Source organism: Rhinatrema bivittatum, chromosome 4 (assembly GCF_901001135.1).
Source record: "Rhinatrema bivittatum chromosome 4, aRhiBiv1.1, whole genome shotgun sequence".
Classification (NCBI taxonomy): domain Eukaryota; kingdom Metazoa; phylum Chordata; class Amphibia; order Gymnophiona; family Rhinatrematidae; genus Rhinatrema; species Rhinatrema bivittatum.
This window is the reverse complement of record NC_042618.1, coordinates 83,242,657-83,303,604: the sequence shown is the minus strand read 5'-3', so window position 1 is coordinate 83,303,604 and position 60,948 is coordinate 83,242,657. Positions and strand designations below refer to the sequence as shown.

The window sequence follows — 60,948 nt, the reverse complement described above, 5'->3', positions numbered from 1 at the left end:
TTGGTAGCCCTTCTCTGTACCTTCTCTGTATCTGACTCAGAATTTGTTTAATTGAAGTATGTACTATATCAAAGAAAAAACTTTATGAAAAATTCCCATAGAATCCCAATTGGATATATCCTACCTGTAGTCTTTTTTTCTGTCTCTCTTGTTAGCAAATTCGAAGATGATTTTATACATCCATCCTCCTGGTCAGCATTCATTTTTTCCTGGCATCGGTACATTGATGACATCTTTCTAGTATGGACAGGGACTGACATCCAATTCTTTGTATTCTTTGATTGGTTAAATAGCTGTAATGAACACCTTCAATTAAATATTCTCTATTGATCCAAATGTAATACCTTTCTTGGATGTTTCAGTCTCTATCGAAAATAACAGTTTTCACACCACAACATTTCGAAAAAAGACTGACCGGAACACTTTAAGGTATGGCAGTCATCATCCTACTGCTTTAAGGACTAATCTTCCAGCCAGCCAACTACCTAGACTCAGACGTCTCTGCTCTTCACGAGCAGACTTCATTAACCAAGCTAAGCTGATGGTGCTTAGGTTTAAGGAAAGGGGGGACCCTCACCGGGTACTCAGCAGAGCTTTCAAACAAGCCCTCTATGCAAATCGTGAATATCTGTTTCTCCCTCAAGCTAGATCATCTGATAATTGCATATTATCTGCATATTATCAGATGATCTAGCTTGAGGGGAAACAGATATTCACGTTTCCTCCTCTCCGCCGTCGACCGCAAGGGAAGGCCTGCGCAGTCGGCGCCCAGACCCGCCGGGGTAAGGCTCTCGAATTCTCCCTTGCCCCCGATGGATCCGGCCACCGACTACAAGGCCCTCGTACCTGAGACGTCCATCGGCCCTCTGAGCGCCCTCACGCCTCCGAAACGCCGCCTACCAGCGCAATCACCGGCCCGGCCAATCACAAGCGGCTCCAGGGGGTTTAAATCCCCGATCCGCGCCGAAGGAGCGCGACAAAGGGGCAGGCCCCTTTGTGCGCCCCTTCGTGCAGCCCCGAGAGAAGCCCTGAGAAAAACCTCTTCCTACACATCCTGTTCTACAATTCTGCCACCTTTATCGCCTAACATCCCATCTTAGTGGCTCCAGAATCACGCTCCGGTATCCCCACGCAAGCCAACAATCAAGCAAGCAACAGCGCCCAGCCATTCATCACAGCCACAGGCACCTCTCTAACCAGCCCTACTCCACCGGCCCGCCTCTCGTCGCCCACTTTCTAACCACCATGCGATCCTTCACCATTCCCATAATCTACAACCACTTGACGAGACTCCCTAAGCCCTACATTCACTCACTCAATCGCCAACAGAGACTCATTCCCATCATGATATCCCCAGTCACTCAAATTCTCGGCCTGGCATTATTCTCACTGACTTTATTCAATGCGCAATCCATCACTAGGAAAATGCACATACTCAACGACTTCCTCTCCGAAACGAAACCAGACATCTGTGCCATCACAGAAACCTGGTTAAAAACCACAGACACTGTACTAATAAATCAGCTCCCCTCCCAGGCCTACGACCTCCTCTCTATTCCCAGGCTCAAAAAAAGAGGAGGGCTGCTCCTGGCAGCCAAAAAAGGGCTAGGCCTGACCCTACAGCTCACAAATGCCTCAGCCAACCTGGAATTTGCCCTCTTTAAATCAAAATACCTAATAATCGGACTAATCTACGCCCCTCCAGGAATACTCGAGGCAGACCCCTCTCCCATCATCGAACTCGCCGCAAAACACCTTAATGCCGGAAAACCAGCCATCCTGATGGGAGACTTCAACCTTCACGTGGACGCTCAACCACGCTCCACAAACTGCGAAACCCTACTCACCACACTCAGCCACATGGGATTCAGACAAATCGTCAACAATCCTACTCACAAAGCAGGTCACTCGTTAGACCTTATTTTCATAAACATAAGAACATAAGAACATAAGAAAATGCCATACTGGGTCAGACCAAGGGTCCATCAAGCCCAGCATCCTGTTTCCAACAGTGGCCAATCCAGGCCATAAGAACCTGGCAAGTACCCAAAAACTAAGTCTATTCCATGTAACCATTGCTAATGGCAGTGGCTATTCTCTAAGTGAACCTAATAGCAGGTAATGGACTTCTCCTCCGAGAACTTATCCAATCCTTTTTTAAACACAGCTATACTACCTGCACGAACCACATTCTCTGGCAACAAATTCCAGAGTTTAATTGTGCGTTGAGTAAAAAAGAACTTTCTCCGATTAGTTTTAAATGTGCCCCATGCTAACTTCATGGAGTGTCCCCTAGTCCTTCTACTATCTGAAAGAGTAAATAACCGATTCACATCTACCCGTTCTAGACCTCTCATGATTTTAAACACCTCTATCATATCCCCCCTCAGTCGTCTCTTCTCCAAGCTGAAAAGTCCTAATCTCTTTAGTCTTTCCTCATAGGGGAGTTGTTCCATTCCCCTTATCATTTTGGTAGCCCTTCTCTGTACCTTCTCCATCGCAATTATATCTTTTTTGAGATGCGGCGACCAGAATTGTACACAGTATTCAAGGTGCGGTCTCACCATGGAGCGATACAGAGGCATTATGACATTTTCCGTTTTATTCATCATTCCTTTTCTAATAATTCCCAACATTCTGTTTGCTTTTTTGACTGCCGCAGCACACTGAACCGACGATTTCAATGTGTTATCCACTATGACACCTAGATCTCTTTCTTGGGTTGTAGCACCTAATATGGAACCCAACATCGTGTAATTATAGCATGGGTTATTTTTCCCTATATGCATCACCTTGCAAACGAAGGAATATCGCCCCACACCAACCCAACATGCTTACCAGTCCCATGGACGGACCACCAAATCATCTCCACGGTTCTAGAGATCAAGGAGCACACTCCCCAAGCAACCCATTTAACCTCAGTATCCGTCAGGAAACCCTGCACCGGTGAACGCCTCAGCTTGCATCTTTCCAAGGAACTACTTCACCTAGACCTCTCTGACGTCAACACTGCCACTACATCTTTGATTAACATCACCAACAATGTTGCAGATCAAGTGTGCCCCATGACCACGAAAACACTCCATCCGGATAAGGACAACAGGAAACCCTGGTTCACCCCTGAGCTGAAGTTGCTCAAACAGGAGCTCAGATGTAAAAAACACAGGTGGCGTAAAAACCCTTCCACAACAACCCTCTCCGGCCTACAAATCCTGCCTAAACTCCTACAGAAATGTCATCAACAGAACCAAGAAAGAATTCTTCTCCAAAAAGATCCACCACTTTATCTTTGATGCGAGTATTGTTTTCTTACGTATCAGCCCTCACAAAACCAACTACGCCCCTCATCCCAGACGACCAAGCTATCAACAAGGCCAATGAACTGGCGGACTACTTCAAGAAAAAAATCGCCACCCTCGTGGCACCCCTCAAAGGGCCCGCTCCTCATCCTATTTACTCATCCACCACCAGTTCCCAACTCTCGCACTTAACCCTCCAGCAACAAAATTCAACCCCAGCTTCTCTTGCCACCTTCGAACTGACATCCGCATTAGAAATAGAAAACATCCTTAAGAAGATGAAGCCTTCGTCTCATCCTTTAGATCACATACCATCCAACCTGCTGTTCTCCATTCCAAACATCATCGCCAAACCAGTAGCAGACATCATAAACTGCTCACTGTCCCAAGGACAAGTCCCAGACCAACTCAAGCTTGCAATGCTTAAGCCTCTCCTCAAAAAACCCAACCTGCCACCCTCAGATCCAGGCAACTTCCGCCCCATAGCTAACCTTCCAATGATCGCCAAACTTATGGAGAAGATTGTGAACAGACAACTATCCGAATTCTTAGAAGAAAATGACATCCTCACCCCAAATCAATTGAGATTCCGAAAGTCCCTGAACACCGAATCATTATTAGCCTCGCTCTCGGACAACATCCTCCTTAAACTGGAAAAAGGTCAACCTTTCCTCAGCATTCGTCTGGCAGACATCAGCATCACAGGTTCGGCGTTCAACTGGTTCAAATCATTCCTTGAAAACAGGTCCTACAAAGTCAGGATCAACAACAAAGAGTCACACCCAATCAGATCAAATCTGGGGGTACCCCAAGGATCATCCCTATCACCCACACTATTCAATATTTACCTCCTCCCACTCTGCCATCTACTGTCCAACCTCAAGCTAACGCACTTCCTATAGCGGATGACATACAGATCCTCATCCCTATAGCGGAATCACTCCACAAAACATGGTCTTACTGGAATAGCTGCCTTACAGCAATCAACAACCTATTCACCAGCCTCAACCTCATACTAAACACTAACAAAACCGAAATCCTCCTAATAGCCCCAGACAACTACATTCCGCTCAACCCTCCAATCTCCTCCCAACTCCCCATCACATCTATCGACCACATAACGCATGTAAGAGACCTTGGTGTACTACTAGACAACCAACTCAACCTAAGCAAATTCGTAAACAATACCACCAAGGAATGCTTCTTTAAATTGCAAGTATTAAAAAAATTAAAACCACTTCTGCACTTCCGAGATTTCCGCCTGGTACTACAATCTATCATCCTCCCGAAACTGGATTACAGCAACTCACTCCTTCTGGGCCTCCCCGCCAGCACTATCAAACCACTTCAGTTGGTCCAGAATGCAACGGCCAGAATCCTCACAAACACCAACAAAAGGGAACACATCACCCCTATCCTCCAGAACCTTCACTGGCTGCCTATTAAATTCAGGATACTCTTTAAAGCCCTCATGATGATACACAAGGCCTTACACAACATCTCCCCCCTCAACCTCACTTTCCAACTTCAGCAGCACATTTCCAAGAGACCCACCAGAAGTGCGTACAAGGATATGCTACACACCCAGCCGGCAAAAACCTCACTGAGGAAACGCACCCTCTCGGGGTCACCCACTTTGGAATTCGCTCCCTCCGGACCTCCGCCAAGAACCCTGCCTTCTGGTATTCAAAAAGAAGCTAAAGACTTGGCTACTCAGCCAAGCGTTCCTTGAGAGCTAAGATCTGATGAATCGAGCTTTAGACGCTGGTCCACCTACCCCACTGTATATATGTTTTGAATTGTACTTTGTTTTAGCTAATCGTGTTTGGAATTGTAGTCCACCTGTTTCACTGTAAGTTCATTTTCAACCTGTTCCAATGTATCCGCCCCAGAGGCGACAGTTCAGTTCTCTGTAAACCGGTGCGATATGTATGCTATACAGGAACATCGGCATATAAAAATTAAAAATAAATATTACCTTTTCTACCCATGTACATAATATCACCTCTATTATTAAACGTCACTGGCCCATACTGCCTCTATATAAAACTTTTGATTACCCTCTTCGTTTCTCATTTTGTCGAGGCAGGAACCTTAGAGACATTCTTGTTCACTCCCATTTGAATGACTTAACTCTATCTGACTCTGCAAAGTTTTTAGGTCACCAGCCCTGTGGACATTGCTCGGTCTGTCCCCATACTTCACCTTTAACAACATTTGAACATCCCATCTCTCATACGAAATTTCAACTTAGATTTTCTGCCACATGTCAGACTAAAGGAGTGATTCACGTGATTGTTTGTCCTTGCCTCAGGATGTATGTAGGCAAAACCTCTCGCCCGATCCACACTCGGGTCGTTGAACATCAGTCTAACATTAAAAACGGACGAGAGACAGCTCCCTTAGTATCTCACTGGACCTCGTTCGGTCATTCTGAACTCGATCTGAAATTTTATGTGACTGATGTGGTATCTCTGCCACCCCGTGGCGGTAATTTTTCAGAAATTCTGATCCGCAGGGAACAGAAATGGATCTTTAAATTGTATCATCTATCACCCCATGGTTTAAACAATGAGACTGAGTGGCAATTTTTTCTTTGAATTTCCATCTCTGTGCAGTTTTCACTGTATAACTCCCTTTGTATTCTGATTGGCCATAATTTTGGCGCCTAAACGTCAGTCTCTTTAAACGCTGGGGTTTGCTTTTACTGCCTGCTCTCCTTGCGATTTGACTGTGTAAATGAACAGCGTTTTCAAGGTATGTTTCATATATCTAAATTATGTTTCATGGTATGCCATCTATATTTATTCAGTCTCCTAATGTATTTCTGTTAAAATTTCTTTTGTTTTTTAGTTTAAGAATTCCACATTTAAATTTACCGTCTAGAAACTTTTGTCAAATTTTTCCGTGCTGGGCTCCATCCGATGTCATCACCCATCTGTGAGGACTACCATCCTGCTTGTCCTAGGAGAATGATGGTTGGGGGTGGAGTTGGAGGCAATTTGCATGGCTTCCCAACCAAAAAGGAGTTCCATTGCCCCTCTACCAATGAATATTTGATGACTAACCGTATCAAATGTGGCTGATGTACCCAAAAGAATTGCCAATACTGACCCCTCCACTGTCCAATTTCATAAGTAAATAATTTGTTGCAGATAACAGAATTGGACCAAAAATCACGTTGAGTAGAATGTTATATTATTATATTGGAATGTATATTATTTGCAAAGTTGCCTTTTCATAGGTAGAGTTGTTACTGTTTGTGCATTGGCAGTCAGTGCTGTTTTAGTACTGCAGGTTTGCTATATAAATTCAGAGTGACTCTTTGCAGGATTTCATTACACTTTACAAAGTGCCTGAGAATGGAGGGACTTTATTCTTACTGGTGCCAGCTTAATTTTATTTTTTTTCCCAATGTGAAGATTACCTTCAATTAATGTAGTATGAATTTCTTTTAATTAATACATTTTTTAATCTCCAAATTTAACAGATCACACAATTATTAGACAGACAATTTCTAAAAATGTTTATTATGTATATATATACACACACACAAAGTTTAAATATTTAAAGTGTGATGTTTGGGAAAGGCTGTGGTGGGGACATGATTGTTGAGTTTAATTATCCAAATCTCAGGGGAGGGCTCATGGGCCTTAAAATTAATTGGGGAGGAGGTGCATGCACAAAGCTGAAAAAAAAAAAAGGAAAATTGGTTCTTACCTGCTAATTTTCATTCCTGGAATACCACAGATCAGTCCAGACGAGTGGGTTTCTGGATCCCTGCCAGCAGATGGAAGCAGAGAACAAAACCTTTTCAGATACAACAAAGGTGGCACCTGCAGTCTCTCAGTACTGAGCTGCATCCAAGCCACGAGGAATGTCATACAAAACTAACCCAACATCCTGTCTAGGACGAGGAGGGAAAAGGAAATTGGAAAGCTTCAATAAGAGCAAGCTCTACACGCTATACAAAGAGAAGAGAGACTGGTCTTTCCACAGAAAAAGGGCAGAGCCAATTCCAGGAACGAAACCTAGCAGGTAAGGACCAATATTTTCTTCCCATTCATATCCACGAACAGTCCAGACGAGTGGGATGAACCCAAGCGGGAATCCGAAAGGCCAACTCGCAACATACTCTCCCCAAACCGCACCTCCTCCGGTGGTAATGTCTGGTAAAAGTGGGCCGCGTTGTGGAGAAACCAGCAGATACTCCACCCAGGAAGCTCTCCCCCAAACCGCACCTCCTCCGGTGGTAATGTCTGGTAAAAGTGGGCCGCGTTGTGGAGAAACCAGCAGATACTCCACCCAGGAAGCTCTCCCCCAAACCGCACCTCCTCCGGTGGTAATGTCTGGTAAAAGTGGGCCGCGTTGTGGAGAAACCAGCAGATATTCCACCCAGGAAGCTCTCCCCCAAACCGCACCTCCTCCGGTGGTAATGTCTGGTAAAAGTGGGCCGCGTTGTGGAGAAACCAGCAGATACTCCACCCAGGAAGCTCTCCCCTAAACCGCACCTCCTCCGGTGGTAATGTCTGGTAAAAGTGGGCCGCGTTGTGGAGAAACCAGCAGATATTCCACCCAGGAAGCTCTCCCCCAAACCGCACCTCCGGTGGTAATGTCTGGTAAAAGTGGGCCGCGTTGTGGAGAAACCAGCAGATACTCCACCCAGGAAGCTCTCCCCCAAACCGCACCTCCGGTGGTAATGTCTGGTAAAAGTGGGCCGCGTTGTGGAGAAACCAGCAGATACTCCACCCAGGAAGCTCTCCCCCAAACCGCACCTCCTCCGGTGGTAATGTCTGGTAAAAGTGGGCCGTGTTGTGGAGAAACCAGCAGATATTCCACCCAGGAAGCTCTCCCCCAAACCGCACCTCCTCCGGTGGTAATGTCTGGTAAAAGTGGGCCGTGTTGTGGAGAAACCAGCAGATATTCCACCCAGGAAGCTCTCCCCCAAACCGCACCTCCTCCGGTGGTAATGTCTGGTAAAAGTGGGCCGCGTTGTGGAGAAACCAGCAGATACTCCACCCAGGAAGCTCTGGAACTGGTCGTCCTTTACAGACAGACGTCGATACTACTGCCACTTTTAGCCACCACGCAATTGTGGCCTTAGAGGCCTTACCTTCTTTCTTTGCAACACAAAGAGATGATCCGATCTCCTAAAACTCTTAGTGACTTTAAGGTACCACAGCAAAGACATCCAATAAAGGACGCTCTCAGGGAACAATTCTTCCTTATTCTAAACACCACGTGCAGATTTTACACCTCTCCCGTCTGCTGGAGGCAGAGGAATACGGAGGGCCTGCAGGTGGCGCGCTCTGGTGTGTACAAAGGTTTTATTCTCTGCCTCCGTCTGCTGTGGACAGGAACGAGGGGTTCCCAAACCTGTCTGCCGGAGAGGTTTTCAGGATATCCACAATAAGCTTGTGTGGGAGACGAATCGGGGCGGCCTTGGGCCCTGTGGATGCACGAGAGCTTACAGGGCCCACGCGGATTTTATTTCAGATTTCTGCAGCAATTGCCCCTGCACAAAGATCTCCAGGAGGGAGGATAAAAACCAGGGAAGAGAAGAGGCAGCTGTGGAGCAGGGAGGTGGGAGAAAGAAGGATAAACTGCAAGGAATGGGAGGGGGAGACACAGATGCAAAGCCTGAGTGGAGGGAAGAGAAGGAGGTGGGCGCAGGTGGCAGCAGTTTGTTGGCACCGCTGCGTTTTTACCTCCAGAGGAGAGAGTGCTGTGCAGGAACAGACACTGGGAAGTGAAAGGGGGAGGGCAGGAGGAAGGTGGAGTATCTGCACCGGCAGGAGGGGAGGGGGAGGGGGGGCAGGCAGAAGGTGGAGTATCTGCACCGGCAGGAGGGGAGGGGAGGGGGGGGCAGGCAGAAGGTGGAGAATCTGCACCGGCAGGAGGGGAGGGGGAGGGGGGGGGGCAGGCAGAAGGTGGAGTATCTGCACCGGCAGGAGGGGAGGGGGAGGGGGGGGCAGGCAGAAGGTGGAGTATCTGCACCGGCGGGAGGGGGAGGGGGGGGGCAGGCAGAAGGTGGAGTATCTGCACCGGCAGGAGGGGAGGGGGGGGGGGGGGGCAGGCAGAAGGTGGAGTATCTGCACCGGCAGGGAGGGGGAGGGGGGGGCAGGCAGAAGGTGGAGTATCTGCACCGGCGGGAGGGGGAGGGGGGGCAGGCAGAAGGTGGAGTATCTGCACCGGCGGGAGGGGGGGCAGGCAGAAGGTGGAGTATCTGCACCGGCGGGAGGGGGGGGGGGGGGGCAGGCAGAAGGTGGAGTATCTGCACAGGAAGGAGGGGAGGGGGAGGGGGGGGCAGGCAGAAGGTGGAGTATCTGCACCGGCAGGAGGGGAGGGGGAGGGGGGGCAGGCAGAAGGTGGAGTATCTGCACCGGCGGGAGGGGGAGGGGGGGGGCAGGCAGAAGGTGGAGTATCTGCACAGGAAGGAGGGGAGGGGGAGGGGGGGCAGGCAGAAGGCGGAGTATCTGCACCGGCGGGAGGGGAGGGGGGGGGGCAGGCAGAAGGCGGAGTATCTGCACCGGCAGGAGGGGAGGGAGAGGGGGGGGCAGGCAGAAGGCGGAGTATCTGCACCGGCAGGAGGGGAGGGGGGGCAGGCAGAAGGCGGAGTATCTGCACCGGCAGGAGGGGAGGGAGAGGGGGGGGCAGGCAGAAGGCGGAGTATCTGCCACCGGCAGGAGGGGAGGGGGGGGGGCAGGCAGAAGGCGGAGTATCTGCACCGGCAGGAGGGGAGGGAGGGGGGGGGGGCAGGCAGAAGGCGGAGTATCTGCACCGGCAGGAGGGGAGGGGGAGGGGAAGGGGAGGGCAGGCAGAAGTTGGAGAATCTGCACCGGCGGGAGGGGAGGGCCAGCTGGGGGCTCAAATGGAATAAATGACATCACATTATCCTCCCTTCGGCCCCTACAATATGGAGATTGCCCCTTTCCACAGCATGCTTTAGCTTTCCTCCTCTAACAGCGCTCCCTGATTACGTTTTGGTGGCCGTCCTGAGTGATTTCACCTCAATTTATTTTGCAGATAGCCCAGGCTGTTTGCCCCGCTAGTCCTAAAAATCAGAATGAGAGCCAAAAGCAGTCTGGAGGGGGGCGGGGGACAGGACCCTGTGGAGAACGACACTGGTTTGTCGTCCCTATGAAGGCAGAGGCTGCCAGTGCAGAGAGATCCCGCTCGCCCCTTCTCCAGCCTGAAGCCAGGCTTCACTAGTCCCGCGTCCTGGGTAAACTCATTGTGCCTCCTTGTTAAGGCTAAGTCCAAGGGAGAAGACCCTTTCTCTTTAATCCAGTCCTTGCAGTGCTCCATGTGCGATCTCGAGCATCAGCGGAGGGTCACTAGTGCATGGGGGACATCTCTTACTCTCCTACAGCACTGACGAGCCCACCCTGCATCTACCTTGCTGTTTCACAAAGGGGCATTCATTCATCTTCCGCCTGAGCACCAGAATAGGAGAAGGGGTCCGCCGAGCTTGCCTTACTGCTTTCTAAAGTAGGGAAAAGCACATGGTCAGCGCAGGCCTGAGCTGCCCAAACTCTGACATGAACCGGCAGGGGATGTGCACGTAGGAGGCTGAAAGAACAATTGGAAAGCAGACCAGGGAGGGAACAATTATTATTGTGCAAACATCTCCAGATAACAAAGAACTCTGCACTGAACTTTTACCAAGGTAAATCAACATCCCTCCCCCCCGCCAAGGTGCAGGCGCAGGGAGCCTGGGTGTGAGAAGGGCAGGCACAAGCCCTGGCTGCTCACTCGATGAGTTTCTTTGCCTTGAAGAAGCGACGGAGGTAAAAGACCTGCCAGGTAGCCAGGCCGATCAAGCAGCACATGGAGAAGATACTGAAGTAGAGCACTCGCACGTTCGTCGACTCTGAAACAAAAAAGCATTGATAAGAGACAGAGGGTCAAACAAGGAACCTGGATCCCCAGAAGGAAAAGAGCGCACTGGGGCCCTTCCCAGACACAGAACGGCCGTCCCCATGCACTGCTGCTGCCCGTGCTGTGCTGAAGCAGGTGGGAGGGCCGCACACACTGCTGGCACCACAGAAACTGGATTTCTACTGCTGGCACCACAGAAACTAAAACAAGAGAAGCTCCTTCCAGCTACACAAACTAGCGAGGGCCACGTTTCCGGCCAGCCCCAGCTCAGCAATCACCATTAGTGTCGCGCATTTCCTCCTCTCTCTTCTTCATATAAGCAAAGTCATTCACGATGGACTCCGAAAGATCTTCCAGACGCCTTAGCTCCACCTCCAGGGGTTTCAGCTTCTCCACCTTTGCAAGCTGTGCAGAAGAGAAGAGCCGCAGCTTTACAACAAGCAGACAAGAAGACGACACGCGGCCTCCCCCTCACAGCCCCGCTTCCACTGTACATCGCCTCCCCCCCCCGGCCCAAGCTATCAAGATCTCAGCAAGCAGCAGGCCAAGAGACAGGCAACGCCGCTCCTGGAGGCCACAAACAGCTCTGAACTTCAGGATATTCACAATGAATGTGCTCTGCGCTTCCACTGTACAAAAACAGATCTCAGCACTGTGGATATCCAGAAAACCAGGCCTGAGTTACCTTCCCTCCTAACCCAGCAAGCATGCGGCTTTATTTTATTTAAATGTTTTATATCCCGTCGTCATTCCATGTGAGAATCACGAGCTCAGAATGGTTTACAGTTAAAACATTCAAAATGTAATGTGAGCTACGAGTTCAATAAGCATGAAAATGGTTAGAATACAGGGGTTTGAGAGGGGCTACTGGACCAGAATTATTGAGGTTATCTGAGACCTGGGGAATTGGGAGTTTCTGTTAAGTGGAAGGCATTTTTGAACAGCCAAGTTTTTAGTCGCTTCTGCATTTCTTTTTGTCTGTTAGTGTTCAGGCCTGCAATAGAAGTCTCTCTCTCTCTCTCTTTCTCTTACGTTCGGGATTTCCAGGCCTTTATTCTGTGATCTGAGGGCTCGCGGGGGGCTCCTAAGTACATTGGTGGTGTTCGGGTTAATGTTATTGAATATTATTGCTAGGACTTTATAATGAATTCCTGACTGTACAGGAAGCCAATGCAGAGCCAGCAGTGTTGGGGTGATGTGGTCACACTTCCTTGCTCCAGACAATTGTCTCTAGCTGCAGAGGTTGTAAGTGACTAGTCGGAAGACCTAGACGTAGTGAGTTACAGTAATCCAGGTTAGAGAAAATGAGAGATTGTAAAACGGTGCTGAAATCTATAGTGTTTAGTAGCCTCTCCTCCTGCAGTGATTCTGGGACTAGCAGGCACTCACGTCACTGTGTCTGCTAATACTGCATAGTAACAGGAACATTTGTTCTTACCTGATAATCTCCTGTCCTTGAGTCCAGCCAGATCAGTCCAGACGCATGGGGTATGCCACCCAACCAGCAGATGGAGACAGAGACTAACAGGTTCGCTGACCTCATCTGCCACTAGTACCTGTAACAAGCTAACTACAATACATTTAATAACTTTCCCTCTATCATTTATTTAATTTGTCTTTTTTTAATCAGGGGGGCTTCCAAAGTGATAATTTTCGTTCCTGTAGTACCACGGATCAGTCCAGATGCCTGGGTTTTGCCTCCCCTCCAGCAGATGGAGACAGAGAAGTTTTGACAGACTCTGTCCCATATCCTGAGGTGCCACCTACAGTCCGTCAGTATTACTCAGTATCAAAGCAGAATGGCTCCAAACCAAATTAACTATATACAAATAACAGCTGTTGTGAACTGACTCACTAATCCCAAATGGGAACAGAACCCGTTGAACACTGTGAACAAAATTGATCTGCAGATCCAAAATAAACAAATGCTGAAGAAGCGGACTTAAACTAAATGCAATAAGCAGGCTTAAACTAAAAGCAAAAAAACCTGAAATAGTGTTCTTAAGCGCTATCGATAATCCAACTAACAGCCTACCTTCATTCACTAATATAGGAAGCAAGAAGATTCCTATAAAAAAAGTGGCTTGAAACCTAGGACTCATGATAGATACAAATCTATCATTAAATCATCATATTTCCAATCTTGTTAAAAATTCATTTTTTAAACTTCATACGCTGAAACGATTAAAACCATTACTATTCTCATCTGATTTTCTCCAGATGGTCTCTATCTTGGCCTCCCAGACTCCACTGTTAAACCCTTGCAGCTGGGTACTCACAGGTTCACCTATGAAGCAACATATCACGCCCATTTTATGTACTTTACATTGACTGCCCATAAAGTACAGAGTCAAATATAAAATATTAACATTCATTCATGCACTTAGAAACAATCAGGATACGATTTAGCTATGCACCTCCTTGAGGCTTTACAAACCTGCAAGAAACCTTAGGTCTATTAGCAAGAATCTCCTTGAAATCCCTACAGTACGAGTCGCCAGATTAAACGTTCTCCATAGCAGGGCCCATATTATGCAGTTCCCTCCCAAACGTCCTAAGGCAAATCTTGGACGTAAAAGATTTTTTAAAATCTTTAAAAACTTATCTATTCAAAGAAGCATTCCCTGTACGTACCAGGATCAGTCCAGGACACCTGGGTTGTGACCCCGCACCAGTAGATGGAGACAGAGCAAAACTTGTGGGCGGAGCCATATATAAGCCCCTGTGCCAGTCACAGCCCCTCAGTCTTACTCTGTCTCCAGTAGGTGGTGCAGGTGTAGTCACAGCCTCTGGGTGCCCTGAGGACTGATACTTAGTTTTAGTCAGGGTTATTTTGCTTATTTTGGTTATTTTAAACTCAGTTTGTATTTTTGATTCTACTTCTGGTTAGAGTAGTGTAAAGAAGCTGTCCGTCCTGCCTCCCAGGGGGGTGGGAAAGTTCTGAGAGGACCATCCCCCCCTGGTTGAGGCCGCTGCTGAGGGTCGAGGACCCGAACTACTAAAGCAGCAGCGTCGGGGGTGACACCGGGGAGCCCGGTTCACTCACCCCCAACAGGAGCAGGAACCCCAGGACCCTGGACAGCGGCAGGTTTGATTTAAAAAAAAAAAAAAAAAAGTGTTTTTAATTTCTTTTGTTTGTGCCGGCTCTCCGTTTCTTCTTCACTGGGGGGGGGGAGAAAAGGTCCTCGGTTCGGCAAGGGGAGGGGAGTTTTTCGGCATTCAAATCTTTATTTTTATTTTTCAATTTTCTTCACATTTTCCCGCCACGGCCGCGAGAATGCCTAGGGGCACAACTTGCCGCGCTTGCGGCTCTGCGCGCGCGCGGCTCTCTCGTGAGGGAATTTGTTCTGCATGCGTCCCGGGCGGGGAGGGACCGTCTATGTCTGGTAAGGGGCTCCGTTCCCGCTCGGTACGGTCGCCATCGTGCACTCCCGCCGCTTCTATCGCGCCAGCTGACTCCTTCCCGCTTAGTGCAGGAGCGGCGGCCATCTTGGCATCAGTTCACGAAGTTGTGCAGGAACCTGCAGGGGTTTCTGCCGCGCCTCCCGAGTTATCTCCTCAACAACGGCCTTCGGGGGGGGCTTCCGCTGGGGGGCTGAGTCCCCGGATGAGGCTGGCGAGGAGGAACGGACTCCTCAGATTCGGGGGTCTTCTTTTTCGGCGGATTTTGCCCTCCTGCTGCGCAAAGTTTTAAAATATAAGGGCCGCAGGCGCAAGGAACTTCATGGACACTCTAAAAAGGATACTCCAAGGAAGAAAAAATCTCGGGATGACCCTGCGACAGGAACTCGGACACCAAGAGGTATCCCGCAGGATACAGAATCAGAGTCCACCTCACAAGATGAGGTAGATCCGCCCGACGAGCGCCTGATGGGGGCCGATGGCGCGTCAGGGGACAGTTCTGCCCAAACAGGGCTGAGCAAACCTTCGCAAGCCGGTGATGGGGATGACCCAAAGGTGGTACGCCTTTTCCGAAGGGACGAGCTGTCCCCGCTTATCCCGGCAGTCCTCAGCGAGTTAGGGGTTGAAGCTCCACCGACAGTCTCGCGCCCCGGAGCTACTATGGACCCGGTCCTGCTAGGACTCACTGGTCCAGCGGTAGCCTTCCCATTCCATTTCTCGGCGTCTGACATTTTGTTTCGGGAGTGGGATACTCCTCAACTAGGTCTGAAGGTATCTAAGGCAATGGATAAGCTCTACCCTTTGCCAGAAGACGCACTGGAACTTCTTCGGCTTCCAAAGGTGGATTCAGCGGTGTCGGCGGTAACTAAACGTTCCACGATTCCGGTCACTGGGGCCACAGCCCTTAGAGACATACAGGACAGGAAGCTTGAGGTGCAGCTCAAAAAGATCTTCGAGGTCTCAGCGTTGGGGGTCCGGGCTGCCATTTGTAGCAACTATGCCATGCGGGCTAGTTTGCGCTGGACCCAAGTTCTACAGGCGAATGCACGTCTTTCTCCTGAAGAGGCCACGCAGGCGGATCGCCTAGAGGCTGCCATTGCTTATAGTGCGGATGCTCTCTATGACCTACTACGTACTTCAGCAAGATCCATGGTCTCTGCAGTCTCGGCGCGTCGCTTGCTTTGGCTTCGCAATTGGTCGGCGGATGGATCCTCCAAGGCTCACCTTGGAGCCCTGCCCTTCAAGGGGAAGTTGTTATTCGGCAAAGAGTTGGATGATCTCATGCTTTCTCTTGGAGAGAACAGAGCTTTTTAAACTCCCAGAAGATAGGTCCAGAGCCCGATCCTCCTATCCGTCCAGGTCCCGGTTTCGATGGGTAACAAGAGATCTCGTCCACAGAGGTCCTCGGCTCCTTCTTATCGCTCAACTTCTTCCCGGGCCTCTTCGTGGCCACAGTCCTTTCGTGGGAAACGTTACGGCAGACAGGGAGGCACCCCGTCCGGCACGGGTCCCAAAGCCTCTCAATGAGATACGGCGGGTCCATTCCTTACGGCAACCAAGGACCTCCGTTCCAAACGTAGGGGCGAGGTTGACTTTATTTTTCGAGGAATGGACCAAAATAACATCCGATCAGTGGGTCCTCAATGTAATAAGGCACGGTTACGCGTTAGATTTTGTACGGACTCAAACGGACAAGTTCTTGATGTCGCCCTGCAAGTGCCCAAAAAAGACCATGGCAGTGCTAAGCACTCTCAGGCGTCTGGAGGACTTAGGAGCAATCGTCCCCGTACCTCCCGATCAGCAAGGCGCAGGTCGTTATTCCATCTACTTCATCGTGCCAAAGAAGGACGGCACGTTCCGGCCAATTTTGGATCTCAAAGGGGTAAACAAATGTCTGCGCATTCCACACTTCAAGATGGAAACAATTCGGTCAGTGATTGCCTCAGTTCGTCCAGGCGAATTCATGGCCTCTTTAGATCTCACGGAGGCGTACCTCCACGTCGGAATTCAGCCGTCTTTCCAGAGATTCCTCAGATTTTGCATCTTGGGCAGACACTACCAATTTCGGGCTCTTCCCTTCGGCCTCGCCACAGCTCCGCGAACATTTACAAAGGTAATGGTAGTAGTGGCGGCTCATCTTCGACGAGAGGGGTTCCTGGTACACCCCTACTTGGACGATTGGCTGATTCGGGCCAAGTCCGAGACCCATTGCCGTCAGGCGGTGGCCAGAGTCCTTCAGTTGTTGCAGACCTTAGGTTGGGTTGTCAATCTCAACAAGAGTCAGCTTGTTCCTACCCAGTCCTTGAAATACCTGGGAGCTCTTTTCGACACGAAGCAGGGCAAGGTTTTTCTGTCCGCGGATCGTGCACGCAAGCTTCAGTGTCAAGTGCGTCGATTATTAAGTCTTCAGCTGCCGCTGGTTCGCGATTATCTGACGGTTCTGGGATCTATGGCGTCCACACTGGCGTTGGTTCCTTGGGCTTTTGCTCATCTGCGACCATTACAATTTGCGTTGCTCCCCCGATGGAAGCCGGTATCAGAAGAGTTCCACCTACCACTTCCACTCACGACTCAGGCGCGGGAGAGTCTTCACTGGTGGCTCGATCCGGGCCATCTCTCTTGCGGAGTGTCTCTGTTGGTCCCCGACTGGACAGTGGTGACGACGGATGCCAGTCTCTCCGGTTGGGGAGCGGTCTGCCTAGACAAGTCGGTACAGGGCCGATGGTTCTCCGTCCAGTCGCAGTGGTCCATCAACCGTCTGGAAACCAGAGCGGTGCGCCTGGCTCTGCAAGCCTTCCTCCCTTTGGTCCAAGGGAAGGCGGTCCGTGTGTTTTCGGACAATGCAACAACAGTATCATACATCAATCGCCAAGGAGGGACAAGAAGTCCACTTGTGGCGGAAGAGGCAAAGCTTCTGATGAGTTGGGCAGAGCGCCATCTCAACTCCATAGCAGCATCTCACATAGCCGGGGTCGACAATGTTCAGGCGGACTTCCTCAGTCGACACCACCTCGACCCCGGAGAATGGGAGCTGACGGAAGATGCCTTTCATCTCATTTGCGATCGGTGGGGGCTGCCCCACATGGACCTGATGGCCACGTGGCACAACGCGAAGGCTCCTCGGTTTTACAGTCGACGTCGGGAGCGAGGAGCCGAGGGCGTCGATGCGCTGGTTCTTCCTTGGCCAACCAACATGTTGTTGTACATATTCCCTCCGTGGCCAATGATAGGCAAGATCTTAAGGCGCATAGAGTTGCACCCGTCCAACGTGATCATGGTAGCGCCGGAGTGGCCACGGCGCCCTTGGTTTGCGGATCTCGTTCAGCTGTCGGTGGATGTTCCCCTTCGGCTACAGGGGTTTCCGGGGCTCCTTCGTCAGGGCCCCGTTTGTTTGGAGGATGCGGATCACTTCTGTCTCGCGGCATGGCTTTTGAGAGGCAACGTCTAAAGAAAAAAGGCTATTCAGATGCGGTGGTAGCCACGCTACTGCGGTCCAGAAAGCAGTCTACGTCCTTGGCTTATGTACGTGTCTGGGTAATTTTTGAGGAGTGGTGTATCAGCCGAGGGCTAGATCCCATTTCCGCTTCCGTCTCTGATATTCTGGCTTTTCTTCAGGCCGGTCTAGCCAAAGGGCTTTCTTGTAGTACCCTTCGTATACAAGTGGCGGCGATTGGTTGTCTGCGGGGTAAGGTTCGCGGTTCCTCTCTGGCCCTGCATCCCGATGTCTCTCGTTTTCTTCGGGGGGCTAAACATCTTCGTCCACCACTACATCATCCATGTTCCTTCTGGAATCTTAATTGGGTCCTTTCTTCTTTGTCTACGGCTCCGTTCGAACCCTTAAAACGGTCTACTCTTAAGGATCTTACTTTAAAGACCGTTTTCCTGGTTGCGATTACCTCGGCTCGGAGAGTCTCGGAATTACAGGCTTTGTCTTGTCGGGAGCCATTCCTGCGGATTTCAGATACGGGAATTTCCCTGCGGACGGTTCCGTCTTTTTTTGCCAAAAGTGGTGTCACCGTTTCATTTGAACCAGTCTATTGAGCTTCCTGCTTTCGCAGGTGCTGAATATTCGGACCCGCAATGGAAAGAATTGCGGAAGTTGGATGTGCGGAGGGTTCTCCTCCGTTATCTAGAAGTCACTAACCCTTTCCGGGTGTCGGATCATCTCTTTGTTCTATTCTCGGGCCCCAAAGAAAGGAGGCCCGGCTTCCAGGACGACAATCGCACGGTGGCTTAAAAGAGGCCATCGGCTCAGCGTACGTGTTACGAGGGAAGCCTATCCCGAACGGCCTCAGGGCTCATTCGACAAGAGCTCATGCTGCGTCTTGGGCGGAATCTTCTCAGGTTTCGCCTCAAGAGATTTGTAGGGCAGCTACCTGGAAGTCCTTACATACCTTCATTAGACACTATCGGTTGGATGTTCAGGCTGCGGTTTTCCGGGGGTTTTGGAGAGAGAGGGTACTCCGAGCGGGACTCTCTGCTTCCCACCCTCGGTAATTTAGCTCTGGTACATCCCAGGTGTCCTGGACTGATCCTGGTACGTACAGGGAAAGGAAAATTAGTTTCTTACCTGATAATTTTCGTTCCTGTAGTACCAAGGATCAGTCCAGGATCCCGCCCGTGTTGTTGTGAAGAATCGGAGAGTCCGCTAATCTCTTTGTTAACTATTCGGTTATTGCTTTGCTCCCTCGTTTTGGGTTCTGTTCCGGTTGGGGGTCTTTGAATGGCTCCCTGTTAAGGTTAGTATTTAGTTTGGTTGATCTGTTTTTTGTCTACTTTGACATTACGTATGACTGAGGGCTGTGACTGGCACAGGAGCATATATGGCTCCGCCCACAAGTTTTAATCTGTCTCCATCTACTGGTGTGGGGTCACAACCCAGGTGTCCTGGACTGATCCTTGGTACTACAGGAACAAAAATTATCAGGTAAGAAACTAATTTTCCTTTCGCAGCTATGAGCAAATAACTTAACTTACAGATCATCATTAGAAATCACTTACACTGGAATTTTCTCATCTAGGTTTTTCATATTCTTCGATTTTTCTGGCTGCTTCTTGACTTTATTTTAGTAATTTAAGTATAGGGAACATAGAGTGTAGTATTTTACAAGTATAGGGAATTATTATGCAAATTGTATTTCTCTTACTGATTTTTATTTTATTTGTTATTTATAATTTATTTTACTTTTTATGTTATTTTATATTCTGCAATATTTTATTTTAATTTTACAAAAAATATATTTATATTATTTTCTGATTGATTTTATTTTTGAAATCACTGTAAACCATCTTGTTCAATCCTGTATTGTTAAAGACGGTATAGAAATAGCATAAATAAATGTATAAAGCGGGCTGGACTCTGGACAGATCCGTGGTACTACAGAAACAAAAATTATCAAGTAAGAACCAATTTTCCTTTCCCTGTACGTAGCCGGATCAGTCCAGACCCCTGGGATGTACCAGAGCTTTGTTACTTGGGGTGGGACCCGGAGAGGCCCGCTCTCAGCACACCTGCTCCAAATCCCCCAGAACCCAGGGCCTGGACATCCAGTCTGTATTGCCTCGCAAAGGTGTGTAAAGACTTCCATGTAGCCGCCCTGCAAATCTCTTGCGGCGTGACTTGTTGCTGCCTGCAAATGGGTAGAATGAGCACGAAGTGCAACCGGTAGGGGTCTACCACGCAGCAAAGTGTGAGTTTTGGACTTTTATTTATTAACTGCTATCTGTAATAAGTTATAAGTTATCTGTAATAATTTTAATTTTAATTTAAGTCTTTCTTAGCTTATCTATAAGTTCTTCAAAGTTAGCCCCGTTATATGTACCTTCCTACCTGTTCGATGTAATTTCCAACTTTGTTTTATGTAAACCGACGTGATATGTACCAGTACATGAACATCGGTATATAAAAGCCTTTAAATAAATAAATATGCTGAACTTATTTATTTATTTTATTTATTTCTTTTGTATACCGACATTCGATCGAAATATCACATCGGTTTCCAGATAACAGGTTGAATAGGGTGAGAACTGCCCTATTTTACATTGTAACAAGATAATTAATTAAACAATTAATACAAGAAACATTGTAACAGCTGAATATACTTAAATGTGGGTATAGAGAAATGGCCTATAGCCTATATACAAAATGTACAATATAGCCTATATACAAAATGTACAATATGATTTGGTTACGAGTAGAGGGGGGACAGGGAGGAGGGAGTGCAGGGAGGGGGAGAGGGAGGGAAAGGAGGGGGGAGGGGAGGTGAATGGGGGGGAGGGGGGGTTATGCGTTAGTGCAGGGTAGTAGTCAAGCGGAGAGGCTTTCAAGAACATGTATTTTAGGATGTTGGGGTTCAGGAGGGAAGGCTTTTAAGAACAGCCATGTTTTGAGCTGTTTTTTAAAGGCTTGGGGTGAGGGTTCGTTTCTGAGAAGTGTGGGGAGGGAGTTCCACAGGATAGGGCCAGCAGTTGAAGTGGCTCGTTTGCGTGTTGCATTGAGGTGAGCATTTTTGAGATTTGGGATGGAGAGGAGACCTGAGTTGGAGGATCTGAGAGTTCTTTGTGAGATATATGGTTGGATGGTGTTGTTTAGCCAGACCATTTTGTTGTTGTTTATTTTTTTGTGTATAAGGGTGAGTGTTTTATACTGGATTCTTTGTGTGATGGGCAGCCAGTGGAGGTCTTTGAGAGTGGGAGTGATGTGTGAGGAATTTCTGTGGTTGGTGATGATTCTGGCGGCGGCGTTTTGTAGGACTTGGAGAGGCTTGATGTGGATTTCCGGAAGTCCAAGGAGGAGGGAGTTGCAGTAGTCGAGTTTTGAGAAAATAATTGATTGCAGTACTGTGCGGAAATCATGCGGTTGGAGGAGAGGTTTGAGTTTTTTAAGTGTTTGAAGTTTGAAAAATCCATCTTTGATTGTATTGGAGATGTGTCGTTTAAAGTTGAGTTGGCTGTCGATGGTAACTCCTAGGTTTTTTGTGGATGGTGTGAGAGAGGTTCTTGATGAGTTTGGCATCCCCGTGTTGTTTGAGCTTCCTGGATCGTTTGAGGGGGTGCTCTCGAGGGGGGAAGAGGGACGGTCGTCCTGGATGTGAATGATTTCTGTTTTAGCTTGGTTGAGGCAGAGTGATAGTTGGGATAGCAGTTGTGATAGTTTTGAACTGAGTTTGTTCCATCTTTCCATGGTGAGTTCAATGGATTTGGTTATGGGGAGTAGAATTTGAATGTCGTCTGCATAAACGAAGAAGGTGAGGTTGGCATCTGAGAGGTATTTGCATAGTGGAAGGAGGTAGATATTGAAGAGGGTCGAGGATAGTGAAGAACCTTGAGGGACGCCATGGGTGAGGGGCACTTGGGAGGATTCAGATGAGTTTGTCTTGACAATGAAGGATCTGTTAGTGAGGTAAGATTTGAACCAATTGAGTGTAGTGTCTTGCAGACCGATTTCTTTAAGCCTGGTGAGGAGAGTTCTGTGGTTGATGGTGTCAAAGGCAGCTGAAATATCGAGGAGGATCAGGAGGAATGTTTTGCCACTGTCACGACCTCTGAGGATGGTGTCAGTGAGGGTGAGGAGGAGAGTTTCTGTGCTGTAGAATTTTCTGAAGCCGTGCTGTGTTGGGTGAAGAAAATTGTGGGCGTCAAGGTGGTCTGTGAGTTGATTGTTGACAGTTTTCTCGATGATTTTTGCTAGGAATGGGAGGTTGGAGACTGGTCTGTAGTTTGCAGGATCTGATTTGTCAAGTTGCGGTTTTTTGATGATTGGTTTGATGATGGCATTTTTGAGTTTGTCTGGGAAGATTCCTTGCTCGAGAGATAGGTTGATGATTTGAGTTATAGGTTTGGCAATAATCTCTTTGATGAGTTTTAGGGTTTTGATGGGGATGGAGTCTACAGGGTGGGAAGCTGGTTTGGTTTTTTTGATGATGGGTTCAATTTCTGTAGATGCAACGGGTGTGAATTGGGTCCATGTGTGGGTGGATGGAGGGATGTTTGTTGAGTCGTTGTGGGATTGGGGAATCTTGGTAATGATGTTGTCGACTTTGTCCTTGAAAAATTGAGCTAGTTTGTCACTGGAGATTTTGTTGGAGTTTGGCGTTGTGTCATTCTGGATGGGGTTGGTGAGTTCTTTGACGTATGAGAAGAGGGTCCTCGGGTTGAATTGGTATTCATGAATTCTAGATGTGTAGAAATTGCGTTTTGCTGTGTTGAGGTCAGCTGTATATTTGTGAAGTAGTGTTCTGTATTTGTCTTTCAGGTTTGGTGTAGGTGTTCGTCTCCATTGTTTTTCGGTTTGTCTCAGTGTTCGTTTGGATGTTTTCAGTTCAGGGGTGTACCAAGGAGCATTTTGTTTGGTAGATGGTCTGATTTCCTTTTTTATTGTGGGGCATAATGTGTTGGCTATGTCAGCGTTGATGGAGATCCATGAGTTTGTAGCTGAGTTGGCATCATGTAGGTTAATTGCTTTTAGTGCTTCCGGGAGCATCTCTGCTAGGTCTTCACTGGAGCAAGGTTTGGTGTATTCAATGAAGCAAGAGTCTGCTTTCGCTGTGGTCGATTGATGTTGAAGCTTGGCTTGAATGAGGTAATGGTCGGACCATGGAGTTGGGGTTGTAGTGGGTGGTTCAGTTGTAGATATTTTATTGTTAATGAAGATTAAATCAAGGGTGTGCCCAGATTTCTGAGTGGGGGTGTTAATGATTTGGGAGAATCCGAGGGCAGTCATGGTGGATAGGAGCAGTTCGCAGGTGGGAGATGGTGGGTGGGTGTCAATGTGGAGATTAAAGTCTCCTAGTATGATGGCTGGTTCTTGTAGGTTGATGTGTGTTGTGATGGCTTCGACCAGGGGGGATAGGTTGTGCTGTAGGCAGCCAGGTGGAGCATAGAGGAGAAGTATTTGAAGATGTTTCGATTTAAATAGGTTGGTCTCGAACTTATAGCCTCTTTCAGCCAGCGGGCTATCGTAGTCTTAGATGCCATAAGAACATGCCATACTGGGTCAGACCAAGGGTCCATCAAGCCCAGCATCCTGTTTCCAACAGTGTCCATCAAGCCAAGTACCTAAAAACTAAGTCTATTCCATGTTACTGTTGCTACTAATAGCAGTGGCTATTTTCTAAGTCAATTTCATTAATAGCAGGTAATGGACTTCTCCTCCAAAAACTTAGCCAATCCTTTTTTAAACCCAGCCACACCAACTGCACTAACCACATCCTCTGGCAACAAATTCCAGAGTTTAATTGTGCATTGAGTGAAAAAGAACTTTCTTCGATTAGTTTTAAATGTGCTACATGCTAACTTCATGAAGTGCCCCCTAGTCTTTCTATTATCTGAAAGAGTAAATAACTGATTCACATCTACCTGTTCTAGACCTCTCATGATCTTAAAGACCTCTATCATATCCCCCCTCAGCCGTCTCTTCTCCAAGCTGAAAAGTCCTAACTTCTTTTTGGACCACTCCACAACACAAAAAGATGATCAGACATACGAAACTTTTTATAACGTCCAGATAACACAGCAAAGCCCTGCGAACATCCAGCTTCCTTAGGTCCCTAGAAAGCAGATCCGACCGGTCCACTTCCAAAAAGGAAGGGAGCTCCACTGATTGATTCAAATGAAAAGAGGAAACTACCTTTGGAAGAAAGGAACCGTCCGTAAGGAGACTCCAGAATCAGAAATTCTCAAGAAGGATTCCCTGCAGGATAACGCCTGAAGCTCCGACACCCTACGAGCAGAAGAAATAGCCACCAGAAAAATCAACTTTAATGTGAGATCTTTTAATGTCGCCCTTTTCAGAGGCTCAAAGGGCGCAGCACACAGAGCTGTGAGAACCAAGGTTAGGCTCCAGGAAAGACAAGGGTGTCTGACCGGGGGACGTAAGTGCTTTGCTCCCCAAAGGAAACGAGCCACATCCAGATGTGCAGCTAACGCTACCCCCTGTATTGTACCGCGTAAACAACCAAGAGCTATTACCTGCATTTTCAGGGAGTTACATGATAAACCTTTGGATAGTCCGGCTTGTAGGAAACACAAAATATCAGACACAGACGCCCGGGTAGGAACAACCCCTCGTTCCACGCACCAAGATTAAAAGACTTTCCAAACCCGGATATAAGCCAGGGAGGTGGGCGTTTTACAAGATCTCAAAAGTGTAGCCATTACCGCGTCAGAATAACCTTTGCGCTTCAGACGCTGCCTCTCAAAAGCCATGCCGCTAGACAAAAGCGATCCGCCTCTTCTAAACAGATGGGCCCTTGATGTAGAAGGTCCGAGAGATCCCGAAACCACAGGGGCCCTGCTACCGCTAGATTGACCAGATCCGCAAACCATGGATGTCTCGGCCACTCTGGAGCTATGAGGATTACCTCTGCTGGGTGGAGCTCTATTCGCCTGAGCACTTTGCCGATCAGAGGCCAAGGCGGAAACACGTACAGCAGGATGTTTGTCGGCCAGGGAAGAACCAGGGTATCTACACCTTCCGCTCCTGTCTCCCTGCAGCGACCAAAGAAGTGCAGGGCCTTGGCATTCTTGAATGTCGCCATCAGATCCATGCTGGGTGTGCCCCACGTGCCGCATATGAGTCGAAAAGCCTCTTAGGCCAATTCCCACTCCCCGGGATCGAGACGGTGACGACTGAGAAAGTTTGCGTGAGCATTGTCGACACAGGCTACGTGAGAAGCTGCAAAGCTGACTAGATGCTGCTCCGCCCAGCTTATCAACTGTTGAGCTTCTATCACCACTGCTTGGCTCTTGGTCCCTCCTTGGCGATTGATATAAGCCACCATGGTCGCATTGTCGGACAGAAACCTGACCGACTTCCTCTGGAGGAGTGGAAGGAAAGCTTCTAACGCTAAAGACACCGCTCTGGTCTCCAGACGATTGATCGACCACTGAGATTCCTCCTGGGACCATAGCCCCTGCCCGGATTTCCCCAGACAAACTGCTCCCCAGCCGGAAAGGCTGACATCTGTGGTAACCACTGTCCAAACTGGCACTACCAAGAGAACTCCACGGGTTAAGTTGTCCGAGAGGAGCCACCAATCTAGACTGGATCTTACAGAATCCTTGCGAGGAAGGGGCAGGTGAAATTGCTCGGAGTCTGGGTTCCACCAGGAAAGCAAAGCTGATTGCAAAGGACACATATGAGCAAAGGCCCATGGCACTAACTCCAGAGTGGAAGTCATCGAACCTAGGACCTGCAAGTAATCGCTTACTCTGGGAGGATGTTTGGACAACAAGTCTCGAATCTGTCCCTGCAGTTTACAAATGCGGCCTGTGGTAAGGAAAACTTTTCCCTGTTGCATGTCGAACAGAGCTCCCAGGAATTACAAGGACTGGGAGGGTACCAGACGACTCTTGGCAATGTTGACCACCCAACCGAGCGACCGCAATAGCTGAAGCACTCTGTGGACTGGCAAATGGCAAAGCAACTCCGATTTCACTCGAATCAGCCAGTCGCCCAGGTATGGCTGCACCAAAAATCCTTCCCTTCGTAGTTGTGCTGCCACCACAACCATTATCTTGGTGAAGGTCCTGGGTGCGGTGGCAAGTCTGAAAGGCAGAGCTCGAAACTGATAATGATGACCTAGGATGGAAAACCTTAGGAACTTCTGGTGGATGGCCTGGACTCAGATGTGTAAATACGCTTCAGTCAGATCTAGTGATGCTAGAAACTCTCCCTTTCACACCGAGGCAATGACGGATCTCAGAGTCTCCACGCGGAAGCAGGGAACCCGAAGGCATCTGTTGACTCTTTCGAGAATGGGCCGGAAAGCACCCTCTTTTTTGGGTACCACCAAGTAAATGGAATAGCAACCCCTCTGCTGTTCCGCTGGAGGAACTGGTGTAATGGCGCAGAGCTCGAGAAGGTGCTGCAATGTATCTCGTACTGCCCGACGTTTCTCCTCGTAAGCGCATGGGGTGACCAGGAACCGGTGCCAAAGGCGACATGCAAATTCTTTTTTTTTTTTAATTGAAAATTTTTATTAGAAACATCATGAACAAAAATATGTAACATTGTTAAGTACAAATGGGAAGTACAATAAACACTGAACAAAAATGAGTTTCTATGGCGACATGCAAATTCTAAAGCAAAACCGTGCATTATCACTGAGAGGACCCACTGGTCAGACGTCAATTTGGTCCATTCCTTGTAAAATAGAGACAGTCTGCCCACTACGACCGGCCCCGAGGAATGAACCGGCCTCATTTCATTGTGGAAACTTAACTCCCGGAGCAGACTGGGGGTTACCGGGCCTGCCGAAGCGCCACCCATGAAAGGACTGAGACCAATACTGCTGTTTGTTTGAATTTTGCCTAAAAGAGGAACTGGAAAACCGGGACATTCGAAATCTTCGATTCCCACGGAAGCGAGACCTAGAAGGAAGAGAGCCCCTTGACTTGGGTCTATCCTCAGGCAGTTGATGAACCTTATTCTAATCATGACCAATAAGTAGCTTGCCCTTGAAAGGCAGAGAGCCCAGCTGAGCCTTGGAAGAAACATCCGCAGACCAGTTTCTTAACCACAGAAGCCTATGCGCAGAGACAGCCAAAACCATGGACCTGGCAGATGTCTGCAAGAAGTCATAAAGGGCATCAGCACTATAAGCGACCACAGCTTCAAGACACCCTGCCTGGAGAGCTTCCCCCCCTGAAAGAGAGTCGCTGGCCTGTAGCTGTTGCACCCAGCGAAGGTAAGCTCTCAAAGAAAAAACTGCTACACATAGCTGCTCGGACTCCAAGCGCTGAGACCTCAAATATTTTCTTGAGCTGAAGCTCCAGCTTTCAATCCTGTAGATCCTTGAGGGCCGTCACCCCAGTAACCGGGATGGTGGTCTTTTTGGTGACAGCTGATACAGCTGCATCCACCTTGGGAACTCGAAGGTGGTCCAAAGCTTCCTCTGGCAGAGGATATAGCTTGTCCATTGCTTTACTGACCTTCAACCCTAGATCAGGGGTGTCCCATTCTCTGAACAGCAAGTCAGTGACTGAAAAATGAAAAGGAAAGGAAGTTGTCGGACCACGCAGGCCTAACACCACGGGATCAATAGACCCAATCTGGGATTCTTCTTGTGAAGCCTCGATGCCTAACTCCCCCAAAATCGCGGGGATAAGCGGGCCAAGCTCCTCCTTTCTAAAAAGGTGGACCACCTTTGGATCGTCACCCTCCACAATATGGGACCCGCGGACAGAATCCTGTTGCTATTCTGTATCCCCGTCAATCCCCCGTGGAGGCTTGGATGGCAGGTTCTGATCATCTGGATCGGAAACCTCACAGGAAGAATCCATGTCCGTATGGGGTACTTCAGCTTGGAGGACCCAGCGCCCTCCTTAGGTTTGGACCGCTTTCTGGAACTGGAAATTGGCACCGCGAAAGAAGACTTATCTGCAGCCTGCCTTTTTCTTGACTTCCTGGCCTTAAAGGCCTTATGAAGCAATAAAATAAACTCAGAAGAGAAGGAGGACGAAGAGGAGGAGTCTGAGGCCCCCTCAGGGCTCTCCTCCGTTGCATCCGAGCCATGCCCCGCTGATTTGCCCCTTCCCCCCGGGGGCCATTTGCTGCAGGGATAAAGAAGGCGGGAGAACCCCTCCTCCGCTGCGGCTCGCATCGCCGACCTAATGGTGTCCAAAATGGCATCTGTTCCCGCACTTAGCGGGAACGGATCAGGGGAAGGGGGCTGCGATCCTCCGAGCCCTTTAGAAGCCGTGTGGGTGAGATCTACAACTTCCCCAGCGGCTGTGGAGGTTCCCTCCCACCCCGGGGAGACAGGACGAGCAGAGGCTGTCTCAAGAAAGTTGCGCGCCGAGCCGCACACCAGACATGCTGTTCTCCGCAGCATCGTTGAGGGAAAGAAAAAAAGACTGAGTTCGGCGAATCGGCAGCAGCAGCGATGGAAGGGCGAGTCCGAACAAAGAAAATAAAGGCTTTTCTTTTTTTTTTTTTTTTTAAACTTATCCAGCAGTCCTTTATGGGTCCTGGTCCTTCTGGGGTGAGTGAGCCGGGCTCCCGGTATCACACCCAGCGCTGCTTCAAAGAGGCAATAGGGCCCTCAACCCCTAGCCTCAACTGCCTCAAGCACAAGGGGGGACGGTCCCCTCAGGACCTGGCAACCCCCTGGGAGGCTGAAGAAAGTGCATTAGACGTGTCGACCCCTGGTTGCGTTTGCCCGTCCTGAAAACTCTGAACCCAGCGCAGACATGCCCTTTGCATAAAGCTGGAGCAAATGATGGCCCGCAGCCCCACGGTGGTCCCCTCAAAAATCCTTTTGAGATGAAGCTCCAACTTCCGATCCTGAACATCCTTAAGGGTTGCGGCTCCCACAACTAGAATAGTGGTCGTAGTGACCGCGGAAACTGCCACATCAACCTGCGGAAGCGCAAAAAGCTCCAAGGTTTGCTCCGGCAAGGGGTAGAGTTTCGACATCGCTCTACCCACCCTTACCCCTGGGAATCTCACTAACCCTGGGCTGCACAGACCTATGATAAGGAAAGGCGGAAGGAGGAGCCCTAAGGCTATCTAGGACAGGATCCGCCCCATCCATCTCCGGAACCTCCTGAGGAGCTTTCAACCCCAGCTCCTCGAGAACTTGAGGGAGCAGAGGCTCCAACGCCTCCCTCCGGAACAAACAGAGAATTTTGGGGTCATCATCATCCTCCGAAACCAAAGGGGTCCCCATGTCATCTCCCTGATCCAAGTCCAGGGGCCCCTGATCATGTGCTACCGACACTGCCGCTGCCCCCCCTAAGTCCTCTGCTGTCCCACCCAGGCTTGGTAAACGCAGGACCCCCAAGTCTCACGACCGATTAGACCCCGAATCAGCACCCGGAGGCTGAAGGCACGGACCCCAAGGTGACAGAGGCAACTGTTTAGCCTTGAACCATTCTCCCCGAGGCAAAAGAGAAAGAAACTAAACAAAAAAAATCAAACTGGCACGACCAATGGGGGGGGAGGGGGGGGGGTCGCCCCAGAGCCTTACCACTCAGCTGTCCTTCAAAACTTTACTAAAAAAAAAAAAACAGCAGGGACGTTCCTCTCCTAAAGCTGAGAGGAGCTGTCCAGCTCAGTTCAACCACAAGCCAAACAAGGAGAGAAACCCCTGAAGAAGAAAAAGGGAGCTGAAAGCTGCTAGACCGGCCTCGTGAGGGGAGGGATCTGGACCACCAGATTTATACCCCACGGAACCAAACCCCTGGGAGGAAGGCTCACCCGAAAAAACAAAAAAAGGCAAAAAAAAGACTGCAGGTTTATGCACCAGCCATCATCTGCTGGAGACCGAGAAATACTGAACTACTGCAGGTGGCACCAGGGCTGATCAAGCAGTGTCAGCGAAGCTTTTCTCTGTCTCCATCTGCTGGCAGGGATGAATAAACCCAGGAATCTGGACTGATCCAGGTACTACAGGGAACCAATTTTCCTTTCCTGAACATACCCAGATCAGTTCAGACAAGTGGGATGAACCAAAGCACCCCTACACCGGGCGGGAACCCAAAAGACATGCGTGCAGTTGCATCTTCCTGCGCCCGCACAGCCAATCGGTAATGTCTGGTGAAAGTATGAAGCGGTGACCATGCCGCTGCCCTACATCTCTCTTGTGGAGTAACCAGCTGACACTCCGCCCAGGAGGCCGCCTGGGCCCTTGTAGAATGGGCTCACAAACCCACGGGCGCCGCACGACCCTTACAAATATAAGCGGAAGAAATAGCGTCCTTCAACCCACGCGAAAAAGTAGCTTTTGAAGCTTTAGCTCCTCTATTAATACCCCTGAACAGGACAAAGGTGATCCTAGATACTGCAACAGAGTGATGTGCAAACGTGTGCAACGACTTCCAGGTCGCTGCTCTGCATATCTCCTGGGGAGAGACGGACTGGCTTTCTGCCCAGGAAGCAGCTTGAGCCCGAAGCGAATGAGCTTTGATACCATCCGGAGGTACACGACCTACCCCAATATACGCTGAAGAGATTGCTTCCTTTAGCCAACGAGCAATGGTGGTTTTAGAAGCCTTGTTTCCTCTGTTGGGACAAAGGACTAAAGTCCTTTGTCCCAACAGAGGACAAAGGACTTTAAAGTTGGGACTAAAGTTATCCTCTCCTTTTTTCTTCTCTTCTCCCAAGTTTTAATTCCCTTGTTATTTGTAACTGCTCACTTCCACAGGTTACACTGTTGTTCATTGTACACCCCTGTTATATGTAAACCGGCATGATGTGATTGTATCATGAATGCCGGTATATAAAAATCTTAAATAAAATAAAAATAAATAAATAAATAAAAGGACAAAGAGGTGGTCCGATAAGCGGTAATCATTAGTAACCTCCAAATAGCGAATAAATATGCGCTTGACATCAAGTCGTCTAAATTCTCTGGGGTCTTTGTCCGTAAAAGATGGAAGTTCCACCGTCTGATTCACATGGAAAGCGGAGACCACCTTCGGCAGGAAAGCAGGTACCGTGCGCAAAGATACTCTGGAATCAGAGAAACGGAGGTATGGCTCTCTACATGACATGCTTGAAGTTCCGAGATCCTTCGAGCCGAACAGATAGAGACTAGGAAAACCACCTTGAGAGTGAGATCCTTGATGGTAGGCTCCTGTTAGCGGCACGAGAGAAAATGGCCAGTGAGAATCCGGAGGACCAAATTCAGGCTCTACGATGGGCAGACACTGTGAACACCCGGTGGCTTGACGTATTTCGTTCCCCGCAAAAATTGTACAATGTCAGGATGAGACTAAAGAGAAGCTCCATCCAAGAGATGCACTAGGGAGCCAAGGGCCACCACCTGGACCCTGGTCAAAAAATACCAGTCCTTGACGTAGAAGATTCGGTAGCTGTCCCAGTCGAATAGGTCCGTCCACTGCCATATTGACCAAGTCCGCAAACCACGGTCTGCGGGGCCATTCCGGTGCCACGAGAATTACTGACCCTCGACGGACTTCTATTCTTCGGAGGAAACACGTAGAGTAGAAGGTTTTGAGGCCATGGGAGAATCAGAGCATCCACTCCTTTCGCGCCGTGCTCTCCTCTGCGACAAGAAGCGCAGAGCTTTCGCGTTCTGCAGAGTGGCCATGAGGTCTAGATGAGGAATTCCCCAGACGGAATATCAGCTGAACCGCTGCGTCAGACAGTTCCTACTCTCCGGGATCTAAGCGTTGTTGGCTTAGGAAGTCTGCCTGAACATTGTCCACTCCCGCTATGTGGGAAGCTGCTAGCCGGGCAAGGTGGAGCTCCGCCCACATCATCAATTGTCCGTCTCCCGGGATACATGACGGCTTCTTGTTCCTCCCTGACGGTTGACATACGCTACTGTCGTTGCGTTGTCGGAGAGTATCCGTACCGCTCTCCCCTGGACTAGGGGAAGGAAATGCTGCAATGCTAGACGAACCGCTCTGGTTTCCAGACGATTTATCGGCCATTGTGCTTGCGCGGACGTTCATCGACCCTGAGTCGACAGTCTCTCGCAAACTGCCCCCCAGCTGGAGAGGCTGGCATCCGTGGTGAAGATCACCCACTGAGGAACCTCCAAGTCCACTCCTCTCAATAAGTGATCTAGACGGAGCCACCAGAGCAGGCTGTCCCTGGCCGAGTATGGCAACGGGAGTCGTGCTTGAAACTCCCGAGATATGGGTTTCCAGCAAGAGTAATGCACTCTGTAGAGGAGGCAGATGTGTGAAGGCCCAAGGAACTAAATCTATAGTGGAAGCCATAGAGCCCAATACCTGGATATAATCCCATGCCGTGGGGAGTGGAAGGCAACTGAAGCGCTGAACTTAAGCGAATAGAGCTTGTGCCCGGTCCCGACGAAGGAAGACCTTGCCCAGACTGGTATTGAAATGCGCTCCCAGGAAGTCCCAAGCCTACCCACAAAGCAGGCCACACCCTCAATCTCATTTTCACGAACTCCGGCATCACGCACTCATCCCCTCCGGTCTGCACCCCAGTCCCCTGGTCGGATCACTCACTAATCTCCACTACTTTTTCAATAACAGAAACCCGTAACCTTCACCCCCCTCAATCCCCGTTTCCATACAGAAGATCTTGCTCTTCTGATGACCTCAGCTTCCACCTGGCTAAAGAACTTCCACACCTAAACCTCTCAGATCCCAACTCAGCCTTATCTTCCTGGAGCAATATCACAGAGGAAATAGCAAATAAATTATGTCCACTTTCAACAAAAAAACTCAACCCGAATTCTACAAAGAGACAACCATGGTTCACCAATGACTTACGGAAACTCAAACAAATCCTCAGAAGAAAGGAAAACCTATGGGGCAAAACCCCTTGTCCCAGCACACTTTCCAACTACAAATCTGCCCTCCACCACTACAGGAACTCTACCCTAAAGGCAAAAAGGGATTTCCACGCTCACAAGATTCACGACCTTACCTTCGACGCAAGAACCCTCTTCTCCTTCGTCTCCGAACTAACATGACCTAACACACCATCTATCCCCAATGAACAAGCACAATCCAAAGCTGATGAACTAGCCCTATTCTTCCAAAGTAAAATCACTAATCTCTTAGCCCTCTTGCCACCTAGCCCTACCCCGCTGACTAGCTCCTACCTCCTACTCAACAAAAGAATCTCACTGGATTCGTTCGAACCTACCACGGCCTTAGAGATCCAATCTCTGTTACAGAAAATGAAACCTTCCTCCCATCCCTTCGACCTAATACCGTCAAAACTTCTCCTGCTAGTACCCGAAACCATCTCCAAACCACTCGCGGACATTATAAACTGTTCCTTAACACAGGGAATCTTCCCTGACGCCCTAAAAACTGCCTCTCTTAAACCACTACTAAAGAAGCCAGACTTGGATCCCAAGAATCCAGACAACTTCCGCCCAATCTCCAACCTGCCTTTTGTAGCAAAGATTTTGGAAAAACTAGTCAATTCACAACTCTCTAACTACCTCGAAGATCACGAAATACTACACCCCACACAATACGTGTTCCGCAAGGCCTTAAGCACTGAAACCCTACTCTTATCGCTAACAGACCACCTCATCATGGGCCTGGACAAAGGACAATCTTTCCTACTAATACTACTGGACCTGTCGGCAGCCTTCGACACTGTCAACCATGCCACCCTCCTCAACCGCCTCTCGGACATTGGAATAACAGGCTCTGCTCACACATGGTTCAAAAGATTCCTTTGTAACAGAGGTTACAAAGTTAAAATCAATAATAAAGAATCCCCTCGCTACAATTCCCCACAAGGAGTTCCTCAAGGCTCCTCACTATCCCCAACTCTATTCAACATATACCTTCTTCCTCTATGCCAACTGTTAACTAACCTACAGCTAACACATTTCTTATACGCTGACGACGTTCAAATTCTGATACCCATCAAAAAATCTATCACAAAAACCCTCAAATACTGGGAAAACTGCCTCCAAGAGATCAACGGACTCCTCGCAAACCTAAACCTGATTCTAAACTCAGCCAAAACGAAACTCCTCCTCATTACCCCCGAAAACAGCAACTCCCCACAAATTGCTCCAATTAACACCATTGTTACACAAGCAAGAGACCTAGGGGTAAGAAATAGACAAACACTTGAATCTAAAAACTTTCATTAACAATACAACCAAGAACGGCTTCTACAAGCTGCAGGTAATCAAAAGAATGAAGCCACTCTTACACTTGCATGACTTCAGAACAGTCCTACAATCTGTAATATTCTCCAAGATAGATAATTGTAACTCTATCTTACTAGGTCTCCCGTCCTCATCCATCAAACCCCTTCAGATGCTCCAGAATGCAGCAGCCAGAATCCTTTCAAATACCAGAAGAAGAGACCACATCTCTCCCATTCCAATTAATCTACACTGGCTGCCAATACACTACAGAATCCTACACAAGTCCTTCACCATCATCCATAAATTCATCCACTCCCAAACCCCTCTCAACCTCCAAATCCCCCTCAGTCTACACACATCATCCAGACCCAGAGAAGCCTACAAAGGATCCCTGATTGTTCCCCCAACTAAATCTACACTCCATATTGCACTCAGAAACCGGGCCTTCTCTACAGCGGGCCCCGCTCTTTGGAATACCTTACCACCTGATCTTAGACTTGAACCTTGCTTATTGACATTCAGAAAAAGGCTTAAGACTTGGCTTTTTAAACAAGCCTTTCCCGAGCCTAATACCCAGGGAAGACCCTACCACAAACAAGCCTCTCCAGAGTCTAATATCCATTGAGAGACCTCACTGCACAATGTAAATAATATCCACAAAGAGACATTACTGCACAATGTAAATAATCCACCTCTGTAAAGATTATATTATTCTTGTCTATTCTTGTCTCCTTCCTCCCCCATTTGAACAACCCTGTTATAATGTAACTTCTTTTGCTTCCGCTGCACTGGTTAAAAGAACAAAGTTATTGCACCCCCTGTTATTTGTAAACCGGGATGATATGATTGTATCATGAATGCCGGTATAGAAAAGCTTTAAACAAACAAACAAATAAATAAATAAAGTCTATCGTCTGCGAGGGAGCAAGACTGCTCTTGGGTAGGTTGATGACCCATCCAAGGGAGCGGAGGAGATGGAGAACTCTGTCAACCGCTCGCTGGCACAGATACCTGGACTTCGCTCGGATAAGCCAGTCATCCAGATAGGGGTGCACTAGGATCCCTTCCTTTCGTAGTGCCGCCGCAACGACGACCATCACCTTGGTGAAAGTGTGTGGCGCGGTCGCCAGACCAAAAGGCAGAGCTGAAACTGGAAATGCTGGCCGAGGAGCTTGAAGCAGAGATAGTGCTGATGATCCTGCAGGATAGGTATGTGTAGATAGGCCTCTGTCAAATCCAAGGAAGCTAGAAATTCCCCCTCGTGCACCGCCGCTATCACTGAGCGTAAGGTTTCCATCCGGAAATGTGGAATACTGAGGGCCTTGTTGACCATCTTGAGGTCGAGAATTGGACGAAAGGATCCTTCCTTCTTGGGGACCACGAAGTAGATGGAATAATGGCCTAACCCTTGCTCCTCCAAGGGCACCGGGAGAACAGCCCCTAAGTCCAGGAGATGATCTAGCATCTGGCGAACTACGCACTGTTTGTTCACTGGTCCGCAAAGGGAGAAGACAAACCGGTCTCTTAGGGGCCGAGCAAATTCTAAAGCGTAGCCGTGCCTTAGAATATCCAGGAAGTGGTGATTTTGACCCACTCCTCGTAATAGAGAGACAGCCAGCCCCCTATCCTGGGCGTTGAGGAGTGGGCCGCCAATACTTCATTTGGAGGACTTGGAGGGAGCCCCTCCCAAGAGGTTATCCCTGGTTGTTCTTCGTCCCCGAAAGGAATAGGACCAGGACTGCGACCTGGAGGAGGGCGTTATCTGGGGGACTATCCGTGATTGGCGGAAACGACAAGGACCCCAGAACCGGGTACGAGTAGCACTGAATGTCCTGGAACCCCGAAGATGATCTTCGGGTAACTTGTGTACCTTATTCTCACCAAGAGACTTGATGAGTTGGTCCAGCTCCTCTCCAAATAGTAACTTTCCTTTGAATGGCAGGGAGCCGAGCTGAGACTTGGAGGAAATACCGGCCGACCAGTTGAGGAGCCAAAGCAGGCGTCTAGCCGAAACTACAGAGACCATAGATCTGGCCAATACCTGGAGTAGATAGTAGAAAGCACCTGCTCCTTACGCTATCACCGCTTACTGGGGTTCCGCTTGCGTGTCTCCACTGGGGGTAGCTCTTGAGTAGTGAGTAGCTGTTGTACCCATCTGAGGCCTGCTCTTTGCATAAGAGAAATACAGACAGCCGCTCTGACCCCCAAAGCTGAAACCTCAAAGACTCTCTTTAGGTATACCTCTAGCTTGCGATCCTACATATCTCGGAGAGCTGCTCCCCCAGTGACTGGAATAGTCGTTCTTTTCATGACTGCCGACACTGATGCATCTACCTTGGGGACCTTGAGGAAATCCAAGGAGTGGATACAACTTGTCCATCGCTCTGCCGACCCTCAGAGAAGCTTCCGGAGTATCCCACTCCCTGGACAACAACTGAAGGAGCATAGGATGAAAAGGAAATGTCTTAGCTGGTGGGCGTAGACCCGCCAGGACGGGATCACCCTTTTTAGTCGTCGTACCGGGTCCTGAGGTGTCTTGTGGGGCCTCAATGTCCAGTTCGTCCAGTTCATGGGGAATAAGGGGATCTAACTCATCCCTCTGAAAAAGATGTAACACCCAGGGATCATCACCCTCTATTTGCAGCACAGGGGTCTGGTCGATAGCTGGATCCTGAAGAGTGGGATTGTGAGCGGGAGGGTGAGAAACTACCCGTACCCGGGAGGACCCTTGTTGCGTGGCCCCCGATGCTTGAGGGACTCCTCTTCTTGTAGATCCCAGGGGGAGCATTGGTCCTGAGCCTTGTGGGAACCCTGGTGATTGGAGGGGTGCCCCAGCATTCCCAGATTGATCCAGCCTAATCACCTTGGAGGGAGGAGGGGCGGAGGCCGGGTCCATCCTAGCTAAATAGGCATTATGGATCAAAAGAATAAAGTCTGTGGAGAAAGGCTGTGGGGGAGGGGGGACCTGGGGGTGGATTCTCAGAAAAGTGCCCCGACGGTGTTTCTGAATCTGGGAGGTTCGCAGGAGTTAGAATCGGCGGTGCCAAAGGAAATCCGCAGTCTGCAACTGAATCTGATTGCGTCGGAGCAGGCAGTGCAGGAGACAAAATGGCTGCCGTTCCCATGTCGGACGGGAACGGGGCCAGCCTTGCTGAAGTCGTGCGTGCACAAGCGAGCGAAGCAGAACGCCCTTCTTGGGCTCGAGGTGCCTTCCCCGCCGGGGAGACACCTCGCACATAGGCTTTCACGGGAGAGCCACAAACCGGGCTCTCCATAGGCACAACATCTCGCTGGGCGCAGCATCGGAGGGGAAGAGAAATCCTGCGCAGCAAAAACCCTCCGGAAACTGTCAGCAGCCACAAGCAAAGCCTGTGCTGGCAAGGTAAATAAACTACCAACTCTGAGAGAAATAGAACAGAGGAATAGTGCCTCTCTATGAGGAAAGGCTGAAGAGGTTAGGGCTGTTCAGCTTGGAGAAGAGACGGCTGAGGGGGGATATGATAGAGGTCTTTAAGATCATGAGAGGTCTTGAACGAGTAGATGTGACTCGGTTATTTACACTTTCGAATAATAGAAGGACTAGGGGGCACTCCATGAAGTTAGCATGGGGCACATTTAAGACTAATCGGAGAAAGTTCTTTTTTACTCAGCGCACAATTAAACTCTGGAATTTGTTGCCAGAGGATGTGGTTAGTGCAGTTAGTATAGCTGTGTTTAAAAAAGGATTGGATAAGTTCTTGGAGGAGAAGTCCATTACCTGCTATTAAGTTCACTTAGAGAATAGCCACTGCCATTAGCAACAGTAACATGGAATAGACTTAGTTTTTGGGTACTTGCCAGGTTCTTATGGCCTGGATTGGCCACTGTTGGAAACAGGATGCTGGGCTTGATGGACCCTTGGTCTGACCCAGTATGGCATTTTCTTATGTTCTTATGTTCTGTTAGGGCTGCTCTGAGGAAAACGACATCTCAGAGCAGGGAAGGGGGGGGGGGGGAAGAGGTTGACCACCAACGTGCACCCCAAGTAAATTAGGACTCCTGTGGAAAGAAAAAGCTACAGAATTTACCCCAATGCGAAAGGAAATACATAGACAATTTAGAAAGTACCAAAGTTCTGTCTGCAAGTTTCAGAATAATTGAAACTAAGACAAGCTCTTTCACAGTTCCTATCTATTTTTTTTTTAAATATGGTCCATCCAAAGAAAGAAAATCTATTAAGATTACAGGGGGACCGCAGGTGCCACTTTCATCTGCTGGAGTCAGAGTAATAGGAAAGGGATGCAGAGCGTGCTCCAACCTATAAGGGGGCCGTCCTTACAATTGTGCTCTGACTCCATCTGCTGGAAGGGGGAGATAACCCACTATCTGGTACGTACAGGGAATATCCAATCTTCTTAGATTCCTCTTCTCTTATTTTGTTTGGTTTTTTTCTCTAACTTCAGACTGCAGGTTTGCACCTCTACCATCTCTGCTGGAGACAGAGAAATACAGAGGGACTGCAGGTGGCACTCTCGGTTATGTAGCAGTGCCTCAAGGTTTTTGTGCTTTGCCTCCATTTGCTGGTAGGGATGCATAAACCCACTCGTCTGGACTGATCTGGGTTTGAACAGAAGTGCTCTTTAGACTTGTTCAGGTATTATATAGCAGACAAGTTTGTATGAGCCCAGCTTTAGGACCAGGACTTCAGACTAAATGAATGCAGCTATTACACAATTGTCTGACACTCTGTGACCCACAGATGACTGGAAACAGGCCTGACTCCAACATCTGACAGTTTTATCCAATCAGATCACAAGACAGGAGTGGTCTACTCAGCTGCACAGCCAAGGAGGGCCTCACCGACAACAAAAAGGTGCAGTTCCCCCACATTGCCAGCAGATGGCAATGTTCCCATTGGACTCCCGTGAGAGCCAGCCTGAATGGTGCCAGTCATCTCTCACAGCAGCACAAGGAGCCGCGTCCAGCTCCTGGCACAAGCGGACTCCAGGGATCTCCGTACCAGCACATCTGGAAGGGGTGTGGATAGCGAGGATGAAGATGTGGTGCAGGAAGTCAGCAACCATCAGCAAGAGCCTGGAAATGGAGCCTGACCAGCTCCACAACCCAAGTTTTGCTCCTATTCTACTTGCAACCTGTAATTTTGTAATTTTTTTCTTCCTTTTATATTAATCACTCTGCACATTACTTGGCAACACGGGCAAAATTGTCATGCCAATAAAGTTATCAGAAATTGACCGTAATCTGTCCTCTGAGGACCAATCCAAGGCCAGAACTTACCTCCTCATAATTCTGTGCTTCCACACCATGCTTCATGTCTAAGATCACCAGCTGATCCGGAGTCCTCCCGGTGCCTGCAAACAGAGGCAAAAAGCCAAGATACTGAAGCCCTCACATCCAGCAGACAACTCCCAGTACCATCCCAGCTCAGCCTGCAAGCCCCAGCACTACCCAACGCTGTGCTCTGCTGCACAGAACCACCCAGCCCAGCCCCTGCCCCCAGCCTCCTCCAACATACCCCACCCGTGTGCAGTCTCACACCCACCCCACGCGCTCCCTGCCCCCTCACTCCTCCAACATACCCCACCCGTGTGCAGTCTCACACCCACCCCACGCTCCCTGCCCCCTCACTCCTCCAACATACCCCACCCGTGTGCAGTCTCAGAGCGCCCACCCCACGCTCCCTGCCCCCTCACTCCTCCAATATACCCCACCTGTGTGCAGTCTCAGAGCGCCCACCCCATGCGCTCCCTGCCCCCAGCTCCCTCACCCCCAGCAGATGCTCCTTTGTGCCTAACCCCATCACCGTCTCCCCACCCAGAAGCTTCCCCACACCAAGTCTTAGCAGTCCCCTGCCCCACACTGGAATTCTTCCAATGAATACTGGTCACATCCTTGCACCATCGTAACCTTCTCCCACATGCACCATCAGCACCAGTATAACCCCTTCCCCCCAGCTCTCCACCAGAATCAAGCAGCAGAAACCCTCAAATCCCCGCCAGGCCTCCAGAATTAACATTTTAGCAGGCCCTATGGTCCAGGAGAGAGATGTCGGAGCCCTCCCCTGCGGGGGCTGTGCTACCATCACGTGACAGGCGAAGAGCCCCTAGTGGCGTCTTTAGTGAACAGCAGAGGAGACGGGCAGGGGAGCTCTCACGTCTCCTCCAGCCATGAACAGCAGGACCCTCACAAACAGCAACCCTTCAGTTTCATTCTGGCCTTCCTACTGCTGGGGACGGAAGCGGGAAGGGTTTGCAGGTATTGTGACAGTTTTCAGGTAAGAGGGGGGTGGTGCAGGTGCTTGCAGAGGACAAGGGGTGGGAATGGCTCACAGTCAGGCCGATTCAGTAAAAACGCGGGAGAGCGCACTGGCCACTCGCCAGTGCATGCAATACAGTATGCAAATGAGGTGGTGCGGTAGAAACAGGCAAAAGGAGGCGCTAGGGACACTAGTGCGTCCCTAGCGCCTCCTTTTTGACAGGAGCGGCAGCTGTCAGCGAGTTTGACAGCTGACGCTCAATTTTGCCGGCGTCGGTTCTCGGATCCGCTGACAGCCACGGGCTCGGAAACCGGACGCCGGCAAAATTGAGCGTCCGGTTTTCGGCCCGACAGCTGCCGGCCCAATTAAAAAATTTTTTCTTTTTTACCCTTCGGGACCTCCGACTTAATATCTCCATGATATTAAGTCGGAGGGTGCACAGAAAAGCAGTTTTTACTGCTTTTCTGTGCACTTTCCCGGCGCCGGAGGAAATTAACGCCAGCCTTTGGGTCGGCGCTAATTTCTGAAAGTAAAATGTGCGGCTTGGCTGCACATTTTACTTTCTGTATCCCGCGCACATACCTAATAGGGCCCTCAACATGCATTTGCATGTTGAGGGCGCTATTAGGTGCCGCGGGTTGGTCGCGTGTTTTCGGCCCCTTACTGAATAAGGGGTAAGGGAAACCGCGCGTCCAATGGCGGGGTTAACAGTGCGCTCCGTCGGAGTGCACTGTACTGTATTGACCTGAAACAGAGGGAAGGGATTGGTGATGGCCACAGGAGGACGACAGGTGGGGGGGGATAATGTACCCCAGGTGGCACTGATGAAACTCCAGGGGGAAATTGTAAATGACAGGGAAGGGGTCAGCTTTCATTGGCGGAGGAAATCCTCAATGCTAAGCAGCTCTTTCAGTTCAGGACTCTTCGCAGATTTCCTGAGGTAGATAGCGTGATTAATCCATGCATGTTCCTACTGCAGATACCAAACTACTGAACCTTCCCTTACAGATAGCAAACACAGAAAGAAATCAGACTATTAGGACCATCATAACAAGAACCTACCATTTGCGCAAAGTGCTGGTTCAACCTCATAAATCCTAGGGCCTAAACGGATCTCTGCATCGCACTGGTTTTTTTTATTTTTCTCTTATCTACATAAAATCTGTGACTGCTTGATTTAGGAACTGCAGATACCAGCTGCTGAAACAGAGGTGTTCTGAATAATGGAGAAATTACTTACCTGATAATTTCCACAGATGGACTCAGGACCAGTGGGTTATGTGCTCCCCTGCCAGCAGATGGAGACAGAGTCAGGTTTCAAAGCTGATGTCACCTTAGATACATCCCTGCAGAGACCTCAGCCCTTCCGTACTCTCTTCAAAAACCATTGTGGACATAATATTGAAAAACTTCATTAAAATTTGATTAAAAACTGATAACCGTAACTGTACGCAACCAAAAACATAAGCACTGAATCCCAGCAAGATTATAGATGCCCTGATCTAGGGATTGGGCGATGGCTTACCCGTAATCTCTTGGAATAGATATATTCACCTCATGGGCAATTCCTTGGCATCGTTCTTGGGCAGTCGGGGGTGGGATGCTGAGTCCATCTGTCTACACTAAGGAAAACGAAATTATCAGGTAAGTAATTTCTCCATTTCCTAGCGTGTAGCAGATGGACTCAGGACCAATGGGATGTACAAAAGCTACTCCCGACTGGGGTGGGAGGCCGCCCACAGTCCGGTTAGCACCGCCCTTGCAAAGGCTGCGTCCTCTCGGGCTTGAACATCCAGGTGATAGAACCTGGATAAGGTGTCCAAGGAGGACCACGTCGCTGCGCGGCAGATATCGACGGGAGACAGCAGTCTAACTTCTGCCCATGAGACCACCTGAGCCCTAGTGGAATGGCTTTAACTTAAAAGGGTATTGGCTTTCCTCCCTCTACATAAGCTCCCGTGACCACCTCCTTGATCCAGTGAAATATGGTAGACTGCGAAGCTGGTTCGCCTTGCCTCCTTCCACCATGAAGAACAAACGGACCATTTTGCACACTGGTTCTGAGAGTTCCAGATACTGCAGTAAAAGCCTACTGACGTTTAAATGGCGCAGGAGGTGGTAGACTTCCGTGTCCTTGTGACTATCTAGAGACAGTAAGGAAATTGGCTGCTTCAAGTGAAACTCCGAGACTACCTTGGGCAAAAAGGATGGAACAGTGCGAAGTAGTAACGCTCCTGGAGTCATCCGGAGGAAAGGTTCCCAACATGACAAAGCTTGTAATTCAGAGATGCGACGAGCCAAGCATATCGCCACCAGGAACACTGTTTTCAGCGTTAACAGGCACAAGGATAGACTGCACAGTGGCCGAAAGGAAGGCCCTGCTAAAAAGTCCAATATTAGATTAAGATTCCACAGGGGAAGCGGGCACCATAGGGGTGGTCGGAGGTGTTTTACCACTTTTGGAAAACGGGCCATGTCCGGATGCACCGAAAGGCAGGTTTCATACATCTCGCCTCTGAAGCAGGAGATAGTGGCTACCTGGACCTTCAAGGAGTTAAGGGACAATCCTTTATTCAGGCCGTCCTGTAAAAATTCCAGAACCAGAGGGATTTTGGCCGCCAGAGGGGCAACCCTGCATTCCTCGCACCAGGCCTCAGATATTCTTAAGATCCGTACATATGCCAAGGACATCGAGAACTTCAGCGTGCGGAGCAAGGTGGTAATTACTGCTGCCAAATATCCTTGCTTCATTAGGCAAACCCTCTCAAGAGCCAGACCGTAAGACAAAACTGAGTCCGATCCTCATGAAGGACTGGACCTTGTTGTAGCAGGTCCCTGTGGAAGGCACAGAGGGGTCTCCGCCAGAAGCCTCCGCATGTCCGCGTACCACAGGAAATGTGGGCCAATCCGGAGCCACTAGAAGGACTAATCCCCTGTGGTGCTCGATTTTGCGAATGATCTTGCCCAGCAGGGGCCACGGAGGGAAGGAAGACAGTAAGTCCTCCTTTGGCCAGGTCTGAACAAGGACGTCAATCCCCAGGGATCGCTGATCTCTTCCGTGACTGAAGAATCGGGAGACCTTTGCATTGTGAGATGTGGCCAGCAGTTCAATGGACGGGAGGCCCCAGTGATCTACCAGCAGCTGAAAGGCTCTGGCCAACAATGCATTCTCCTGGATTCAGACTCTCCCTGCTCTGACATTGTGTTTTCCTGCGATGTGGGAGGCCGAGATCATCTATAGATTCAACTCCACACATTCCATAAGGAGATTTATCTCCAGTGACACTTGCTGGCTCTTGGTTCCTCCCTGGCGGTTGATTTAGACTACCGTTACGTTGTCCGACATCATGCAGGCCACCTGACCCTGGAGCATGTGGCTGAACTGCAGACATGCTAATCTGACTTCCCAGCCTTCCAGGTGGTTTATGTTCCAGGGTGCCTCTTCCTATTTATTTTTATTTATTTAACTTCTTTTACTATACCGATACTCAAGACCAGGTCTTATCGTACCGGTTTACAATGAAACAGGGGGAAACCAAATAACATATAGGTAGAAGGTAAAAGTTACATTAAACAGGGAGCGAAAAAAACATGGGAGATGGAAGACAGGACAGATTTTAAACTATAACAATTGGAGAGTGATAAATATAATCAACAAAACAATATATTAGTGATACATAAACAGAGATTTGTCCTAGGCGATTGTTAACATGGTATGTCCAGGGGGGGGGGGGGGGGGAGAGGGAGGGGGGGAGGGATTAAGGAGAGGTCGAAGGGTGAGAGTCAGTGTTGGTTGAAAGAGGTTCCTTCAACGGTAGGCTTGTGTGAACAGCCAGGTTTTCCTAGGTCAAACGCCCCTGGTTTGTCAGTTCCTGATAGTGGGCTCTCCACCCCTGGAGGCTCATGACCGACCTGAGGACTAGTCAGTTCGGTGGGGACAAGCTGACGCCCTTGCTCAGGTGAGCTTCCTGTAGCCACCACTGGAGTCGAATACATACTTCCATCGGTAGGTGGAGGTGGATTGAATAGTCTTGGGACAGCGGGTTCCAACGTGACAGCAGGGAGCATTGGAGTGGCTGCATGTGTGCTCTCGCCCATGGTACTACCTCCAGAGTTGACACCATCAGTCCGAGGATCTGAAGATAGCTCCACACACTGAGGTGCATTGTGTTTGTCAACCGACGCACTTGGCACTTCAGTTTCCTTATCCTCGAGGGAGGAAGACTTTGTCCTGCTTGATGTCGAACTGGACTCCCAGGTACTCTAAGGACTCGAAGGGCTTGAAGCTGCTCTTGTCCATGTTCACAACCCAACCGAGTTCCTGAAGCAGGAACCTGACCCTGCTGGTCACCTAGAGGCTCTCTTCCAATGACTTCGCCCAGATCAGCCATTCATCTAAGTAAGGGTGCACCAGGATCCCTTCTTTCCTCAGTGCCCCCGCTACAACCACCATAATTTTTGGAGAATGTTCTGGAGGCAGTTGCCAAAATGAAGGGCAGCGCCTGGAACTGATAATGGCAGCCCAGTATTGCAAAGAGTAGGAAACGCTGATCTTGACGGATTGGGATATGAAGGTAGGCCTCCGAGAGGTCCAGGGAGGCTAAGAACTCTCCCGGTTGTATGGCCATTATGACAGAGCGCAGAGTTTCCATATGGAAATGAATTACTCATAGATAACAGTTGACGCTCTTGAGGTGCAGGATGGTGTGAAAAGAACCCTCCTTCTTGGGTATGATGAAATAGATGGAATAATGCCCTGCATTTTCCTGGGGCGTAGGTTCTTTAATTCATAAAGCCATATACGGAAATAATACCGAATGGTTAAATGCCTCATTACGCATCCATGTCCCATCCCGGAACTTGAGATCGCTTGGTCAAGCTTTACTGACAATACCATCACCAAAACTAGCTCATCTTGGTTCAGTGAGGGAGAGGTCACTGTCGCTGGCGGGACCAAAGTTGTGGAATTCATTACCTGTTGAAATTTGCACAGAGGCAAATATGAACAGCTTCAAGAAACAGATAAAAACTTGGCTATTCGAGCAGGCTTTTAATCAAGCTAATTGACTCTCTTTGTTTTAATTTTCTTAAAGGAGGAAAAAAGGAAAAAAAAAAAAAAAAAAAGAGGAAAGATTTTTTTTCCTTTGTTGTTTTGCACTTACTGTTGCTTTTAATGTGTTGTGTTTTATTGAATATAGGTGTTTTATTAGTAATAATTGCATTTTTTAAAGTGATTTATTTTAGTTAATGTAGGAATAATTTTATTAAGTAGTATTTTAATGTTTAGGTAAAATTATGCCAGATGTATAATGGTAGGTTTGTTATAATTGTCTTATGTCGAATTTTGCTACAGCAAATTCTGTTATTGTAAACCGACATGAAATTAATTTGAATGTTGGTATATAAAGCCAAATAAATAAATAAATATAGCCCTCAATTTGAGGAGCCTTATCAAGGAAGATTCCACTGCCAGCTTCGTGTGCTGGGAGTGGCATGGTGACATCATGAATACATCCCGAGGAGTGCTGCAAACCTCCAGTGTGTATTCTTCTCATCTGATATCCAGTACCCATTTGTCCGACGTGATCTCGACCCACCGCTGGTAGAAGAGGGATAGTCGATCCCCTATCGCCTTGTCCCGTGGATGGGTCAGCAAAACTTCATTGGGAAGTTCGGGCCGAACCTGAACCAGCCCCCTCTTTAGTTGTCGACCCCAAAAGGACTAAAGACCTTCCTGAGGACCAAGATGTCTGAAATGTTGAGTTCCTGTAGGGCCAGAAGTGCTGGGAGCCCCTGGCCTAACCCCTCATAGGTATGAGTGCTGCAACCTCTCTCTCTTATCTTTCGGTAACATAGAAACATAGAAATGACGGCAGAAGAAGACCAAACGGCCCATCCAGTCTGCCCAGCAAGCTTCACACATTTTTTCTCTCATACCTATCTGTTTCTCTTAGCTCTTGGTTCTAATTCCCTTCCACCCCCACCATTAATGTAGAGAGCGGTGATGGAGCTGCATCCAAGTGAAATATCTAGCTTGATTAGTTAGGGGTAGTAGGGGTAGTAACCGCTGCAATAAGCAAGCTACACCCATGTTTATTTGTTCTACTCAGACTATGTTATACAGCCCTTATTGGTTGTTTATCTTCTCCCCTGCTGTTGAAGCAGGGAGCCATGCTGGATATGCATTGAAAGTGAAGTATCAGGCATATTTGGTTTGGGGTAGTAACCGCCGTAACAAGCCAGCTACTCCCCGCTTTGTGAGTGTGAACCCTTTTTTCTTCTCCCCTGCCGTTGAAGCAGGGAGCTATGCTGGATATGCGTGAAGTATCAGTTTTTCTTCTCTCCTGCCGTTGAAGCAGAGAGCTATGCTGGATATGCGTGAAGTATCAGTTTATTCTTCTCCCCTGCCGTTGAAGCAGAGAGCCATGCTGGATATGCATCGAAAGTGAAGTATCAGGCCCATTTGGTTTGGGGTAGCCGAGGCACTGGAGATTCACCCCACTTATGGTTAGCTTTTCCAAATCGCTTCCGAATAGGAGAGATCCCTTGAAGGGCATCTTTGTGAGGTTTGCCTAGAGGTTGCATCTGTGGACCAATTTCGCAGCCATAGCTGTCTTCTGGCTGCCGCCACGGAGGCCACTCCCCTGGCCGAGGTACGCACTCCCCCCTCCCCCCCTAATATTCCCAAATCCCTTTTCTCTCAGTTCTCTCAACATTGTACATATGTATATAATTGCAATTCTTGTTTAATATTTAATGCAATTTATCCCACGTTCTCTTACCCCTTTATTCCCTTGTTAACATGTTTTATCTGTTCCATGTAAAGCGCCATGCATGGCGTATATTTGCGTTACACTGTGAACCGATGTGATATCCTGGATGAATGTCGGTATATAAAAATTTTAAATAAATAAATAAATAAATAGATCAGAGCTTGCATCTGCTAAGAAGGCCGCGGTGGACTCCATCGCCTCTCTGGAATGTGTGCCTGAGCTATCTGCTTCTCTTGAGAGAAGCAGACACGAACGAGCCACCAGGGCACTCAGGAAGCAATCTGTAGTGACAGTACTGTCGCTTCAAAGATGGACACCAACCACCTATCATTCGCATCCTTCCACTGGGATAGTTGTTTGCTTCGAAACGGCATCCACTTTTGGGAAACGCAGGTGTTCTCTGGACGCAGGTCCAGAGGGTAAAGAGTTTCCAATGCTTGGCCCCCTTTAAAACTGGCTTCCAGGGCATCCCATTCCAGATCAATCAACTCCTGGATGGTTTCCAGTATCAGGAAATAGCAGGAGGTTTTCCATAGAGACACCAGAATGGGATTCTTCTTTGGTTCTGACATAGGGTCCATGCTGCAAACTCCCAGAGTCTTTAGGGTCTGGGAAACCAGGGCCGGCAATTCATCTCTGTAGAAAAACCGTAACACATTCCCATATGGCTCCAAGGCTGGAGGGATTTCCCCGTACTCCAATGAATCTTCATCCCCTTCATCGTTCGTGCTGTCTGGGTCCCTGTCAGGGATACCCTTGGTGAGGCGAGGCATGTCTCAAGGCCTGCTGATAGAGCAAGACCTTCCCGGCTGGGTTTCAGTCCGGCCAGGGGCAGGAGAGCAGACTACGCCTGTATGAAGGCTTAAAGTCCTTGAAAAAATTCCACCCAAGAAAAGGCCGCTGGGTCCGTGCCCAGCCCAGGAAGAAATGGGGTAGGTACAGCTGAATTTCCCTCTCCCGTGATAGACCCATTCCCGGAATTACTTAGATCCAGGTTGCTACCGATTAAGATCGTGGCTGATCCATCCTCTGAATGGGAGGAGCCAGGCTTAGAAAGGTTCTGGGAGTCCAGCTCTTCCTGACATAGGTAGGAATCAAGGTCAGCCTGTGTAGCCCTAATATGGCAGGTAGCACAAAGAGTGTCGCTTTTGCTTCTTTGCTGCTGGAGACTGTGCGTTCAGCCGACGAGCGCTTGAAATCGAGTGCGCACAGGTCCTGTACCGAAGCACATAAGCTGACGTGTGTATGCGCAACATTACACACAACGTGTGTGCAGACACTCTATGGAGGGCAATGGAGACGCCTACAAACATGCGAAAGATGGCGCTGCCATGGCCTACCACACGGTGTGCCCACCGAGCCTGAAGTGGGGCCTAGCCCATCAGGGGGCTGTTCAACCTGCTTGGAAGCCCCCTTCCCTTACCCCCAACGGGCGCGGGAACATCTTTGGTACAGTGCGCCGAGCAAGGAGACCACAGGAAGACTTACCAAAGCACTTCCACGTCTCTGAATCGGGAGGAATCCTTTTCTCTTTACTTATCTGGCTCAGCGCTTACCGGCTGAGTACAGAGACGGTCTCCGGCTGTAGGGGCAGAGGGCTTGGGCCGACACCGCCACGCTCAGCTTACTGCACCTTTCAGCTGCTTCAGTGGCAAAGTCCACGCTGGAAACTGGCCACCGGACCAAGACACACTTCTGAGGGATCTCGGAAATCGCCTCAGGAATTCTTGACTGGGGGAGGGACCTTTAGGTATCTCCTCAGGAGAGCGGGGCTCAATCTTTCTCCAAATTTAAAGATAAACTTCCTCTTCAAAAGAGAACTGCAATCCCGATAGGGAAAGCATGTCCACATCTGCTAGGAAACAGAGATACTGAAGGGCTGAGGTCACTGCAGGGGTGTATCTAAGGTGACATCAGCTTTGAATCCTGACTCCGTCTCATTCTGCTGGCAGGGGAGCATAAACCCATTGGTCCTGAGTCCATCTGGCTACACGCTAGGAAATCTGCGATTCCTTTAGGCTTCTTCTGCCTTCACAGAAAACATTTCTAAAGGTAGAAGACACCGCCTGCTCCTCAGTCTGAAGGCCACGCATCCCCTTTAAGGAAGGATTCTGTGGCTTTTTCGTGGCACATGCAGCTCCTCCCACAAGAACAGTTTGTTTTTTTGGTCCTACGGTGGATAAACCATGTGTGCACTTGAACCCCTTTCAGGACGAAAAACACAATACATTAGCCTCACTGACGAATATATTCGGGGTGGACCGGAAAGGGGCTAATGTGCTATTTGATGCATTTTAGTGAGTCCATACTAAAGGATAGCAGGTAAGAACCAGTTCATTTTCGTTCCTGTAGTACCACACATCAGACTCCTGGGTTTTGCCTCCCCTCCAGCAGATGGAGACAGAGAGAGTCTCACTGACACTGTACATAACCCGAGGTGCCACCTGCAGTCCCTCAGTATTTCTCTGTCTCCAGCAGTTCCCTGTATATACCCAGATCAGGCCAGACTCCTGGGTTTTGCCTGCCTGCCAGCAGATGGAGACAGAGAGTCTCACTGACACTATACATAACCCAGTGTGCCTCCTGCAGTCCCTCAGTATTTCTCTGTCTCCAGCAGTTCCCTGTACATACCCAGATCAGGCCAGACTCCTGGGTTTTGCCTCCCTGCCAGCAGATGGAGACAGAGAAAGTTTCATAGGCACTGCCTCTTAACCCAGTGTGCCACCTGCATCGCTTCAGTATTAATCAGTACCCAAGCATAAAAATATTTAACAAAACTTTTAACCAATTAACTCTACTATATCCCCCGGAACTACTCCTGGGGAAATTCTGCAAAAGTCTGCAAACTTTATATTGGTCAAAATAACACAATTTACATGACAGTCTTTAAGTAATTACATTTTCAATTATTACAGAAAAAAGTTATTAAAGTTGCAGAATTTTAAATATTTTGAGCAGAATTTCCCTAGAAATTCACTATAAAAGAGTGTCCCTTCCACATACACACCCTCATGCAGGCTCCCTCACTCTCTCGCACACACATCCCCTCATGCAGGCTGCCTCACTCTCTCACACACACACACCCTCATGCAGGCTCCCTCACTCTCTCACACACACTGACCCTCATACAGGCTCCCTCACTCTCTCTCACACACACACATACACACACACACCCTCATACAGGCTCCCTCACTCTCTCGCGCACACACACACACATACACACACACCCCCTCATGCAGGCTCCCTCACTCTCTCAACACACACACACATACACACACACCCTCATGCAGGCTCCCTCACTCTCTCAAACACACACACACATACACACACACCCTCATGCAGGCTCCCTCACTCTCTCAAACACACACACACATACACACACACCCTCATGCAGGCTCCCTCACTCTCTCACACACACATACCCTCATGCAGGCTCCCTCACTCACTCTCTCACGCACACACATCCCCTCATGCAGGCTCCCTCACTCTCTCACACACACACACACACACACACATCCCCTCATACAGGGCCCTCTCTCTTGCATACACACCCACACAAGCTCCCTTTCTCTCTCACACATACATCCTCACACAGGCTCCCTATGTCTCTCTCTCACGCAGCCCTTCACACAGGCTCTGTCTCACACATACACAATCCCTTCACACAGGCTAGCACCCTCACATACAAGGGAGGAGGAATAGCCTAGTGGTTAGAGCAGTGGACTATGAACCAGGAGACCAGGGTTAGAGTCCTGCTGTCACTCCTTGTGACCTTGGGCAAGTCACTTTACCCTCCATTGCCTCAGGTACAAACTTAGATTGTGAGCCCTCTGGGGATAGGGAAATACCTCCAGTACCTGAATGTAAACCGGTGTGATATCTCGATTGAGATCGAATTGAGATCCCGGTGGACCCCAATGTGTAAATAAGCTTCAGTCAGATCCAGGGACGTCAAGAACTCCCCGCTCCGCACCTCCACTATGACAGACCTGAGAGTCTCCATCTGGAAACAGGGAGCCTTGAGCGCCACATTTATTTTCTTCAAGTCCAGAACTGGACGAAAGGTCCCTTCCTTCTTCGGTACCACGAAATAAATGGAATAATGTCCCGTCCCCCTCTCCTCCTGGGGGGTGGAACAATGGCCCCCAGCATTCTTAGTCTTTGGATGGTCTGCTGAACGATATGTTTCTTCACTGGCGAAGCACAGGGAGATACCAATAATAGGTTTCTTAGTGGCTGAGCAAATTCTAAAGCATAGCCTTGTCCTATCACGCTTAGAACCCACTGGTCCGATGTGACCTTCACCCACTCCTCTAAAAACGAGTCAACTGACCCCCAATGGCTAGGATTGAGAAGTGGGTCGGCCTCACTCATTGTGCAGATTTGGCTCCGCTAGACCCTTGGTTCGCTCTGCGTCTACAAAAGGACTGGGACCAGGACTGAAACTTCCCTGAAGTCTGCCTCTGGCCTGCTCTGACAAAAACACCTTTGACCTCAAAGGCGAGAGTGAACCATCAGAAACCCTTTGGGCCCTTTAGGCTCGTCTTCCAGTAGCCTGTGTACCTTATTATCTCCGAGCTGCTTTATCAACTGTTCCAAGACTTCTCCAAAAAGAGAGCTTGCCCTTAAAGGGGAGTGCCCCAAGCTCAGCCTTCGACGAAACGTCTGCCGACCAGTTTCACAACCACAAGAGCCTTCTAGCCAAGACCGCAGACACCACTGTCCTAGAAGAGATGCGAATAAGATCATATAAAGCGTCGGCCCTATCAGCCACCGCAGCCTCTAAGTGTTCCGCCTGCTCAGGTTCCTGGGGCGAAAGATCCCTGCCAATCTAACTGCTGCACCCATCTCAGACTTGCTCGAAGTATAAAACTGCTGCACACTGCAGCTCAGATGCCCAGAGCAGAAACCTCAAAAATCTTCTTGAGGTGCACCTTGAGCTTCCTGTCCTGTAGATCCTTCAGAGCTGCTGCGCCAGCTACTGGAATGGTGGTTCTCTTTGTGACCGCCAAAGAAGCATCCACCTTCGGCACCCGCAAGAGCTCCAGAACCTCTTCAGGCAAGAGATAAAGCTTATCCATAGCCCTACTTACTTTAAGGCAGTCTTCAGAGGGTCCCACTCCCTGACCATCAACTGCTTGCCCATCCTATGGAAAGGAAAAGTCCTGGCCGAGCCCCATAAACCAGCCATGACCAATCCACCAATCCTGCGGAACCACTATTCCTAACTCCACCAGGACATGCGGGATCATAGGACCCAGCTCTTCCCTCTGAAATAGGCGAAGGAAATTAGAATCATCCCCTTTTATGGAAGGAAGCTTCCCAGGCTCCCCTTCCTGATCCTGACCACTGTTGGGAGGAGGGACACTGTGAGGACCATCCCCCAAGGGCAACTCCTGGTCAGACTCCTCCGAGGAAAAGTCATCTGTGGCCCCCTGCACCAATGGCCCTCTGACCTTACAGATCCTTGTAGCCACCGGCATCTCTGACCACTTGGTCATCTCTCTGGGAGGGCCCTCAGGAGGTCTGTGCCTGGAGGAGCAACACCTCTTGGTCTTACTGGCCAAATATGCTTTATGTAATAAAAGGATAAAATCCAGAGAAAAATGAGAAGGACCACACAAATCCCTCTCCAGGGGATCAGACACCCCCGGCCTCATCAGGGCTAGAATCGGCTGGCAACAGTGCTGGCGGGTGATCCCCTCCCCCTACTGCTCTCTGCTCAGCAGCCATAAGATGGCCACTGTTCCCATGCTTAATGGGAGCAGGTCGGCCACTTCCTCTAGAGGAGCCGGCGACCTGCCAGGGCCGCGTTGTTTGGACGATGCCGCTGCAGGAGCCCGTGAACAGCCCTCCCCACTGGAGAGGCAACGGGAACATCAGCCAGCCTTGGAGAGCTGCAAGCAGTGCTCCCCACAGGCGGAGCAGCAGCTCGCATACGGCATGGCCCAGCACGGCCCTGACCTCACGGCAGACGCCGAAAACAGCAAACAGGATTGGGAGCCGCAAGACCGAATCAGCTTCCAGTGACGGGGCGGGCGCTAGAAAACAAGCACCACTTCTCTCTTTTTTTTTTTTTAAACTTTACTACCAATAAATAAAAAGTTTACTTCCCTGAAGAATGATGGCAGAGACTTCCCACGATCCTCGCTGAAGGGGAGGGAGCTGGACCACCAGCTGGCACGCACAGCGTGTCAGAAAGAGCAGTTTTGGGGTCCTCAACCTCTGCTCGTCCTTATCCTACTACTAGGAGGGACCTGCGAACCTCCTGGGAGAAATGCGTCAATGATGTCCAAGAAATACTAATTCTCTCTTTTTTTTTTTTTGTAACTCAGATACAGAACCGTGGGTTTTGCACCTCCTCTATCTGCTGGAGACAGAGAAATACCAAGGAGCTGCAGGTGACACACTGGATTAAGGGGCGGTGCCTGCGAAACTCTCTCTGTCTCCTTCTGCTGGAAGGGAGTCTGGACTAATCTGGGCACGGACAGGGAACTGCTATTTTACCATGTACATTACATTCTGAGTGATCAGCATGCATAGTTTATTGCATAGCCCCCCCCAATACAGCAGAAATAAAGAGCCCAACTTACCCACTGGAAGCTTGCTCTCAAAGCACACCTCAAACATGTCATACTCCTCCGTAGTGAAAGCAAACTTCCCCTTTGAAGCATCTTCTTTGGAATAGAGGATGTGACCTGCTGAATCTGTGATCTATTTAAAAGAATGATTTTAAAAAATCACAAGCAGCCACAGGCCAAAGCCTTTCCCATCGCAGTCTGAAGGCGTCATGCAGTCACCCAACACCGTTAGCAATGCTGCGAATGCCAAGGGCAGCGTGCACAAAAAGTGAACAAGAACTTAGATGATGGGAAGAATTTTGCTAGAAAGCTGAGCCTGCTTCTTCCCAAATTAAAACAAGGAAAAGGCGAAGCTCCTACTACCTACCCACCCCCCATTCATCCAGACACATAGCCCCAAGCATACCTCGCATCGCTGGCACAGAGCCCTAACTAGCTAAAGTCAGCTTTATTCTGCCCCACAATGACAGCTCACAGAATCCACTACTAGACAATCAGCAGGCAGGGAAAACCCTGCACAAACAAAAGCAGATAATCTGTAAAAAGAAAGAGGGAAGAACCCAGGAAGAGAACAGAAACCAGTCCAGAAATCCTGGGTGGCGAGACCAGACCCGGAGGGGGGGAGGGTAGTGATCAGGTCCTGGAGGGGGGAATCTGTATGAGTGGGGGGAGGGTAGTGATCAGGCTCTGGAGGGGGGTATGGGTGGGGGGAGGGTAGTGATCAGGTCCTGGAGGGGGGAATCGGTATGAGTGGGGGGAGGATATTGATCAGGCTCTGGAGGGGGGGAATCGGTATGGGTGGGGGGAGGGTAGTGATCAGGCTCTGGAGGGGGGGAATCGGTATGGGTGGGGGGAGGGTAGTGATCAGGCTCTGGAGGGGGGGATGGGTGGGGGGAGGGTAGTGATCAGGTCCTGGAGGGGGGAATCGGTATGAGTGGGGGGAGGATATTGATCAGGCTCTGGAGGGGGGGAATCGGTATGGGTGGGGGGAGGGTAGTGATCAGGCTCTGGAGGGGGGTATGGGTGGGGGGAGGGTAGTGATCAGGTCCTGGAGGGGGGAATCGGTATGAGTGGGGGGAGGATATTGATCAGGCTCTGGAGGGGGGGAATCGGTATGGGTGGGGGGGAGGGTAGTGATCAGGCTCTGGAGGGGGGTATGGGTGGGGGGAGGATAGTGATCAGGTCCTGGAGGGGGGAATCGGTATGAGTGGGGGGAGGATATTGATCAGGCTCTGGAGGGGGGGTATGGGTGGGGGGAGGGTAGTGATCAGGCTCTGGAGAGGGGAATCGGTATGGATGGGGGGAGGATAGTGATCAGGCTCTGGAGAGGGGAATCGGTATGGATGGGGGGAGGATAGTGATCAGGCTCTGGAGGGGGGAATCGGTATGGATGGGGGGAGGATAGTGATCAGGCTCTGGAGGGGGGGAATCGGTATGGGTGGGGGGAAGGTAGTGATCAGGCTCTGGAGGGGGGAATCGGTATGGATGGGGGGAGGGTAGTGATCAGGCTCTGGAGGGGGGTATGGGTGGGGGGAGGGTAGTGATCAGGCTCTGGAGGGGGGGAATCGGTATGGGTGGGGGGAGGATAGTGATCAGGCTCTGGAGGGGGGTATGGGTGGGGGGAGGGTAGTGATCAGGCTCTGGAGGGGGGGAATCGGTATGGGTGGGGGGAGGGTAGTGATCAGGCTCTGGAGGGGGGGAATCGGTATGGGTGGGGGGAGGGTAGTGATCAGGCTCTGGAGGGGGGGAATCGGTATGGATGGGGGGAGGGTAGTGATCAGGCTCTGGAGGGGGGGAATCGGTATGGATGGGGGGAGGGTAGTGATCAGGCTCTGGAGGGGGGAATCGGTATGGGTGGGGGAGGCGGTGTGAGTGGGGGGAGGGTAGTGATCAGGCTCTGGAGGGGGGTATGGATGGGGGGAGGATAGTGATCAGGCTCTGGAGGGGGGGAATCGGTATGGGTGGGGGGAGGGTAGTGATCAGGCTCTGGAGGGGGGGAATCGGTATGGATGGGGGGAGGGTAGTGATCAGGCTCTGGAGGGGGGTATGGGTGGGGGGAGGGTAGTGATCAGGCTCTGGAGGGGGGGAATCGGTATGGGTGGGGGGAGGGTAGTGATCAGGCTCTGGAGGGGGGGAATCGGGATGGATGGGGGGAGGGTAGTGATCAGGCTCTGGAGGGGGGGAATCGGTATGGGTGGGGGGAGGGTAGTGATCAGGCTCTGGAGGGGGGTATGGGTGGGGGGAGGGTAGTGATCAGGCTCTGGAGGGGGGTATGGGTGGGAGGAGGGTAGTGATCAGGCTCTGGAGGGGGGGAATTCGGTATGGGTGGGGGGAGGGTAGTGATCAGGCTCTGGAGGGGGGTATGGGTGGGGGGAGGGTAGTGATCAGGCTCTGGAGGGGGGGAATCGGTATGGGTGGGGGGAGGGTAGTGATCAGGCTCTGGAGGGGGGAATCGGTATGGATGGGGGGAGGGTAGTGATCAGGCTCTGGAGGGGGGTATGGGTGGGGGGAGGGTAGTGATCAGGCTCTGGAGGGGGGGAATCGGTATGGGTGGGGGGAGGGTAGTGATCAGGCTCTGGAGGGGGGGGAATCGGGATGGATGGGGGGAGGGTAGTGATCAGGCTCTGGAGGGGGGAATCGGTATGGGTGGGGGAGGGTAGTGATCAGGCTCTGGAGGGGGGTATGGGTGGGGGGAGGGTAGTGATCAGGCTCTGGAGGGGGGTATGGGTGGGAGGAGGGTAGTGATCAGGCTCTGGAGGGGGGGAATCGGTATGGGTGGGGGGAGGGTAGTGATCAGGCTCTGGAGGGGGGTATGGGTGGGGGGAGGGTAGTGATCAGGCTCTGGAGGGGGGGAATCGGGCTGGATGGGGGGAGGGTAGTGATCAGGCTCTGGAGGGGGGGAATCGGGATGGGTGGGGGAGGCGGTGTGAGTGGGGGGAGGATAGTGATCAGGTCCCGGAGGGGGGAAGCCGTAGTGGGTGGGGGAGGGGTGGATGTCAAGCCCTCAAGGGGGGGGGGGGGGGGGGGAGAACGGAAGAGGGAGCGACAGATCCCCGTTGCAGCCTCACCCGCAGGTTCGTCCGGCCCGCCGGCCGCTCGCTCAGCTCGTACTCGCCGGTCACCAGCACGTTCTTGTGGATTTCCTCACGCAGACACTTACGGCCGTTAGCGGGAAGATGAAAGGAAATGGCGAGCGCAGAACCGCAGAGCTGCAGCAACACCAACAAGCACCGCGCAGACATGGCGACCGGAAAGAGCCCCGCTGCGCCTGCGCGTCAGGTGAGCGGGGAGGAGGGATCGCGAGAGCGCCTGCGCGTCAGGTGAGCGGGGAGGAGGGAGCGCGAGAGCGCCTGCGCGTCAGGTGAGCGGGGAGGAGGGAGCGCGAGAGCGCCTGCGCGTCAGGTGAGCGGGGAGGAGGGAGCGCGAGAGCGCCTGCGCGTCAGGTGAGCAGGGATAAGAAAGAGTGACAGCGCCTGCGCATCGTCGATCCCCATTCGGATAACTTTCTTGACAGGTCGCTTGTCGTCAAAGTCCTATATGGAAAGATTAAAAGAAAGCAATATGCGATGGTGCTAATGAAAGGTCCACGTGCAGACGTGCAGTGTTAGGGACTTGTCTCCGCTTTCAGTGCTGGTCCTGGTCATACAAAGACCATACAGCCTTTGGCTCTGTCCTTCAGCCTCGCTCCCTCAGACATGCCCTGGGCTTACCCCGGGCTTTCTTGCATTCAGATACTGTTTGTGTCTCCACCACCTGCACTGGGAGGCCATTCCATCATCCACCAACCTCTCTGTAAAGAAATATTTCCTAAGATTACTCCCGAGTCTACCCCCTTTCCCCCTCATCCAATGAACCCTCTAAAGCCTCCTTTCCACTGGAAGAGGCTCACCTCCTGTGCATGGAAACCATGGAGATATTTAAATATCTCTATCACAGCTCACTTTTCCTCTAGGGCAGGGGTTCGCAGCCTTTTTCTGTCGGGACTCACCTGACAAATGATGTGCTAAATGTAAACATGCACTCTGCAGGAACAATGGGAACAAAACAGAACTAGGACATTTCCCTGAACAAGTCACCATACAAAAAAAATATTCTGATTCTGGTGTCAACACAAACTGCCTCTACTACCAGGAAACCTGAAAAAAAACCCACTCAGCACATGTGTAGCAAACCTGCCCTACCATAGCCAGTGATGGATTTAGATTTTTGCCACCCATAGGCACTGTTAGTAACACTGCCCCCTGCCACCCTCCCCACCCCAAGCCCAAGGAGCGTTGGACAACACCAATGAAGTCTGGAGTCTGTACAGAATGGGATAGAACCTCAGTATAAACCTTGTACTTCTAGTTGTGTAAATATACTCTGTATCCTTATCCAATCACATTGGGCAACCTGATTGAGGTTGAGATTGTTGTATAGATAATTGGATAAATAAACTCCTCCAACAATGGGTGCAGATCAGAGCTAGGATGCTTTTCCTTACAATTCACCATAAAAAATAATTTACAATTCTAGTGTTACTTCAATAATAGTGACACAAACTCTATTCACAATCAGGCACTTTCAGGCCCATACAGTAAACTGCGCGGGAGAGCCGGCACTCCAAGGCGAGCGCCCGCTCTCCCAACGCGCGCCCAGGCACCTCTCCTGGGCGCATGATTCAGTATTTACATTAAGGCCCACGCTAATAAGGAGGCGCTAGGGACACTAGCGCGTCCCTAGCGCCTCCTTATTGGCAGAAGCGGCGGCTGTCAGTGGGTCTGACAGCCGACGCTTAATTTTACCGGTGTCGGTTGTCGAACCTGCTGACAGTCAAGGGTTTGGAACATGGACGCCGGCAAAACTGAGCATCCGTTTTCCAACCTGCAGGCTGCGGGCAGATTTTTTTTTTTAAGAAGATTTTTATTTTTTTTATTTTCGGGGCCTCCAACTTAATATCGCTATGATATTAAGTCGGAGGGTGTACAGAAAAGCAGCTTTTTTCTGCTTTTCTGTACAATTGCCCGGTGCCTGGCCGCACATTTTGCTTTCTGTATTGCGGGTGAATACCTAATAGGCTCATCATGCATTTGCATGTTGCGGGCGCTATTAGCTTCGGGGGAGTTGGCCGCGCGTTTTCCACAAGCTATTACCCCTTACTGTATAAGGGGTAATAATAGCGCATCAAAAACGCCCATCCAAATGGGGGCTAACGGTGTGCTCGGCCGAGTGCACCGTTTTGTATTGGCCTGTTTGTGAAATAAAACAAAAGCCCTGCAAAAAAAAAAAGCCACTCGGAATCTATACAGCAAACCTACCACATCTCAAAACAGCATTAACTTTCAAGAGCAACAACTCTTCCTATTAAAAAGCAACACTGTAAATATTGCAATGGGCCATAGAACAGCAATCACCTCCTACGGGGGAAAGAACAGGCTGGACTGCTATGCACTCTAATTCTCCCATCTTACTTCTTAGACTTCTGGCATTAGCATACAGACATTTCAAAATTTGTTTTTTGTTTGTATTAACATTCTGCTTTTCAGTTGTCAGAGATAAAATGGACTTTTTTAGCTCAGGTAATTATAGGCACATGGACTGCTTTTCTTATAATTGGAACCTCTTTGTTGAGATGCACTAACTCTAATGCTTCATTAGTATCCTTTGAGAAAAATCTTGGAAACTGTAATAAAGAACAGAATCACAAAACATTTAGATAGACATGGTTTGATGGGACACAGCCAACATGGATTTACCCAAAGGAGGTCTTGCCTAACAAATCTCCTACATTTTTTGATAGGGTGAATAAACATGTGGACAAAGGTGAACCAGTAGTTCCCTGTACGTACCTGGATCAGTCCAGACTCCTGGTTTTACTCATCCATGCCAGCAGATGGAGACAGAGAAAGTAAAACTGACACTGCTTCATACACCCTGGTGCCACCTTCAGTTTCTTAGTATTTCTTTATCTCCAGCAAATGGTGGTTGGTGAATATTCCTGCAGTTTCTTCAGATTTAGGAAGCGGGTGTTTCTTTGAGGAAGGTGCTGTCTTTTCTTCCGAAGGTAGTTTCTGCTTTTCATCTCAGTCAGACAGAAGAATTGCCGGCCTTTCTGGACTTGAGTGTTTCTGAGCCTAATGCACGAGAACTTCGGAAGAAGGTCACGAATGATTTTAGGAGGTCTGAGTGGTCCGAAGAAGGGTACCCAGACTTCCAAGACTACCATTGTGAGGTGGCTTAAGAAAGCCATTGGCTCTGCATACATTCTCAAAGGTCAACAAGTGCCAGAAGGTTTGAGAGCCCACTCCACTTGCTCTTAGGTGACCTCCTGGGCGGAAACTCAGTTGGTTTCTCCACAGGAAATTTGTAGAGTGGCGACTTGGAAGTCGCTACGTACATTTGCAAGACACTATCGGCTGGATATGGGGGACCCAGAATCTCGATCTTTTGGCGAGAGTCTCTTGCGAGCGGGGCTCTCCAGGTTCCACCCTACTCAGGGAAGCTTTGGAACATCCCAGGAGTCTGGACTGATCTGGGTATGTACAGGGAAAGGAAAATTGGTTCTTACCTGCTAATTTCTATTCCTGTAGTACCACGGATCAGTCCAGGGCCCACCTGAATTATAGAGGTGGAGAGTCTTCTGCTCAGCTATTGTATTTTTGACATAGCAGAATATTTATTTTCCAAGTTTTTTTTATACAAGTTTTTATACCAGTTTTGTTATACATAGTTTTGAATGCCGGTTTTGGTATGGCACTTAGCTTGGGGACTTAGCTTGGGCACAGGTCATTACTGAGGAACTGCAGGTGGCACCAGGGTATATGAAGCAGTGTCAGTTGTACTTTCTCTGTCTCCATCTGCTGGCACGGATGAATAAACCCAGGAGTCTGGACTGATCCGTGGTACTCTAGGAACGGAAATTAGCAGGTAAGAATCAATTTTCCTATGTGGTGTATTTGGTTTTTCAGAAGGCGTTCGACAAAGTCCCTGCTCTCAGTTATTATGTAAACCGGCATGATGTTCCCCACTAATGTTGGTATATTAAATAAATAAATAAATAAATAAATGAGAGACTTCTAAGAAAACTAAAAAGTCATGGGATAGGAGGCGATGTCCTTTCGTGGATTACAAACTGGTGAAAAGACAGGAAACAGAGAGTAAGATTAAATGGTCAGTTTTCACAGTGGAAAAAGGTAAACAGTGAAGTGC

General features: G+C 49.7%; 3 protein-coding genes across 4 annotated transcripts; all 3 read right to left on the bottom strand.

Annotated features, from left to right (window-relative positions):
- Positions 1–6,810: 6,810 nt before the first annotated feature.
- LOC115089348 lies at positions 6,811–8,490 on the bottom strand. Its single transcript, XM_029597436.1, has 3 exons — positions 8,413–8,490; positions 7,901–8,364; positions 6,811–7,813 (listed from the first exon to the last, which is right to left on the bottom strand). Exons 1-3 carry the CDS (start codon positions 8,488–8,490, stop codon positions 7,363–7,365), a joined length of 993 nt encoding a protein of 330 aa, XP_029453296.1. The 3' UTR covers positions 6,811–7,362.
- On the bottom strand, positions 6,811–10,217 carry LOC115089941 (leucine-rich repeat extensin-like protein 3). Of its 2 annotated transcripts, none has more exons than XM_029598404.1 (2): positions 7,541–10,217; positions 6,811–7,450 (listed from the first exon to the last, which is right to left on the bottom strand). In XM_029598404.1, exon 1 carries the CDS (start codon positions 10,184–10,186, stop codon positions 8,792–8,794), a length of 1,395 nt encoding a protein of 464 aa, XP_029454264.1. In that variant the 5' UTR covers positions 10,187–10,217; the 3' UTR covers positions 6,811–7,450; positions 7,541–8,791. The 2 variants fall into 2 exon arrangements, with proteins under 2 accessions (XP_029454264.1, XP_029454263.1); XM_029598403.1 differs by having other exon boundaries at positions 6,811–7,987; positions 8,165–10,217.
- A 677-nt stretch (positions 10,218–10,894) lies between these two features.
- TMED10 (transmembrane p24 trafficking protein 10) lies at positions 10,895–57,046 on the bottom strand. The gene is made up of 5 exons (XM_029598405.1): positions 56,829–57,046; positions 53,773–53,893; positions 39,428–39,501; positions 11,459–11,585; positions 10,895–11,172 (listed from the first exon to the last, which is right to left on the bottom strand). Exons 1-5 carry the CDS (start codon positions 57,000–57,002, stop codon positions 11,051–11,053), a joined length of 618 nt encoding a protein of 205 aa, XP_029454265.1. The 5' UTR covers positions 57,003–57,046; the 3' UTR covers positions 10,895–11,050.
- Between the last annotated feature and the right edge of the window lie 3,902 nt (positions 57,047–60,948).

Excerpts from the sequence above, each read along its gene's own strand:
- LOC115089348 (XM_029597436.1), bottom strand. The coding sequence starts at position 8,490 with ATGTCTTTGCTGTGGTACCTTAAAGTCACTAAGAGTTTTAGGAGATCG. Across the intron at positions 8,365-8,412 it reads TTGTGTTGCAAAGAAAGAAG|TATCGACGTCTGTCTGTAAA; the intron begins GTAAGGCCTCTA and ends AAGTGGCAGTAG. Across the intron at positions 7,814-7,900 it reads ACCAGACATTACCACCGGAG|GAGGTGCGGTTTAGGGGAGA; the intron begins GTGCGGTTTGGG and ends TTACCACCGGAG.
- LOC115089941 (XM_029598404.1), bottom strand. The coding sequence starts at position 10,186 with ATGTCATTTATTCCATTTGAGCCCCCAGCTGGCCCTCCCCTCCCGCCG.
- TMED10 (XM_029598405.1), bottom strand. The coding sequence starts at position 57,002 with ATGTCTGCGCGGTGCTTGTTGGTGTTGCTGCAGCTCTGCGGTTCTGCG. Across the intron at positions 11,586-39,427 it reads AAGCACAGAATTATGAGGAG|CTTGCAAAGGTGGAGAAGCT; the intron begins GTAAGTTCTGGC and ends TCTTCTGCACAG. Across the intron at positions 11,173-11,458 it reads GGAAATGCGCGACACTAATG|AGTCGACGAACGTGCGAGTG; the intron begins GTGATTGCTGAG and ends TTTTTGTTTCAG.